Here is a 72,089-nt window from a genome sequence, read left to right as displayed (position 1 = left end):
ATGCTGAGAAATGTTTGTTGAAGAATTATCTCAGAACAACTCCTGACATCAGAGAGATCAGAAAATGATGAAGCCAAGTCGAAGATCTACAACTGCTTAAATTCTGATATTTATACAGACTGAAGTTGTTATCAGAAGTTGAAATTGGTAAAAGCTTTAAGGACTGTAAGTTGTAGTTATCTTGTCTAATTCTCATGCATTTGTACTTAATGATTTTGACATCATCAAATATCTGTTAAACTTGTATATTTTGCTAATTTACATGTTGGGGGAGATTGTTAGATATATTTGATAATGTCATGGCTAATATGTTTTATGTTTAGATTTCAGATCTTATTTGAACAGGACAAATCAGTACTTAACTGATCAGTACTTATACTGGACATCAGGACTTAAGAGATATCAGTACTTATGTTATCAGGAGATAAGCATCAGGAGATAGATATCAGAACTTAAGTGCTGAAGGACGATCAGATAAGGACAGCAGCTGATTAAAGTTAAGAAGATCAAGATAAACATAAGAAGAGATATGCATGAAGAAGGAATTCCATAAAGAATGGAATACTTGGAAGAAAAGATATCTGATTGATATATATTAGGAAGCAGAATTATATTCCATATCAATTAGCGATTATCTTGTAACTGTGTAATATATAAACACAGACATAGGGTTTACACTATAAGTGTTATTATTATCGAGAATATTATTTACTTAACCCTAGCAGCTCTCGTGATATTTTGTTCATCACTGAGAGATAACAGTTCCAGATTGTAACAGAGTTTATTGTTTCAATAAAGTTTGTTTTCTGCTACTTAAGTTCTTGAAGTTCGATTTGATTGTAATAAACACTGTATTCACCCCCTCTACAGTGATAGTGTGACCTAACAATACTATTCTCATAATCTCATTTCTAAGTCACGTACTTAGAGATATAGAATTGCATATCATATTCCAAGGACATTTATTAATCTAATATTTATATCGCAGTAAATTAAGAATTAATAAATTATAAAGAGAATAATCGATAGAACATAAACATTAATAATCCTAAGGTCTTAAACTAAAACATCATAGTGTTGTCTCTAGGGCACAAACACTAACATATATATCACCAAGTTACATTATAAAATGACAAACTAATAAGACAAAATTATCTTAGTCTAATTACATACTTCTTCATTTCTCCATCTAGCATCTTTGAATATCTTCAAGTTAGCATGGAAATGCTTCTTTGTTCTCTAAAACATGTAAATAGGCTGTCACATTCCATTTGCATACAATCAACCCATGTGACTGTCAAGTCACTATCAACTACAATTTGAATTTGAACATCCATTGAAACTTCATTGGATTATCTATTGAAACTGTGTTGAATCATCCATTGAAACTTCATTAGATCATCTGTTGAATATGACTTGGATCATCCGTTGAAACCTTGTAGAATCATCCGTTAAAAGTCTTCCATAGCAGTTAACTCCATTTCACTTATGCAAAATTACAAGGCATCTAATATGTATAATTAGCCAACCTATTTTGCATATCAAACTAGTAGTCAACATGATTTTGAATATCCTACAACTTCTAGATCTCTAAGGTATTGTAGTATGCAGGAATGTGTTACAAAACTTATTAATATATAAGTTACACTCTCAACGGATGTTGAAGTGATCATCCATTGAGAGCTACAAAAATACTAAATTAAATCTACTAAGGTATTTTGGTGAACTTATCATCAAGCGTAAGACATATTCCTAACAGTATCGTCACCACGTAGGTGGGACACCCAACCCTTTACGTGTTCAATGCGTACTTGGTCCCGGGTGGCCCCCTCACGAGGTTTCAACTTAAGTATGTCCGCGATCCTATCGCATTTCACAAGTTTACCGACATCCCATTCGGATAGTCTCAATGGGCCATCGGGGGACTCCTTACCCTAGTTCAAAACAGGAAGAAAGTAAGGCGGCACATTGCTCCACACTCTTACAAACTTGCAAGAAAGGGTTAACCAATGGCATGCTTTATCCCAAACCCTTGAACGGTATGCCTCTTCTTCGGGAGGGTGCAACTCCGGGTCTTTTTCCTCCGCTTGGGGAAGTGTTTCATTAAATTGTGCTAGTTCCTCGCTCCATTCACGAGTGATAACATCCAACTCGCTAAATGTTGGTGACATACAATCCTCCAATTCGGAGTTCAAGTCCGAGAATATGTTGCTAACGTGAGACACCGACTCGTCATCCGAAGTATTGCCCATTTCAACTACATCTAGCAAGAAATGCATGTTAGTAAAATGAGGTAGAATACTAAAATCAATATAAGTGTAAAGCACGACAAAATAATATATAAGAGAGTGTTATATAAAATTTGAATTACAATTGGCCACTTTGACTTTTTCTCAATTCTTCAATTTTCACTAAACATTTTCTAGCATCATGTCCCTCAATGTTGCAATGTCCGCATTTCCTTTTTTTTCCTTGCAAGTTGCTCAATGGGACTTTTAATTCGGTGCTCTTTTTCGCGCCCTTTGATTTTTGAAACAACGGGATCAAGAATAGTTTTATGCAACTTCTCTCCACTTTCTTGAGTTATTTTGGTATCAAATTCATTTCAAACACCTTCCACCCCATCAACGGGAATTTTCTCAATAATTTCGGTCTCTCGATTAATAACTCTCACGACATACTCATAACGTTACTTCGATGCCATGCAACTATGAATTAACCCCATAGTAAGCAAATTCATGTGATTAAATCTTTCCGTTGGAGTCAAATCATTGGATGGGGAATCATCACCGGGCATGTGATATGGCAACACACCATCAACTCTATTGGCATCCCTAGTCCACCTCCGTTTCATAAAATGTTCCGGTAATCCGGCTACACACATCTTTGTCAACACGGCAATAATATGACGACACGGCATGCCTGAATGCTCAAACATTCTACATATGTACGAATCCCTTAATGACAACTTGTTGTTGGTAACAAGATAAGTGGTTCTCTTATACTCAACCATTAATGGTCGATAACATTTATAGTCATATCCTCCACATCTTCTAAGGAACGATCTCTATCCTTCTCCACAAAGTACTTTGTGACCTCAACCAATTGGTCTTGAAATCTTTTAAACATCTCTTTGGTATAAATGAAAGCGGCATGGTGCTCCAAGGTGGTCTTGATTCGCATGCAACGAATTTTGTGACATGTATTATAATCCTCTTCTTTCTCACGCATGAATTGTCTTTCTAAAGCTTTTTGTGCACCCTCAACAAATTATTTCAACCCCGTGCAAGACCTTACATAAGCATCAAAAAAGGCATTCATTCCTTCGCTTCTCGATGTTGGTTTTTGACCAGCGGAAAAAATATTACGTGTATAAGCATCGATCCACTTATGCTTCAAATTATACAAGCCTTGCAACCATGCATTATCTTCCAACTTGTATTTCAATATCAAAGCTTTCCACCTGTCCTCAAAAATTTCTTCGGTCAACGAGTGATATATGCAATTGTTGAAGTCACCTTTAAATTCTTCCTTTGCATAGTAGGTTGAGAGCTTCTCCGGAAATTTGTTACTAACGTGCCACGAACACAACAAATGTGTCATGTTTGGTAGTTGATATTGAATTGCCCCCGCCATAGCATGATCATGATCGGTGATAATAGCCAAAGGTGCTTTTCCTTCAATGACCTCTAACCAAGTACCCAAAACCCACTCAAATGTAGTCTTCAATTCATCACGCATTAGTGCAAATTCAAATAGAACTGATTGATAGTGATGATTCATCCCGGTGAAAGGCACAAACGGCATAACATACCTATTTGTTCGATATGTTGTATCGAATGCAACCACATCACCAAAATTTTTGTAGAACAACAACGACCGGGGGTCAACCCATAAAAAGCACTTCAATCTTCCTTCTTCATCAATTAGAGTCCGAATAAAAAAATTCCCCCACTTTCCTCTTCAAACCGATGTAACAAATCCAATCCCGCTTGAGCATCATTCACACCCAAATTATCTTTTCTAAAATCACACACGACATTTCTCAAGTGCTGGGCATGAAACCCCTAGTTGCTCCTCTCTTTCGTGCATTTTTTCAAATATATTCATTTGTTGTCCAGGTGCAATACCCGAAACATGGAAACTCTTAGTTAAATTCTTTTGGGCGGCGGTTGCATGTCGCTCCCTTTTAATCAAACTCATCTTAGAAGGTGACACAACATCGTGAATGTGATTTAACTCCAACGATGTTATCTTCCAATGCCTTGTATTTCTCCTATTGATCACATAAATCCTAAATTTACATCCACTTCTAGGAAGTTTATCTCTACGCCTTTTCTTCTTCGCACTACCGACACTTCCTATCAAAACTTCTTCATCCTCTAGGGGTTCTTTATCACGGTTTTCTCCCGCTAAATTACAAACATAAGTACGGGCATATATTATTTTGTCCATACGCGTTTGTGTATTTTAGATCTTAATTGCAAACCCATTTTTCAAAGCATAAGCCCTAATTACATTTTCGGCGGCTACTAAAATAGGGAAATTTTGACTCAAGAAAGGAATTACAATATCTTCTTCTCCAACAACACTCTTATCCCATGTCTCACTACTATCATGCATAAACTCACTATTTTCATGCAAATCTTCAATTTCAAATCTATGTTCACATCTTCATCACAATCATCAACAAGGTTAACATAATCTACATTATCATTATGTAAACAACTACCACTAACATCAATAACTTGACTATTTACAACATTATGAATCACTTTATCACTTCTTTTCAAAACTTTTCTACCTTCAAACCTAGCAAACATCTTATCCATAATTAAAACAAGAAAAAAGCAAGAAATTTAGCTTACCAAATAAAAATTAGTGAGTAAGGATGAACAAAACCAAAAAAATTCCCCAAAATTGCTCTCCAATTTGATAAAAGTTGCACAAAAAGGGTGATCGTTTTAGGGTTATAAACTGTAAGTACAGTGCCTCCGCTATTAATAACCATGGAAGGTAAAGTCATTTCGCGCATAATATACGCTGAAGGTATCCTTTTCGCGGAAAAAAAGCGCGAACAGGAGATTTTTTTTTAAATCCTGGATGTTGGATCGTATCCAACGGCCAGGAAATAGTGTGTTGGATAAACGTTCCCTGATACATGATTATCAGGGAACAAGACCCATATTTTTTACAAATTAAGACTAATTTCTTCAAAATCTGGTGGTTTTTTTTTGGAATTTTGAGAATATGAATTCTAAAGCCTTTAAAAGGATATGGCTAATTGATTTTCTTTTAGAATCGGTGTTTTATTGTAAACACTTGGTCAAATTAGCCTTTAATTAAGGTAATTTGATGATAGAATGAAAATCTCCAATTTAATATTAAACCCTAATTTGATTATGAACCCTAATTGCCACATAAGATACTGAATCGACTTTCTTTTTATTTTCTTTTACTTTTTCATTTTTCACATCAATAAAAACTAACGTCCGTTAGTCAAATTTAGACGGAGGGGCATTAATCAGAAAATTTAAAAGTATAGGGATCGGAATATTTGTTTTTATATAATAGGACCTATACCAAATATAATATATAATTAAAGAACGAATGAATTGATTTTCTCAATTTATTACTATTGTGTATATAAGCTTGAAACTTCAGCCCGTTGACGAAAATAATATAACATTTTTTGAGCCGCATATTATCGAGGATGCCAATAATTTTAACTAAAGAAACATAGTAATCAGAGGGGATATGATATAAATGAGTTGATTATGTTTATTTAGCCATTAGCTGATTATGTTTCTTTAGCCATTAGCAAGCTACTTAGAGCATCTGCAAGGGGTTAGATATTTTGGTTAGCTAAAATAATATAAAATAATAGTTATCTAAAATTTAGATGATGAAAATGGTATTTTGCTACAATGCTATTATCTATAATGTTTAGCTATTCTCTAAAAATAATACTCCCTATGTCCCAATTTATCTGTCATGTTTGACTTTTTGCGGTCAAATTGACCCAACTTTGACTGAAAATTGCACATAGTACATTATCGAAAATATTTATAAAAATTATATCATTAAAAAATATGTTCAATCTACTTCGATATGTATTTTTCATTTTTTCAAAATAATGAAATAATGAGTTTATATTTATAGTCAAAGTTTAGTCAATTTGACCATCAAAAGTCAAATAAAACAGATAAATTGGGACGGAGGGAATAATAAAGTATTAGATTTAAAATTTCAAGATCATGTGAATGATTTTACACCATTATATCTATAAAAAGAATATTACTTTAACTTTTTTAATTGGGCAGAGCTGATGTGGCAATTATAGATAATGACTTTCCAAATCAACAAATTTTGAGGATTATTTCACCGTTATCTAAAAATTTAGCTAATAGGTTATGCACTTGGAGAAGCCAAAATCAAGACCATTAGCTAAAATTTATTGTCCACGTACGATATAGCTAAGAGGTGAGTATGGGTTGGAGATGCTCTTATAACATTAGATTTCTAATGAATTTGTGAAAGTTTTTTTTACATTTCTTCCTGCGCGCTCGAATTCGAGCCTCCGGAATAGACTTAATATTGTAGATAGTTCCTAGCATCAAGTCTTATTAGTATTTAAGAAATGTTTGACTGTTCAAGGGGGTAATATTTCAAATATTTTATCAGTTGCATTTAACAACTCGTGTTTAAAATTGTTTGCAGATGAGTAGTCAATATTGAAACATGGCCTTGTTAAATCAGTGTGTTTTTGAAAGGGATACACGATGGGTAACACATCTTTTTGAAGAATGAGGTAATTTTATATAGCTATAATAAGGCAAAGAACATTATAAGTGTTTATATCGTTCATATGTGTTTATATATATGAATAAATAAAAGATATAGAGTAAAATTATCATATGCCTGTGAAATGACCTACATGCCCCCGTTCTAACATAATTTAAAAAATATTTATATTATAGGCCGATCAGGGACAAAATTAGCCCAAAAAATGGATGTGTAGATACTAATATACTGTTATTCAACGGATAATTATAATAATGTCATCATGTATGTAAAATATTACAATATCAGAGGCACATGTCAGTTTACCCGGTCGACTATATAGACCTCTCTCTTTATATCAAATCAGTTTTAGTGATTTCAAGGAGGAACATGATAGGGTATAAGCAACCTGACTAGGGATCAACCCAGATCTTGGGTGAGGCAGGCTCAACAGGTGAACCAAGACCCCCCTCACCCAGAATAGTCAAGTGGAGAGACCCAGGCTCAGGGCGGAACCAAGACCTGGATCATCTCCCAGCAAGGATCCAACCTAGGACCTGGATCATCTCCCAGCAAGGATCCAACCCAGGACCTAGATCATCTCCTCGCCAGGATCCAACCTAGGATCTGGATCATCTCCCACCCAGCAAGGATCCAAACCAGGACCTGAATCATCTCCTAGCCAGGATCCAACCCAGGACCTGGATCATCTTCTACCCAGGATCCCACCCAGGACCTGGATCATCTCCCAGCCAGGATTTAACCCAGGACCTGGATCATCTCCCATCCAGCAAGGATCCAACCCAGGACCTGGATCATCTCCCATCCAGGATCCAACCCGGGACCTGGATCATCTCCTACCCAGGATCCGACCCAGGACCTGGATCATCTCCCAGCCAGGATCACACCCAGGACCTGGATCATCTCCCATCCAGGATCCAACCCAGGACCTGCATCATCTCCCGGCCAGGATTCAATCCAGCACCCGGATCATCTCCCAACCAGGATCCAACCCAGGACCCGGATCATCTCCCATCCAGGATCCTACCCAGGACCCGGATCATCTCCCAACCAGGATCCAACCCAGGACCTGGATCATCTCCCAACCAGGATCCCACCCATGACCTGCATCATCTCCCGGCCAGGATTCAACCCAGGACCGGGATCATCTTCGAGCGAGAATCCAACCTAGGACCTGGATCATCTCCCAGCCAGGATCCAAACCAGGACCGAGATCATCTCCCAGCCAGGATCCAACCCAGGACCTGGATCATCTCCCAGCCAGGATCCAACCCAGGACCTGCATCATCTCCCAGCCAGGATGTAATCCAGGACCTGGATCATCTCGCAGCCCGAATCCAACCCAGGACCTGGATCATCTGCCAGTCAGGATCCAACTCAGGACCTGAATCATCTCCCAGCGAGGATCCAACGCAGGACTTGGATCATATCCCACACAGGATCCAACCCAGGACCTGGATCATCTCCCAGCGAGGATCCAACCCAGGACCTGGATCATCTCCCATCCAGGATCCAACCCATGACCTGGGTGGTCCTCACCTGGACACTTGTACGCAATCCACCCAAGCCACGCGCCATCCGCCTACAGCAACCAACAGCCCTGATCTAGAGGTACCAACCCCTAAACCCTATATTTGGGCTATATATACCCACAAAGATGAAGGGTTTAGGGGTTAGAAAAACACTTTCATTACACACACTCTCTTAAATATAGCCTATACACACACAACCACCTTAGTCCTCTCTATCTTCATCTTCCCCAATCAGCCACTTATTCTTACACCGGAGGCGCCGCGGGGACAAAACCCCCCTCCGGTGTTATTTTGCAGGCGCCCAACAGTAGATACACCTCATTCACGCACAGAAGGTCCAGGCACGACGTTGGAAGGAGCCGCTCCGCTCACCGGAGTTATCAGAACACGTGGAGGGAAAAAGATGAGAAAGACAAGTATAGTAAGTTTAGCAATCCTTTGTTCTAATTCATGTTTAAAACCCAACATGCGTTAATCATCGACTCTCCATCTATCAATTTCGGATCGAATCCTAACACTTGATACTATGATAAGTAATTCTAAACTTAGCATGTCAGAGAAAGGCTAAGAAGGATCTTGATTCTTGTATACTCCAAAACCCCATCCTAAGTTTTACCTATTTAATGATCATGTAACTGTTTTAACACTCAAACTTCTCATGCAGCTACATCACATTGTTCTGACTAGGGGTGTATGCGGTCAATTTTGGTGCAGTTTAGAGGTCAAAATCGCATCAAAGCACATATAACGGTTGTTTTAAATCTCCAAGTTCAGTCGCATTTGCGGTTGCGTTTATTCGCGACTTTTTCAACAGTGCGGTTGCGGTTGGTGCAGATCGACTTGTGGTTCAAGTATCGACTTATACGATACATAATAAATAGAAACAGTTTATTATAATTATACTTATCAAATCTTAGAAATTTGTAAAAATAAAATGTAATACAAGAGTACAAGTAGTTATTGGGCTTATGCTCAAGTTTTTGTTCTTTCAATAGTTTATTTAAATTATAAAACATAAAGTCCAACATCCTAAAGCCCCAAACTCTTAATCTTTAAATTCTTATATATCGTTGTTTCTGCATTTTATGATACACATTATATATTATATTATATATTATATATACATCGGTTTGCGGTTTGCGGTTTGCGGTTACGATTCGACTTTTGTTGCGATTATTTAAAATTCAAATTCGCAATCAATCCACAAATATACGGTTCCTATAATTTTAATTCGTATTCGATCCGCATTTTGCGGTTATCCGCAAAGTGCCGTGCAATTGCGAGCGGTGCGAGTGATTTGTGCGATTGACTGGATTACATGTACAACCCCAGTTCTGATCACTTATAACCATATTAAAATGGTCACTGTTGCACCTTCTTGTGTCTTCTGTTCTTCTACGCAGAGAGTTTCCAAACTCGCCTCCTCAACTGATGGCCAAAAAAGATTTATTGTTATACCCTACACCTTCTATTATACACTTTATCCGCAATAATGTTCCGTTGGCTACCTGCCTTAACATATATTGATAGATCCACATACTCTGATTTTGGCCATCCCATTTAGCATCCACATACCTTAATAAATGAAGTACTATCAACTTACTGTTTCAGGCTCTCTCCCAGGAGGAAGGTATCTAATCTGCAGTGTAGACTGGTGGATTCACTGTGTGAAGAGCAGAAGACAAACTGCTAGTAACATTTCATAATTATTTGGACAAACAAATCGTTGTTATTCTTTGCTAGTTGTACACTCACATCCCCACTTTCAGACCCTCGACATCCCGTAAAGGAAGCGAAGGAAATACCCTACATCAAGAGGTGTCTTAAGCCACATAATAAAACATAGACTATGCAGTGTTAATAGATATAACTATGTCGGGGAGGAGAAGACTATGCAGTGTTAATAGATATAACTATACATATTAAACATAGACCACGATATACTGCTCTAAAATCTCTTAGTCATTTGCAATATCTTCATAACTTTAAACATATGACAGCCGAGCAAAAGTTTCCTGAACTCGTATCATACCTAGAAAACTTATTACCTTTGAGTTCAAGAGCTTTGAGACTTTGTCCCTCATGATCCTGATTCAGATTCAGACAGCGAGTACAAAATACGCTTCTTCTGGTTGCAGCTACAACAAAGAAATCTAAACAACATGATATCAATAAAAAAAATTGCATATACGACCACCACATATATATGAAGCCATCATTCCAGTTAGAGAATACCAAAAAGATTCACTCTTGGTAATGGTAAAATATTCAAATTTGGCAGCTGCAATTTTCCTATTCTTATCAAGTTTCCTTATTTTTATTTGTTTTTTCCGGTTCAAATGTGCAACAAACAAAATCGGCTACAATTACCAAAATGAAAAGCAATTGCTCAAATCTAATAAAAAAGCCTTAACGGAAATCGGGTCAATCTTGAATCCGAAGCCAAAATGACTTTGAATTTTGTGGCTCAAATGCAAGCAACTTGTGCAATTTGCACAGCCACTGCATAATCCCAAAATGATCATGATTTGTTGTTGCCCTTGGACATTGTACTTGAGCCTCAATTCAAATAGAAGTATTCACATGTTTTGATGTGGGAGCAGGGTGATGCAATCCCAGTTACCCACGACATAGCTTGTTGTTAAAAGATTAACATATGTCATAAACCCCAAACATATATAACTTCCAACCTGCTCAACTCCCTTGTTCAATACATTGTGCAAAAACCAGGACAAAAAGTTGAAAACTAAATGTTTCTTCTCTCTCAAAACCTTCTGTAATATACCATCTATATAGGAAAACATAATAACAAAACCTAGTATTTTAGGAACTAGGGAAATAAAGGAATAAGAAATTTTCTCTGCAATAACTCCCACTTGCGGCACATATTAGGAAAGACTGTAGTGTTTGGTACTCCCTGTCAATCTGGAGAGTGGAGGTCCCGAGCATTGAGCTTGGAGAGAAGAAATGCGAACTGAGTAGCACCGAGGTGCCCTTGTAAACAAGTTGGCCAGCTGAAGATTAGTGTGCACATATGCAGTAGAAATAATAACAGCAACTAGAAGATAGTGTCTTCCATATAAATCTCTCCTGATTCCATGCCTGAATGACATATAAGCATTAGGAGAAAAACAGAGCATGCAGAAGGATGCAATTTTCAGCTTTCAGAGATTGTAAGAAATGTTGGTAAGCTACGAATTCTATTAATTGCAAGTTGACTTTATGCACTTCCACTTATCCCCTAGAAATGTCTTACGAATTCAAGCAATTATGCAAAACTTTAGACCAAACACGCAGTTCAGAATGCAATATCCACAGGCAAAAATGCAATAAAGTTATTATCTGAATTAGCACTTCAAAAAGAAATTAAGACTTGATTAAGCTGTATATCCTCACGAGTTCAAATCTAATCCAATTTTCTATATGAGGACTGGTGACCACTGACCTCTATATCCCTACCAAATTCATCAGAGAATATTGTAATAAACATTGTTAAGTGCAAACTTAACAGATTGAAGAGCTTAGGATCTAAGAAAATGACAAAGATATAAATTTCTCAGAATTACAGTAGCAAATGTTGCAGTACATTAATTCAGAAATCGTTTGTGCTTTTTGAAAGGGTAATGAGAAATAATGATTCTTGAATAACTAAAGACAATTGAACAGATTTCCGACTCAATACTTTTCATGAATGCACCAAAATGAAGACAATCAGATCTATATAATATGTATTACCTACAGAGCAAAGTAGAGCAAAGTAGAGCAAAGCATCCTAAAGCCAAATTAGTTTTTGCTGAATATGTGTGTGCCTGTGTGTGAATAGCAGAAGACAAGCTTGCAGTAACTTTTGAAAATTACGACAAACAGATCTATGCTTTTAGTTTTCTACTCATATTCACTAACTTTCTCTTAAGCAAGGCGTTAGACATGCACTATGTCCTGTTAATATATATACTACCAGGGAGGGGAAGGGGTGGTTTACCTCACTGAACAGCCTTCCTTGCAGCCACCTAATTGACTGTTTCCAATGTTTCAACATAATCACAGAAAGCACTATATTTTAAGTTCCTCAAAAGTGGAAGGATCTTCACTTCTTGAGTTATAAGGTTATAAAAGAACATAAATCTCTCTCCCATAGTAAACTTAGCCATTATAAAAAGATCATCTTTCCAATATCCTACTGGCATTGCAAGTCCATCGAACTGCTCAACAGTTAACTGCCTAGTCCAAGAGTCCTGATAACCATATTCAGTCATCACCCATATATCAAAGCTTGGGTTCGGACAATCGATGCAAGGAACAATCAGTGAAAGTTTGTCATTTAATGAATCGAGGATAGCTAGCTCTACAAGAGGAATTTTAAAAGGATCCAGCCATGTAAACAGATTCAATTGTTCTTCTTCAAGGTCAAATGACACTACTGCTTTGGAAAGTCTATCTTCAATACCTGCAGAATCAGCAAGCCAATGAAATGCCCTTTTCAAAGGCTGGGTAAAATAAGCATAAGAGATGCTGTAGAGTATCGATGGACTATTGAAATATGGGGGAACTTTATCAGGCTCAAGACATGGAAGAGTTGTTATGTCATAAGAACTCCACTTTTCTGTAGTCATATTATACACCTCAACGGTTGAAGGGTAATCAAAGCCAAAATATGAAACAATCCTCACCAGCTTGTAATCATTAGTCTTGTGGGTGAAACCAAATGCAATAGCAAAAGTATATGGATTTCTTAAAGCAACAGCATGATTATCTGGAGCTCTTAAAGTATTAACATTTCGTTTCTTAACAAACCGATTTTCTCTGGTAAGAGGATTCCAGATCAAAAAGCAACCTCCATTCTCAGCACCAGGGGTCTCAATTTCAGCACAAAAAAGACCATTACAGCTATCTACAATTGAGATGTTAGACGAGACTGGATTACTTGGCCTTACATGTGAAAGAGATACAGAATCATCTGTGTTCTCAAGAAGAACGTGATCATATCGGTCTATAATCTCATCACTGCCATGATGCAAAACTGAGCAAAATGTGGTGGTATTTGAAGTGCTGGCACGCTTGACATGGTTAGCTAAGACAATAGGATTTCTACTCACTGCATTAAAGTGTTTGCACACACATTGGCAGCTAAGAAGTGATCTCGCTGGCAGTCTTGAGAGGATAAGTCCGAGAACGTCTTGTGGTAAATCAGATATCGATGTTTCCTCCCTCACAGATAATTGCAAGTCCCTCACCATTATCTTTACAAATCTGATTAGATTGAGAAGAAAAATACCTGGGAAAAAAAATAAGATACGAAAAGCAACCAACACATACAGTTAAAAGACTAGAGGCTTTGACTGATATCATGTCATGACAGAAATTGGAAAAGAGAGTAACCAAACCGTATTCTAAGAGAAATTATGTAATACATCCAATAATTTCATTAGTAAAATTAGTTGTAAGGCCCCATAGAATTATAGATACACCGAGTTGTAAGGCTCCATAGAATGATAGATACACCGACAGGCACACACTGAATGGAGTAATAAAATTATAGTAATTCATGTCAAACACAAGCAGCAACCAACATTTTAATTGAAAGGGCGAATGACTTTCATGGATTTTGTATCATGAGAGAAATTAAAGGGGTTTACACATTTATATTCCAACAGCTACAAGGTGCTCATATAATTTAGCTGACCAAAACATGGTCGTGTAGCAGAATATACAACTTAGTTGTTTGTCTTAAACACATATTCTAGATCTAGAAACACATATTCCATTTATCTGTGTTCTTACTCCTTGATTACTGATACTAGTTTCGGAAGACAAGTAGAAATCGCAGATAGAAATAGATAACTATAAATTTTTCTAAATAATTAGTAAAAGTGCCCACCATTATTTTTATGAATACAAATGATTAATTTACCAAAAAAATAAACCAATAAATGATCTAAGATTTGGTACAAGGAAGGTAGAGATAAATTTCGTAATTTGATTGTCGTAATAACAAATATTAAACATGTAAAACATCATATCTATATTAGTTAGTTTTTTTGTACAACAAGACCCACAAATCTCTTGAACTGAATTGCTTCAGTAGCCTATTCAAATCTAACGATATAAGTGCACACAAAGTTTTTAGGCATAACAACTCAATTTAAGGCCACTGACAAACATCCTTGGTTATGGGGAACAAAACAAAATCAAAATAAATCTTAACACATAAGCTTCTCTACTGTGCACTAACTTCTCATACAGATTACTGCAAACACACAATTACACAAATACAAATTACAAAACAATTAGACAAGAGTTCAAGTATAAACCATTACACAAGAGGTGAAGTATAAAATATCAGACAAGGGTAAAGGGTTACCAGAAATTTATAAAATTGGAGCAAATTTAATAGCTTTGAGCCTTTCTCTTCTTAATTTTCCTTGACCTCAACTTGATAGATCTGTACTCTTTACGAAACTTTATATGTTGATAGTTATCTTCTTTTTTTCTTTTTTGCTAAATTGATAGTTATCTAATTTTCTTGCTCTATATGCATACACATGGCATGGCAGGAAGGACACTAATCTAATTTATTGAAGGCCACGTAGCTCGCATTAAATTTAACACGTAAGGAACTTTTTTTTCTTTTTCTTTTTTAATTCAGCCACCTAGTCTTTCACTTCTCATATGGACACGGTATAAATAAGTTATATGACTAACTCAAGAAAAAAAACATATATCATACCATTACCAAATACAGGATCTCTTACCCATATTTAATATTTATCGTCATTTTTTTTGCTTTCACTTCTAAACCTAATCCAAAACAACAATGATATATTCTATATATAAATGTTACGTTGGTGGCTCTCTATTATAATTTTATGAATATTTATTAATCAATAAGAGTTGACACATATTTGTAATAAAACATAATTAATGGTGTAACTAAATTTTATAAAATTTATAACTTACAACTTACTAGGAGCATATGCACCAACAAGAACTAGTTAATCCAATAGCCGAATCAACAAATTGGCAGAGTTTATTAATGCAACAACATTTAATTTGTTCGTCAAATAAAATTTAAATCCATTGCTTTGTTAGGTACTCCATCAAGTTTTACCGGAGTAATTAACGAACTTCAACTGATGATGCTATAAAAAAATTATTAAGTAATAAATATTACAATTCAAACATTATGATAAATTCTCAAGCTCTCATATCTCTTCATAGTTTTCATTGTGATTAAAATTATGATAAATTTATTGATGTATTTGGCTCAAATTACTATTAATGGTTTTTATTATGTGCAGTTATAATTGTGGCCTGTACGTGGTTCTATCTCACAATTTTAATATAGGTCATCCATTTCATAATTTTTCAATATTTGGCTTCAAATTAAATAAATGACATGATAAGTACTCTATCTGTCTCACTCATTTCTTTCCAGTTTTTTTCTTGGCACGCATTTTAAGACTACTTCCATGATTTATTTCTAAAATTTTCTTTTTTTGTATTAAAATTTAAACACCGAAATTTTATTTAGAAAAAAAAATTATAAAAAAAATATCGGAACCAAACTATATAGAAGACTTAAAATGCGTATCGACCCCCGTCCCCCAATCTAAAGAATCGAGAGGGACGTTGGGATAAATTTTTTCGTGACGAGTAGTAAATAAAAAAATCGAAGGAATTGCACCATTGTATGCAAAATGGGAAAATAAATGAATTTGATATGAATAGTAATTAATTCAATCAATTTATTGCTAAATTGATAGTTGATGGACAAAATTAAGGTACATGCTCTGCGAGCCTGACTTGCTTGACTCAGCGACTCAGCCCCGACTCGGCTAAGTGCGTAGCGGACTCACCAGTTGGAGAGTGGACTCACCAGTTGGAGAGTCGGCACAAAAATATTGCTAGAATCGGGGTGGACACTTCTAGGACTCCGCCAAATTAAAAAAAGCCCAATCCAACTAGAAAAGAGCTATAAACTAGAACACCAAACCCATCTTTGTAATACCCATATATATATACACACCCATATACATACCGATCACATCTATCAATGAGTGGTTCAATGAGCGACGATATTTACATATATAACTCTTAACATGAATATTTATTTATTTATTTCTTATTTATTTTATTTGTTGAGTCCCGTATCCAAGACTCTTCGAGGATTGGCAAATCCTCGAGTCCCCGTACCCGTATCCCTTGTCGCCGTATCCAAATTCGTGCTTGTTAGGCTCTAATCAAATATAAAAAAATTCAACTCAATTATTATATACTAGAAAATAAATTTTTTTACCTAATCTCTTAGTTTAACAAATATTTATCTAACATTTCACTGCTCACATACTTTATCATAAACAAATATGCAAATTCGAAAATAAAAAATCAAAAATTAATGAAAAAATTTAATAATCTGAAAAAACCTAAACGTCACAAAAATAATCTGGCCTCTCGGAGGAGAAGGGTGCGAGAGAGAGCATCATATTAACCTATACCTTTAAATGGTCTTTCCTTATTTTTCCTATCATCAATATACCTACTATACTAGCAATGAAATCAAATATAATTTTACTATTAGATGATTTTATAATAAAAGGTGCCTTTGCAAGTAATTACACGTACTTAAAATCCTTCTACAAATCCATCTACCTTAAACTAATACCAAAGAAGGCTGTTTTTATAAAATACTTAAGTGTCATTCTATTATTAGTTTGTGAGATTATTAGATTACATGTCATTTTCTACTTAAATCTTATATCCTGTAAACTATTTTTATATTATTACCTCTCTCCGCCAATTCTCTCTTTTCCTTTTCTCCGATCCCTATAGAGCGAAAGAGCTGCCGCATTTCCAGAACTGACCAATGCCTCAAATGCACAGGTACCTACATAGTTTCGGTCATACATTTAACATAGTGTGCGGTTACTCTCTCCACAACTTCTCTTCCTCATTTCTCATTCTCATATGTTTTCATTCCCTCTCTTCCTCTTTTCTCATTCTTATAAATTTCCTCAATATTATTTACACAAACAATACTAACAAACTAAGTTATGTGTCTACAATTATTAAATATTTATTATAATTTTTAAGTCTTGTGTACTACATTATTTTAGCTTAAAAATAAAACTTAAACTATTTGAATAAGTTTAAATATATAGTGAATTAATTTTAGTAAAAACATTTTAATAAATTATTAATAATAAATAATTTTTATTAAATTTTAATATTGTTCTAAATTCTAAAATGTATGTGCGCAGGAGCCAATCTAGTAAGAGACTAAAATAAACTTATTACATTTTTCACCAAAATTGATTTTCACACTACCTTGTGGCCTAACCCACAAAATTAATAAACCACTAAAAACAAAAATGTAACACTTGCAACTAAGAAGTGAAGCACACCTGAAAACGAATAGTCAAATATTACGTTTTCGTGATAATATGAATTTGAGAGCATTACCCACTAATTAGACTGAAACTCATGTGGACTAAGAAAACATAGTCTTATCCCGTAACAACAATGGAAAGCTCCACTAACCCTCATGTTGGATGTCTACTTTGGATACCTGAATGTCAATATGCATTATGAAAATAAATTATTTTGATAACAAAATCAGGCGACAATTTCCCACTTCGGGAGTACTGGAACCAGAAAACATAAAAATAACAAGTAGCTTTGGTTACCCGAACTTCCCAATTGTATTCTCGTGCTCGTGGAGTTGAGGCCTGCTTAGCAATCGAACAAGTGGTGTCAGAATATGATTGAAAAAATACAAAATGAGTTGCTATATCCTGTCTTTAACCTTGCCCTCTGCACATTGCTAACACATAGTAAGCAGACAATATTCGTTCCTACATAAATATTAAGTGGCATAGCTACATGTAAGTAATGCTTCTTCTAAATGCAGCCACACATGTACACATGCCATGTAACAGTAAAGCTCTGCATATAACAGGTTAAAATAAGCCTAAATTCCGATTATGTCTTTTTTCGGTGGGAAAATGATCCCTAATGTCACACATTCTGGCTATAATTTTCCAGGAATATGTATCCCCTACACCATGGCTCCAATCATCCTACATTACCAGCATGATCATTTGTCTTAGTTCCACTAGGGTAACAAACCTCCCCCGCCCCAATAAGCCCATAATTCTTCGGTTTCACTTCAGTATATCAACTACCCATTTACAAAAACCAAATAATAAGTGTCAAAATTACCAAATTAATAATTCCAGAAAATCATCAAACTGCCCATCTCTTGTTTCTGTTAAAAACAATACACACACACCCTTAAGTGTGTCCCACACACCCTTAAGTGAGTCCCGATAAAAACTACTCGGACACGAACTCATTAGACTTAAAGGGGGTTGTACAAAACATGCTGATAATAAGAATCACAGCTTTGTAAGAATATATAAATGATTACTAATTTATTGAAAATAAAACAGATGCTCCAAAATTAAAATAGCTTACTCAATAATAAAATATACAAATATACAGACGTATATGATGATGTAAATGGGTCGTCATCATCGGCATATTTCTTCATCTCGTTCTCACAGATATTTCGAGAATTTTTTTGGCAGCTTTTAATTTCTTCAAGAATTCAAGGCCGATGAACGGGACGAGGGAAGAACGCAGATGGAGCTGAGGAATTGGGCCAAGGCTTCTATTCTTTTATCTTTGGGCCTTATTTTTTTATTAATTGCCCAGCTCAGCCCAGCCCACCTTTTCTTAGAACTACACACTGGTACTACCGTACTAGCAACTAGTAAGGTTACTGGCTCTCAAATTTTTATATCGGAATTGATTTAAATTTGTTCGGATCGTTCTCAAATTTTTGGAAACTTAATTCATATTCAATTCCTTAGAAGTTTGGATAATCGGATTTGAACTTTGAATCCATTTAATTTTTGCAGAAAAAATTAAAATTAATTTAACACGTAATTTAGTAATTTAACTTATAATTGTAATTTGGCAAAAAAAAAATTAAAAAATTTAAAATGACATAATAAAATGGTATAGAGTGCTATTTTTTATATGTGTGTCTACAAATAAATGCTTCACGCAAACAAAATGACAAATCGATTCGAGAAATAAATATGAAAAGTGATTGTATGCCAAACTTGAAGGTCAGATTTTTTTTAAAAAAATCATACATTTAATGAGAGAAATTATAAAAATTGTGCACATGATTCAATAGTTTGATATAAATAGAATAATAGGGTGTCGGAAAACATGTAACGAAACAATAGTGTGCATAAAATTATAATAAAACAACTTTGAATGAAGAAGGTGAAACTTATCAAAGTTAAAAAAGTTTTTTATCAATAAAAAAGCAGTTTTCATTATCTCGAACATAATAAGGTCGGTACAAATTTCTAATTACCGATATAACTAAGTGTTATACCCAAAATTTGGCTTAGGATTGACTCGGGTCAAACGCGGGCTAATTATAGTCAAACTCGGTGTTACATCGTAAAGGACTAGGACACGTCCAGCGACAGAGGACGCGCCTGTTTGAGAAAGGATGTGTTACGAAGCGAAAAGAGTGCATGGTCAAGGAAGGACGCGCTCAGGCTACATGAACGCGTCAATGTTATGAAAGGTCTTGACAAATGAAATCTTGTGGCGATGGACGCTGTAGGACGCACCAACTTTAACCACGGCGTGTCATGGTAAGTAAAATGCTGTGTATGATGGTGTTGAGGAGATGGTGCAAGTCTAATGAGGATGAGGACGCGCCCTAAGTTCTAGGACGCGCCCTAAGTTCTAGGACGCGTCCAGTATTTGCTCTATGTGTTCTTAGTGGTGACTTAAGGACAAAGCTTGCCTGGAGAGGAGCAATGGAGGTTATTTTTACTAATGTATTTGTTGCAGGTACTCTTTGAAGAATTCCCTCCTTGAGACGGTCAAGGAGGGGGATGTCCGTGAAAAGCTAGAAGGCCTCCAGGGGTATGCCTGATGATTGAAGGCCTCCTCCTGTATTCAACGGGTGTCCTCGTTGGGGATGTGGGGTTAACTTTGGTGTGTGATTTTGGAACTCTGTTTTTGTATTCAACGGGTGTCCTCGTTGGAGAACTTTGGAGTCATCCTGCACTTTGCACCCAAGAGCTTGGGATCACCTGTCCTGCTATCTGGTGGGTTATCCTCATTCGGGAGACAGGGACGCGTCTGGCACTTGGGGTGAACCGTGGCTATACCTGCGTTCGTAAATCAAGGGAGATAGTTGTAGCGGAGTGTTATCCTTGCGCAGGGAGATGCACTATCTGTGAAGTCCTACGATTACGAACGAGCCTTGGGCCTTCGCGGTTGGTCCTCATAGTTGGACATTCCTAAAGCTAGCGGAAGACGGATATTGGATGGGCTTCTACTGGGCTTAGGAGTAAGAAGTTTAAACTCATCAGACTTCTTGTTCTGCGAGAACTACGTCAGGCTTGATCCCTATATAAAGGGTACGTAGGCACATTGAGAGGGTAAGAAGTTGAGAGCTGATAAGAGAGCCACCACTTACTCTGATCAATCTCAGCCTAAAACAACCACAATCAACCACACACCACTTAAGTTTCCGGCAAAGAACCACCGTCACAGATCTTAGTTCCGGCGAGAAACCTCAATCTTTGTTGTTACCAAATTCCTCCGTCAACAAATTGGCGCTAGAAGGAGGGGAGCTAATTAAGGTCGCAATCTTAGGAGGAAAAGATGTCTTACAATCGTGATGGAAGTTCTTATGATGGAAGTGACAGCAGGTCTGAAGGACAAGGCGGGGGGCGCTGTACTCGCCATTGTTAGGGCGAAAACACGCGCTAATATTCACGCAAGTATACGCGTTCGCAAGTAATATAGAATATTTTCTAGTTCGTTCCCTCAGAGACTCAGACTAAATTATTGTCTAATTAAACTCACTCACCAATGTATGATTACTTCTCAATGTTAAGATAATAACACTTAAAATTGTTGATTAAATATTAACTATAATTAACTACTTAATTAACCACTTAACTAACACTTCAATTTATCAATAATAAAACACTCATGAGATCACAACTTCATTATTACTTCCTTCTATAGCCATTGTTATTACCTTTAGCATGTGACAGTGATGATATTAATCGAATAACACGAAACTGATAAAAGCCAACTTTCATTGTACTAATACCATTCTACCAAGCATCCACAATTAAGATAGAAGTCGAATAGTCATCAATTATGTTGAGTTCCTATATGTCTACAGAAATTGACAACACAACGATTTAAGCACAAGTTATTCCTTTTTTATTACATAGGCAAATAAAACTGTTAGAGTTACCCACTAATCATGCACAACGTACATGAACCTATGCTAGCATGGCAAGTTCTAAATCTCAAGATCCACCGTCGCTTCACAAGAGATTAACACCCTATCTTATATGTTCGCGACGCACATAAGACGAATACGCACAACCAATACTAGATATCAAGCAATCATCACACACTAAAGTATTAAACAATTAACTAAAGAATTCCATAATAAATCCGTTGCAACCCCACGATCACGATTAGCCCATAATAGAACTTATCGCCATCATGGGTTCATATGAAATCATGATAAACAAACACAAGAAAATATGCTTCCTCTTCGTTGCAGTGTGCTAAATCGGTCTTCTTCCTTATCTCCTTCGCTTCTTGCGTAAAACACAATCTTCTTCTTCTTCTTTTTCCTTGTGAAAACGTCTCAAATCTACTTATATAATAGTCCCATAAAACTCAGATTACATAGAAGTTGGAAGCCAAACAGAAGTAGAAGTCTAAAATAATTCAGCAAAATTCCCAACCCTGCGCGGCCGCTCAGCATAGCTGCGCGGGCGCGCAGGTTGCTGCGCGGCCGCTCAGCATAGCTGCGCGGGCGCGCAGGCCTCCACTGGAAAAAATCCAAGTTTGCTCCGTTTCTTCGCCGTAATCTGCCCGTTCCTTTCCTCTCGCAATGGTGAACACATGCCAAGGCTTATTATTGATGATTCCTCCCCCGAAATGCAACTAATACCCTGAAATGCATAAACACTAGAAAAACGCATCAAATACACAAAATACTTGATTTCAAGACACCAATTTAAGCCATTTTAAGACGTTCTAAGTGGTATAAAATGCCATTTATCACACCCCCAAACTTAAATCGATGCTTGCCCTCAAGCGTCACAAACTCAAAAACAAATAAAAATATGTATGAATACAATCTATATGAAAATGCAGCGATCCCCCTTACTACAATTAATCAACCAAATTGCCACATCTCAACGAATGCAGTTAGACAACTAAAGATCAATAAACTCATGCAAACGGACATACAGCCAGAAACGTGGTGTGTGCAAATGCTTAACAGATATGCTTCGGAACTAGACCAATTACTATGACTAGACTATCCTCAAGGCAATCCTACGATTATACAAAGAATAAAAATTCCAGGCACAAAGTGATATACAACACTACAAGAACTCTGGAGCTTACTACGGAATCGTGCTTTTTATTTACAACTCAAATGCTTATTTGACCGTGCAATGAGTGAGGTCCACAAAAGACTTATACAATGATATCCATGTAACGAGCGTTAGGTTAGCGGATCCCAGACTCTAAAAGCCTTAGGTCGCTAGGCACAAAGTCCCCTAAGAACTTAATAACTCGAATACCAAAGAGCCCACTCTTGATCAATTATGCCAAAAAATTTTTTTTTTTTTTTAATTTCTGAGCAAGTGCGTTTCGCTCCATCTTGCTCAATCCTAGACTACTCGCACCATATGCGAGCCGGCTACTAGCCATTTGACGCCTAGCCACAACTAGCAACAACTTCCATATTTTTTTCTCCAAATTTTTTTTCTTTTTCATGCCTTTATCAATAAGAACCTATAATCGAATTCTAAGCATAATAAGTAGATTGACCTTGAAAACAACCAAATCATAACACAATCTAGCCCTTTCGCATTCTCTAAGACTTAGTGGACTTACAATTGTTTCTAGCATGCATATCAACCTACACAACTTAATATCACTTTAATGCTATCACTACACTCACATCAATATTACAATTCAGTCGATAAATCATTGCAAAAGGGATGATGGTAAATGCATGAGCTACATGACATTCATAAAAAAACTATATGGCATAAATTATGCAACTATATGAACTAAACTATCATGAATATGCAACTAAATGACACACACACAAAATTCCTTAACTACCACCCCCAAACTAAAAATCTTCACTGTCCTCAGTGAAAGTAGTAGAAAGGAACACAGGGTATACCTACTCGGAGTCATCATCATCATCACCCTCAGTGGGTGGAGTATCAGGCGGTGGGTATGCAGAGTCCTCACCAAAAACTGGCCGCTGGATATCAGCTCCAAGGCCTCGAAAAACAGTCCCTAACGCAAGGGTGAGTTCCTGAGCAAACCTGCTCTGTGTCTCATACATGGCATCCATCCGCCGTGAAAGCCTCCTATACTGGACATCAACCATCCCAGTACCCTCCTGAGCTCTCGAAGAACCAGCCTCATCACGCCCTGGCCTAGCCATAGTAGCACCTCGTGCTGGACGCCCTCCTGGAAGACGATAACCCAGCCCATGCTCCTCAAGCTCACCACCGGTCCACTCCTGCATCCCATTCAGAGTGCCAGAATCAATCGAAGCGGCTGGCAACTGCAACTGCTCATGAGCCGGCCAGTTCACTCCCACTGCTCGGCATAGTTTCGTAACCGTAGATGCATAAGGGATGTTCATATGCTTTGCTCCCCTCAAAAACTTCAGAATTCCTTGGTAGATAAACTCACCAAGGTCCACATAGTACTCCTCATTCAGAATTCCCCACAACAGTTGTGCTCTCTCAACTGTGACCTCGTGTGCATTCGAAGAAGGCAAAATATTAGCACAAATAAATGCATTCCATGCACGGGCATACCTGTTCATGGCGATCGCCGAAAAGTGACGATACTCATTATTGCCTGTACTGCGGGTCCAAACTGTGCCCAGTCGATAGAGAGTCGCACAAATCAAATCCAAGTCAAAATCCTCAGCAGTCTTTTCATTCCAGTTCTCCTCCTCGGGCTTCCTCTCTCGCTGTCCAATCACACGGCGAATCGCCGCAGGATGATAATCAACCGTCAGCCCACGGACCACAGAAAACCAATTCTTTTCAGCCTTCGCGTTCGCGTAGAACTCGCGAATAACGCTCATCGGTACTGCTTCGGGTGACTCACAAAAAACTATCCACCCCTTCTCAACAATCATGGGCAACAACTCACCATCCCTCCCCGATGGTAAAAACCCCCTCTCCTTCAGAATCGGCTTACCCAACAGCCTAGTGTACTCCTCCTCCGCGGCTCTGTCAGTTAACCGAGGCCTTGCAGTAGTACCCCTCGATGAATCAGCAGTAGGATCTGTGCTGCTGCTGTCAATAGTGCGTGCTCTCTTGGGTTCCATTGATTCGTGAATAAAAGCGTGTAAGAACTGATATTTGATATTTGTGAGAGGGTTTAAGTGTAGGAAGTTTTGTGGGAGATATGTAGGATATGTGTATGTATATATAGGGTGTGGATTAGATTAGGGTTTGGGAATTAAGGGATAAAATGATGGGGTAGTGGAAACAAATCATGGGTTTATGGGCTAAAACTGTTTTTGTGTTTATTTTTGTTTGTTTTTTTTTTCTGAACTGTAAAAAAATTTCTGGTCCTCGACCCCTGCGCGGCCGCTCAGCATAGCTGCGCGGGCACTCAGCTTGCTGCGCGGCCGCTCAGCTTAGCTGCGCGGGCGCGCAGGGGGTCACTGGAATTTTTTTTTTCAGTCCCTGTTTTCTGATTTTTTTGTGTTTTTGGATAGGTTATTAACTTCTAAGGGTTCCTGTAATAATAATTCATGGGTTGCCTCCCACGCAGTGCTTCTTTTTCGTCATTAGCTTGACGTTTTGTACCCTGCTCAAGTAGTCAACAAAATGGCACTAACCACTTCTCGGTTTGCCATGTCCCCATAGTAGTGCTTCAACCGCTGACCGTTAACCTTGAATGCTTGGTCCGGATCATTCTCAAAAATTTCAACCGCTCCATGTGGAAACACAGTTTTGACAATAAAAGGTCCAGACCACCTTGATTTCAACTTCCCAGGAAAAAGTCGGAACCGAGAGTTGAATAAGAGAACTTGTTGCCCTGGCACAAATAACTTTGGATGTAGCTTCCTATCGTGCCACCTCTTCACCTTTTCCTTATACATTTTGTTATTTTCGTACGCTTGAAGTCGAAATTCATCCAGTTCATTAAGCTGAAGCATTCTTTTCTTACCAGCTGCATCTAAATCCAGGTTCAACTTCTTCAATGCCCAGTAGGCCTTATGCTCAAGCTCCGCAGGTAGATGACATCCCTTACCGTACACCAACTGGAACGGTGACATCCCAAGTGGAGTTTTGTATGCTGTTCTGTAAGCCCAAACAGCTTCATCGAGCTTTAAAGACCAATCCTTCCTTGACGGACAAACAACCTTCTCTAGAATGCGCTTTATCTCTCTGTTAGACACTTCCGCTTGACCATTTATTTGCGGATGATAGGCAGTAGCTACTCGATGATTCACATTATAACGCTGCATCATAGAAGTGAACTTACGGTTGCAAAAATGCGATCCTTCATCACTTATGATTACCCGAGGTGTTCCAAACCTTATGAAAATTTGCTTATGAAGAAAATTTAGTACTGCCTTTACATCATTTGTCGGTAAAGCTTTAACTTCGACCCATTTTGAGACATAATCGACTGCCAGCAAGATGTACTGATTATTGCAAGACGAGATAAAAGGCCCCATGAAATCGATTCCCCATACATCAAAGACCTCGACTTCAAGCATCACATTTAATGGCATTTCATCCTTCCTTGACAAATTTCCCACTATTTGGCAACGATCACACCTTAAAACAAACTGATGAGCATCCTTGAACAAAGTAGGCCAGAAAAAACCTGCTTGCAGAATACGACCTGCCGTCTTCTCACCTCCATAGTATCCCCCATAAACCGTGGAATGGCAGTCTCGTAATATCCTCTCCGTCTCACAGAACGGGATACATCTCCTGATGATCTGGTCAGCTCCCTGTCTAAACAAATATGGTTCATCCCACATATACCACTTCACCTCATGCAGAAACTTCTTCTTTTGAGCGGATGTCAAATTAAGAGGCATTATATTGCTGACGAGATAGTTTACAATATCTGCAAACCATGGTTCTTCCTCCTGAATTGCAAACAACTGCTCATCCGGAAAAGATTCATTGATTAACGTCCTATCTTGTGAAGTAGAATCGGGATTCTCCAACCTAGAGAGATGGTCAACTACTTGATTCTCAGTACCTTTTCTATCTTTGATCTCTAACTCAAATTCCTGAAGTAAAAGCACCCAACGAATGAGTCTCGGCTTCGAATCCTTCTTAGAAACCAGATAGCGAATAGCTGCATGATCAGTGAATACTGTTACTTTCGTACCAATCAGATAAGATCGAAATTTCTCAAAGCCAAAGACTATAGCCAAAAGCTCCTTCTCAGTAGTGGTGTAGTTCAATTGGGCACCATTTAAAGTCTTACTCGCATAGTAGACCACATGGAAGAGATTTTTCTTGCGCTGTCCCAGAACTGCACCTACCGCATAATCACTCGCATCACACATCATCTCAAATGGTTCTGTCCAATCTGGTGCTGTAATGACTAGTGCCGTGATCAAACTCTCCTTGAGAGTCTCGAATGCTGCCAAACATTCATCATCAAATTTGAAAGGCACATCTTTCTCAAGCAAATTGCACAACGGCTTAGATATCTTTGAAAAGTCCTTCATGAATCGCCGATAAAAACCCGCATGACCAAGAAAACTACGGATTCCTTTCACAGAATTAGGTGGGGGAAGATTTTCAATGACTCCCACCTTGGCCTTGTCCACCTCCAGACCCTTGCTAGAGACCTTATGCCCAAGGATAATGCCTTCACGCACCATAAAATGACATTTCTCCCAATTAAGCACCAAATTAGTTTCCACACATCTTTTGAGTACGGCGCGCAGATTATTCAAACATTCATCATATGAGTGTCCAAAGACGGAGAAGTCATCCATGAACACTTCGACGTTATTTCCAATCATGTCAGAGAATATAGCCATCATACATCTCTGAAAGGTGGCCGGTGCGCCACATAACCCAAACAAAACTCTACGAAAAGCAAATGTGCCAAATGGACAAGTGAAGGTAGTCTTTTCCTGATCCTCTGGTGCAATACAAATCTGATTATACCCGGAATAACCATCCAGAAGACAAAAATACTCATGTCCCGCCAATCTGTCAAGCATCTGATCAATAAATGGAAGAGGGAAGTGATCCTTCCTTGTGGCTTTGTTCAATTTTCTATAATCCATGCATACTCTCCATCCTGTAACTGTTCGAGTAGGGATGAGCTCATTCTTTTCATTTACGACCACAGTGATACCTCCCTTCTTAGGTACACATTGTACGGGGCTCACCCACGAGCTGTCAGAAATAGGATAAATGATGCCTGTATCTAGCCATTTCAGAATTTCTTTCTTCACCACCTCCTTCATGATGGGATTCAGTCTTCGCTGTTGTTCCACAGTTGGATTACTACCTTCCTCTAGCAGAATTTTATGCATATAATATGAAGGACTTATCCCCTTGATGTCTGCTATGGTCCATCCTATAGCCGATTTAAATTCTCTCAAAATCCTTAAGAGCTTGTCTTCCTCACTACCTGAAAGGTCAGATAAAATAATAACAGGTAACGTAGATGAATCACCTAAAAAAGCATACCTCAAGTGTTCAGGTAATGGCTTGAGCTCCAAGGTAGGTGCTTCCTCTATTGATGGTTTGAGCTTCCCTTCAGCGTTCTTGAGGTCAGAAGTACCAAGAGATTCAAATGGTATGTCCAGCTTTCACTTCCAGGGAGAAGCGTTCAGATATTGTAATTGCTCATTGCTATCTTCATCATCGCTGTCAAAATCCCCCACTAAGGCCTTTTCCAATGCATCAAACATTAGCATGTGATCGAGTTCCGAAGTAACCGCAGAATCAATCACATCCACTTTTAAGCACTCCTCATCTTCTGTAGGGAATTTCATTGCCTTGAATACGTTGAAGGTCACATCCTGATCTTGGACCCGCATAGTAAGTTCACCTTTTTGCACATCTATCAAGGTACGGCCAGTAGCCAAGAAAGGCCTCCCCAAGATTATGGGAATCTTCTTATCTTCCTCAAAATCCAGAATAACAAAATCTGCTGGAAAGAAGAGCTTATCCACTTTGACGAGCACATCCTCAACTATGCCCCTTGGGTAAGTAATGGAACGGTCAGCCAATTGTAGTGACATATACGTGGGTTTTGGATCAGGCAGATCCAGTTTTTTAAAGATCGACAACGGCATCAGATTAATGCTTACTCCCAAATCACAAAGGCACTTGTCAAACGTCAGATTGCCAATTGTGCAAGGAATGGTGAAGCTTCCTGGATCTTTCAGTTTTGGTGGTAACTTTTGTTGCAGAACAGCGCTGCATTCTTCCGTGAGAGCAACGGTTTTAAGGTCATCCAGTTTCACCTTCCTTGAAAGAATAGTCTTCATAAACTTCGCATAACTAGGCATTTGTTCCAGAGCCTCAGCGAAAGGTATATTGATGTGAAGTTTCTTGAACACCTCCAGAAACTTCCCGAACTGTCTATCCAGCTTTTGTTGCTGTAATCTCTTAGGAAAAGGTGGTGGAGGATAGAGCTGTTTCTCCCCTGTATTAGCCTCAGGCAGAGTGTGTTCAACAGTAGTCTTCCTTGGTTCCGCCGCTTTCTCCTTTTGCTTAGATTCTTCACCTCTAATTTCAGCTTCTACTTCTTTTGCCTTTTCAGCATCAGCTACTTTTCCAGACCTTAAGGTAATAGCCTTGACTTGCTCTTTAGCTTCCTTCCTGCCTGGTACTTCCGTGTCACTGGGAAGAGTGTCAGGTTGACGATTGAGCACTGCATTGGCTAATTGACCAATTTGATTTTCCAAGGTCTTGATAGAAACCGACTGACTCTTGCACAACAGCTTAAGTTCCTCAAAATCAGCACTAGTAGGTGCAGCTGTACTTCCCTGTTGAGGATATGATTGCCTTGTAGCATACTGCTGTGGTTGCTGGAATCCAGGTGGGTTAAACTGTTTACTCACTCCTTGCTGATATGGTGGCTGAATAGCATTCTGATTATTCCCCCAGCTGAAATTTGGATGATTTCTGTTGTTAGGATGATAGGTCGCTGGCACAGGCTGCTGTTGTCGCTGATAATTATTCACATACTGAACAGATTTGTTTACAAGAGAACACTGATCCGTAGCATGAGAACCTGCACAAAGCTCACAAACCATAGCTATTTGATTAACTCCATACGTAGCCAGAGAATCAACCTTCATTGATAGCGCTTGGAGCTGGGCTGCAATAGCGGTGGCTGCATCAACTTCCAGAATACCTGCTACCTTGCCTGATGTCATCCTCTGAGTTGGGTTTTGATGCTCATTTGCAGCCATCGTCTCGATAAGATTATACGCCTCAGTATAGCTTTTAGCCCATAAGGCGCCTCCCGCTGCTGCATCGAGCATGGGCCGAGATTGGGCCCCCAAACCATTATAGAAACCAGTGATCACCATCCAATCCGGCATTCCATGATGTGGACATTTTCTCAACATTTCCTTGTAGCGTTCCCAAGCCTCGCACATAGATTCTGTAGGTTGCTGCGCAAACTGAGTAAGAGCACTCCTCATAGTAGCAGTCTTTGCCATCGGATAAAACTTCACCAGAAACTTTTGCGCAAGATCTTGCCACGTAGTGATGGACCCAGCTGGTTCAGAATGTAACCAGTCTTTAGCCTTGTCCCTTAGTGAGAATGGGAAAAGCCTCAACTTGATAGCCTCATCAGTCACGCTATTATACTTAAAAGTGCTGCAGATCTCGACAAAATTCCTTATGTGCATGTTGGGGTCTTCAGTTGCCGCTCCTCCAAAAGAAACAGAATTCTGCACCATCTGAATAGTGTCCGGCTTGATTTCAAAGGTGTTAGCTTGAATAGCCGGATGAAGGATGCTTGACTGAATGTCATCAATTTTAGGCCAAGAAAAATCCATAAGAGCTGGATCAGCTTGAACAATACGATCTCCCATGTTTACTGGTTCTTTCTGCTCAGTTCCTGAATCCGAATCCTCAAAATCTAACTTCTCCGGAATATCAAGAACTTCGTCTGTCTCCTCAGCTGTATCTAAAGTCCTCTTGCGAGCACGAGAACGAGTTTGCATAAACGCTTGCTAAAGTACCTGAAACACAACCAAAAAAAAAAAATAAAAAAAAAATAAGTAACTACTACGTCCTAATCACTGAGTCCTAATGACCAATGATGGTAAGTACATAAACTAAACAAATACGCCGAGTCCCCGGCAGCGGCGCCAAAAACTTGTTAGGGCGAAAACACGCGCTAATATTCACACAAGTATACGCGTTCGCAAGTAATATAGAATATTTTCTAGTTCGTTCCCTCAGAGACTCAGACTAAATTATTGTCCAATTAAACTCACTCACCAATGTATGATTACTTCTCAATGTTAAGATAATAACACTTAAAATTGTTGATTAAATATTACCTATAATTAACTACTTAATTATACACTTAACTAACACTTCAATTTATCAATAATAAAACACTCATGAGATCACAACTTCATTATTACTTCCTTCTATAGCCATTGTTATTACCTTTAGCATGTGACAGTGATGATATTAATCGAATAACACGAAACTGATAAAAGCCAACTTTCATTGTACTAATACCATTCTACCAAGCATCCACAATTAAGATAGAAGTCGAATAGTCATCAATTATGTTGAGTTCCTATATGTCTACAGAAATTGACAACACAACGATTTAAGCGCAAGTTATTCCTTTTTGATTACATAGGGAAAATAAAACTGTTAGAGTTACCCACTAATCATGCACAACGTACATGAACCTATGCTAGCATGGCAAGTTCTAAATCTCAAGATCCACCGTCGCTTCACAAGAGATTAACACCCTATCTTATATGTTCGCGACGCACATAAGACGAATACGCACAACCAATACTAGATATCAAGCAATCATCACACACTAAAGCATTAAACAATTAACTAAAGAATTCCATAATAAATCCGTTGCAACCCCACGATCACGATTAGCCCATAATAGAACTTATCGCCATCATGGGTTCATATGAAATCATGATAAACAAACACAAGAAAATAATAACTAAACTAATTATATTAAAACAGAGTACGTCACAAGAATAAATAAGTCAAAGCAAGAAAACTAGCATCCAACGTTACAACGAAACAAGAATCACAAGAAAATATGCTTCCTCTTCGTTGCAGTGTGCTAAATCGGTCTTCTTCCTTATCTCCTTCGCTTCTTGCGTAAAACACAATCTTCTTCTTCTTCTTTTTCCTTGTGAAAACGTCTCAAATCTACTTATATAATAGTCCCATAAAACTCAGATTACATAGAAGTTGGAAGCCAAACAGAAGTAGAAGTCTAAAATAATTCAGCAAATTTCCCGACCCTGCGCGGCCGCTCAGCATAGCTGCTCGGGCGCGCAGGCCTCCACTGGAAAAAAATCCAAGTTTACTCCATTTCTTCACCGTAATCTGCCCGTTCCTTTCCTCTCGCAATGGTGAACACATGCCAAGGCTTATTCTTGATGATTCCTCCCCCGAAATGCAACTAATACCCTGAAATGCATAAACACTAGAAAAACGCATCAAATACACAAAATACTTGATTTCAAGACACCAATTTAAGCCATTTTAAGACGTTCTAAGTGGTATAAAATGCCACTTATCAGCCATGAACCTTACGTTCCCAGAAACATGGCGAATCCACCAAGGGCTCCGGATGTAGGGGGACACCTCCAGTTCTCATCAGCAACGCTGATATATTGGAGCAATTGTATCGCATGGGGAATACTCTTAACAGTTTTAACTCAAGGCTGAACACGGTGGAGCGTCGAAGGACGAGGAGAGGTCGTCGTTTCCCCCGTCACGGTCATGCCTTGGGAAAAGCCCCTGTAGTTGAGGGAGATACCCAGGGGAGCGGGGAAAACCCACGAATCACTCCACGGCACTTAGAATATTCTGATGATGTAGAGCCTATTGTGGAGCTTGTTGATGAGGACACCGAAGGTAGGGAAAGGCCTCGCCTTGGTAACCAAGTTGTGCCACACCCACATAGGTCTGGACGTACGATGGACGAGCGTCGTCGTGCGGAGAACACTCGAAGTCAAGATGAGGAAGGAAGGGATCTTTCAGCCTTGAAAAGGAGGCTTGGCATAAGGCTGGAAGACAACGATTTGAGGATGTTGCTGGTATAATGGCAAAAGGAAGGAAACGTCGGAGAAGCGAGGCCCCGTGACAAGACGCGTGTGCCCCCTGCATTCCATAGGGATGACGAGGCGTGGCACCGCGAGCACGAGCGTGCCCCTCCGCGAGGAAGGCCCGGGAATTACTACCGGGGATATCAGAGGAATGGACGAGGAAGAATGGGCTATCAATATGGAAGAGCGCCCTACAATGGTAGGAGAGGTGGAGCACACTCTGCTGGAGAAGCCCCCGCCGTTATTCCCGTAGCTTCCCACAGCGCTACTGGTAATGGGTCTGGGGCGCGTCCTCATGACCAGGACAGCGGGCGAATTCAAGTAAGAACGCAGAACAATGATGAAATTCCGTGACGCGGTCAAGATGAACCTCGCGTACGGGAAAATATTCAGAACCAAAATGGTAACATGCCACCGCCGCAGCCTCAGGGAGAGGGGCGGCGAGATCCTCCGCCACACCCGGAGGGTAATCAAGGGGAATTTCAGCAAGTCACAGAGCAACCCCAACAGCCTAATGTTCAAACCATTCCTGGGGTAGGGACGTTTAATATGAACGACCTCAAGAGGTTGCTCAACCATCTTGAGGGAGGAAGAGTAACGGCGACTGCGCAAGCTACTTCTCCTTTTGCTGCTGTCGTGAGGGAGGCACAATTGCCCGCAGGATACAGGAACACAACCAATGACTTGCGTTTCCACGGGAACTCCGATCCTGTAGAATTCCTGGGGCGTTTTAACATTGAAATGGACGTATATCAAGTACCTGATTTAGCTCGATGCCGTCTTCTGGCAGCCACTTTTAGAGCAGGCGCTCAACAGTGGTTCTAAAAACTTGGTCCAGGTGTGATCGCATCCTGAGAACAGATGAAAACTTTGTTTTTGACACAATTCCAAGTCGCGGTGAAGTACACGCCACCTGTTACCACGCTGGCTAATATGAAATAAAAGGAAGGAGAAAGTTTGACTTCGTATTTTAAGAGGTTTAATGCAGAATCCACTTTGGTGAGGGGTGCAACTGATGAGACGCTGAAAATACTGCTTATAGCTGGGTTACGTGTGGGGACGGATTTCTGGAAGCACTGCAAGGGAAGGACCCAGTGTCACTAGCTGATGTGCTTGCGCAGGCGGAGTCGTTCAAAGCAATCGAGCAGTCGCTTGCAGAAACAAAAAAGAATGACAATACCCATAACTCCAAGGGGCAATCCAAGAGTAGGGACAGATCCTTGAGTCCAGATTATCGGCGAAATGCCAGAAGCCCTAACAGGGTAAATACTGTGAGCTCGAATGGAGCCCACCGTCGAACTACGAGAGAAGGGTCAACAATTATACACCACTTGCGGCGTCCATTGATCATATTTTGAGGTAAATAAGGATAGAGGAATCTTCAAGAAGCCCGACCGTCTAACTTCATGGCAGAGCAGAGACAACAAGAAGTATTGTGACTACCATGAGTCTACTGGCCAGGACACCCATGAGTGTCGTCACTTACGGAATGAGATTGAGGAATTGATCAAGGCCGGATACCTAGGAGAATGGATTGACAAGGTGAAGCGATGCAGGGGACTTGATGACCAGAGTAGGGATGAAAGACAGCCCCCGCGGGCGGAGGATGTTGAAAAAATAGCAGAGGTCGAGTTTCAGAGGGCTGGAAGTATCAGGGCAATTTTTGGAGGACACCCTTTTGTTGGTGATAGTAATATAGCACTGGAGAAAAACGCGAGAGAAGCGCGACATCCACCGCTCACCAACATCCACAGCTTGGAAGATAGACCCCCGAAGGTCTTTAAGGGAGAGTCCGCTGATATTACGTTCAAGGAAAAAGAATCTAGGTGGGTGCATCAGCCTCACAACGATGCGCTGGTGATTACCATGCTTATTGGGGCAATGAACATACATCGAGTTTTCTTGGATAATGGGAGTTCTACAAACATCTTGTACTACAGCACCTACAAAAAGCTGGGTTTCCCAGATAGTGACATGTATTTCGAAGATGCGCACGTCTATGGCTTTACTGGGGAAGCAGTGAGAGTTATGGGTTCGGTCAGGCTTCCCATCACGCTCGGGGAAGGAGCTTTGTCGGTTACTCAAATGATAGATTTCAAGGTACTAGATCAGAATTCCGCGCACAATGTGCTGGTCGGCAGACCTTGGTTGCGAGCGTTCAGGGTGATAACCTCGATACACCACTTGATGATAAAGTTCCCAACGCCAAACGGAGTTGGCAGTCTGAGAGGGTCACAGTATGAGTCACGCGACTGTTATCACAAGGATGTCAAGGAATTTCGTAGAAGAAGGTATGAAGGGAAAGGTCTCCCATTTGAGGATGTAGAAGATATTCATACAAAACCAAGTGGAGAGGTCCATGCCCACTATTTCGTTGAAGGCCCCGAAAAGGAAGAAACCTACATCTCTGGGAACTCTTTTTTTACGCGGGGACGTGTTTCAAAGATCCGTAACGTGGAAGAAGTGGTGGTGAACCATCCGGAGGCAATTATACAGAAAGAGGTTAAAGGGGAAAAGTTGGAAGGAAGAAGTGAGATTTTGCAAGGTCTCGGGAATAACTTCAAGGTGGATGCTCCTCGAAAGAAGGACGCGCCCTTGAATGAAATTGAGGTTGATGCTCCTCCAAACGAGGACGCGCCCTCAGATGCAAAAGTGGAAGTCGAAGACCCCCGAGACTTTGATTTCGATTTGGATCCCAGGATCCCTATGCCCACCAAAAAGACGGGACCGGCCGAAGACACAATATTTATTCCAGTTGATAAAAATGACCCGAGCAAGGTTTTGAAAGTGGGATCCCAGTTGGATGATGAGATGAGAGGAAGTCTTACTCGCTTTCTAATTACAAATCTTGTTGTCTTCGCATGGAGTCATTCAGATATGAGAGGAATTGACCCAGAAGTAATGTGTCACCGTTTGAATATCCTCCCAAATTGTAAGGGCATACATCAGAAATGCCGCCCAGTAAGTGGAGAAAGGGCGATAGCATTAAAAGAAGAAGTAGACCGGTTGTTGGAGGTGGGGTTGATCAAAGAATCATTCTACCCCGAATGGCTTGCAAATCCAGTACTGGTGAGGAAACCAAATGGGAAGTGGAGGACATGTATGGATTTCACAGATCTCAATAAGGCATGTCCAAAGGACAGTTTCCCGCTGCCAAGAATCGATCAGTTGGTTGACGCGATGGCGGGGCATGCGTTGTTGAGTTTTATGGATGCATACTCCGGTTACAATCAAATTCCAATGTATGGCCCCGATCAAGAACATACATCCTTTATTACGGACAGGGGGTTATACTGTTACATAGGAATGCCGTTCGGTTTGATTAATGCTGGCGCAACCTACCAGCGGTTGGTAAACATGATGTTCAAGGATCAAATCGGGAGAACTATGGAAGTGTATGTGGATGATATGCTGGTAAAGTCTGAGGTGGCGAGTGACCACATCAAGCACCTGATGAAGATGTTTAACATTCTAAGGAGGTTTCGTATGAAATTAAATCCGCAAAAATGTGTGTTCGGCGTGGAGTCGGGCAAGTTTCTTGGGTTCATTGTCAACCACAGGAGAATTGAGGCCAACCCCGCAAAGATCAAGGCATTGATGGATATGAAGTCTCCCACCAATGTGAAACAAGTGCAGAGTTTGACTGGGAGAATCGCCGCGTTAAATCGATTTATTTCCAAGTCGTCCGATAGATGCAAGGAATTTTTCAAGGCGATCAAATTAGCTGGGAAAGACTTTGTATGGACGTCAGAATATGAAGAGGCTTTCAAAAGAATCAAGGAGCAACTGGGAAACCCTCCCATGTTGTCAAAGCCGTTGGATGGGGAATCTCTAATACTGTACCTCGTAGTGTCTGAATATTCGATCAGTGCAGTTCTGGTAAGAGAAGAAGATGGGCAGCAATCACCAGTGTACTACGTGAGCAAGCGGTTACATGACGCTGAAACTCGCTACACAAGCATGGAGAAATTGGTTTATGCCCTGATTCTTGCGTCAAGAAAATTGCGGCCGTATTTTCAAGCCCATAGAGTTGAAGTTCGTACAGCGTACCTGCTTTGACAGGTCCTGCATAAACCAGAGTCATCAGGCAGAATACTGAAATGGGCTGTGGAGTTGGGACAGTTTGATTTGGAATATGTACCTCGAGCAGCGATAAAAGGGCAAGCCTTAGCCGATTTCTTGTTGGAATTTGATTCTGAAATTGATGATAAAGCTTTGGTAATGCTACATCCACCTCATGCTGAGGAGTCTTTAGAGGAGTTTCTGCATCCTTAGTGGATCTTGCATGTGGATGGGGCGGTTAACAATGAAGGAGCAGGTGCGGGTATAGTACTTGTGTCTCCGGAAGGCCACCATCTGATGAGCGCCATTCATTTCAAGTTTTATGCAACCAATAATGATGCGGAGTATGAGGCGCTGATTAATGGCCTGGAAATCACTTTGGAAATGGGGGTGCGAAATTTAATTACAAGAAGTGTCTCAGAGTTGGTAGTGAATCAGGTGAACGGGGGATTTCAAGCGCGAGGCCCGCGAACAGAATTATACTTGAGATGTACACAACGCCTGATTGGAATGTTCAAAGAAGTTAGATTCGAATGTGTTCCGCGGGAGAAGAACAGTAATGCGGATGCTCTGGCAAAAATGGGGTCGCAACAAGAGGCTGTGTTGTTAAGATCCATCCCCCTTGAAATCCAGGAGGTTCCTAGTATCCCAGAGATAGAAACTATGCAAGTGGATGAGGCTCCCAAGGAAACATGGATGATGCCCATTCTAGCTTACATTTACAAGGGAATACTCCCCGAGGATAAGTTTAAAGCTCGCTGACTCCGCTATCAGGCTGCAAGATATGTGATATACGATAAAGTCCTATACAAGAGAGGGTTCAACCAACCTTTGCTTAGGTGTGTTGAAGAAGAAGAAGGAAATTACATCCTAAGAGAAGTACATAAAGGAATCTGTGGCAATCACTCGGGGGGTAGCTCGTTGGCAATGAAAGTTTTGTGCCATGGATATTATTGGCCCACAATAAAAGAAGATGCTACGAATTTTGTCAAGGCATGTGATCGCTGCCAGCGCTTTGCAAATTACTCGTGTATGCCGGTGACACTCTTGACGCCTATGGCAAGCCCGTGGCCGTTCGCCATGTGGGGAATTGATTCTATCGTAGAATTGCCGAAAGCTAAAGGAGACGTCAAGTATGCAGTGGTTGCGGTCGATTACTTTACTAAATGGGCGGAAGCTATGCCACTGGCTACTATCACCGTAAAGAAAATCAGGGATTTTGTTTTCAACTAAATCGTATGTAGGTTTGGAATCCCTTACAAGCTTGTCTCCGACAATGGAAAGCAGTTTGATAGCAAGGAGTTACGACAACTATGTGAGGAGTTGAAAATCAAGGAGGAGTTCGCAGCGGTCTATCATCCTCAAAGCAATGTTAAAACAGAAGCTGTTAACAAAATAATAAAGCATACCCTCAAAACCAAGCTGGAGGAATAAAAAGGGAATTGGCCTGAAGAACTCCCGAAAGTGATGTGGTCATACAACACTATGCCATGATCTACTACGGGAGAAACACCGTTTATGCTGACTTACGGCTACGAAGCTATGGTCCCCGTAGAAGTTGGATCGGGATCACTTCGCAGAGATTGTTACAGGAAAGAAGATGTTGAGGTTAATCAAAGGCTTCATTTAGATCTCTTAGAGGAGACGAGGGAAAATTCTCAGCTAAGGCTAGCGGCGTATCAGCAACGCGCCGCAAGGTATTATAATAAGAAGGTAAAAGGACAATTGCTGAAGGTGGGAGATTTGGTACTTAGGAAAGTGATGCCCAATACAAAGAACCCCCAACATGGGGTGTTTGGAGCTAATTGGGAAGGACCGTACAGAATAAAGTCCATCCTGTGGAAGGGGACTTATCACCTTGAAGATATGGAAGGGAAGCTGGTCCCGCAGCTTGGAATGCGGAACATCTCCGAAAGTATTACCAGTAAGGCACGGCTTTGGCCCCTTACATATTTCTTGTATTATTTTGGGTTATACCCGGATTATAGGCTAGAATTAAATAAATTCCTCCTAGCCTAGGGGGGTAGTGCATGTACTACTTACCTTGGAACTAGTTGAAGGGTCATTTTTTTAGAAATAATTTCCCTACAGAGCATAGTAGCCGTGGGACTGGTGCACTTTTGACACCAGAGCGCATTATAAATAAAATTTTGAAATTTTCCAAAAAGATATTTACTTGGTTTGCTTGGTTGCATGACGCATCCTAAACATAGGGCGCGCCCTAAGTGAGAGCTTTATACGAATAATAACTGAAGTAGTGGTTGTCAAAAGGAACAATGAAACTCAAGTAAAATGGAACTAGGAAGTGTACTATTTTCAAGGACGCGCCCAAGTTATCTTGGTTGATGCTCCTTTAGACTGAATGTTACTGTAATTTTGATAAAACATAATTGAAAAAAAAAAGTCCTTGCTAAGGACGCGTCCTGCTTGAAGGATGATGTATTTTTGGATCGAAGGTGAGGCGCGTCAAAACTATAAGACGCGCCCAATTGAGCCTTGTGCCTTGATTAAATACGCAAGTATAATATGGTGCTATGCTCATATGTTTTTGTAAACAAAAATATTCATTAAATAGATAAAAGACGCGTCCAGTCAAGGAGGACGCGCCCAGGACAGTTACTTGCTTAACTTGTGATAGTCAAAATAGACGCGTCCTAAGAGTAGGACGCGCCCATGTGAATGGCAAAATAGAATACTTAAGTAAAATATGCATGGATAAGGCAAAGAAGTTTTATAAGAAGTACAAGCGAATGAAGTTCAAAAATAGACACTACAATTTGCAAGGCTTCAAGGGGCCCGCACCCTTAAAATAGTTCAAGTACATGAAAAACATAGGACGAGAGGCGTGTCCTGAGGCTTGTCTTGGTCGTCCGCAGGGGGAGGATGAGTCTGAAGTGGAGCAGGATCAGGGGACGCGTCCTCTTCCTCTAAGCCCAGAAAAATCCTTTTGTTCTTGATGGAGTCTGCGGCCATGACCTGAAATCATTTACCCATATCTGGGTATCTGCATCAAACTTTGAAAATGTATACTCTGGGTCGTTGGCAATGAACCCAGAGCACCATTCTTCAAACCCAACCTGAAAGCCGTGTTGATAAACTAGCTTCTTCTCCTATGTCCATCCATGCAGCCTATCATCATTTAGGGTGTCAAGCTCCAGCTGCATAGTGGAATTCAGCGCAATGACACTGTCCATTTGCTTTTCTATTGAGGAGACGTTGCCTTCCAACACAACTTTTTCTGTTTCTAGACACGTCCTCTCCCCCTCCAGACGTTTGATCTCGGCATCGTTTTCTGCAAGAAGCAGGGTAATATATCTCTCCAGAGATTTAACTTTATCTTCGGCCTGGCTCTTTGCAGTGTCTGTAGCAGCAAGACACGCCCTAAGCCTGGCGGCCATATTAGCACTCTGCCTGGCATGTAGGTGAAGCTCAGCTGTAGCCCTCACCATGGCCTCCTCTGTTTGCTGCTCTGTTCTAAAAGTCCAACCTCTGACTTCATCCTCTGTGAAATCCCCAACAGAGGACGCGCCCAGGTATCTGAGAACGAAAGACTGGTCATCAGGAACTACCTTTTGACGCTTCGAGGGCACGTCATCCACCTTCTCGGGAATGTCAAACACGGTAGTGTCGATTATCTTTGGTGGAGGAGAAGGAGTTGCAACAGGAGGTGGGGTTTTTGCCTTTGGATCAACCTTTGTAGGGGGCAGTTTTTTGTCCCTTAGCTTTTTGGAGGCCCCAATTGCGAATCCTTTGGGAAGAGAGGCCATATTTGCGATATAAACATGAAAAGTGATTAGTTATGAATAAGAAGGCGCGTCCTGAAAGTAAGACGCGTCCATATTATGATGCTACATGCATGAAAAGATGGCAATCAAAATAAGTAAGTGTGTAAAGATATAACAAGGTAAGTGAAAGACATGAGTAATGCATATGTGTGTCATGCAAAGAATGACGCGCCCTATACATATAGCGCGCCCTGCCTAGGGACATATTGGTTATGACAGATTATGGAAAAACATAAGCCGTGGGAATATAAAATAAGCAGGACGCGCCCTTAGCAGATGTATGTGCGTGAAATATTTTTGATTTTTATGAAGGTTGACATTTTTCGAATGGGGAGCTAATGTTTGTAGCTGTGGACGCGTCCAAAACTTATGACGCGTCCTCCTTCACTTAAACTTACCTTGTTCTAAGTCGAATTGCTTACTAATATCGATTTCGATCACCTCCGCAGCACTAAGGCCCCTGGTTTTTTCTAAGGTTGTAAGAACGGGTTTGCCGTTGTGAAATTTACGAAACTTGCAGATAGAGCCAACCCGGGAAGACAACGCGCCCACCAGCTTAAGGTTGTCTTCTGTAATCATGTCCTTGATGTTAAAATGCTTCTCTACATACTGGAGAACCTTGTCTGCCCTCTTTTTCCTTTTCCCTGATAGTTCCTTCTGGACTCTTTTGTCTAGAGATAAAGGATAGTAAGAATTTGTTAAAGGAAAAGGGAGGACGCGCCATATCACGAGGACGCGTCCAGTGTATGAAATCATGTTTTGCGAGTCACTTACTTGGTTCTAGGTTGAAACAAACACGGGATCTCTTGACGTCATAGATATAGAAGAAGGGTTCTTTCCAATCCCTTTCATGGATGATCTTGCCCTCATTAAATCCCTTATTGTTCAGCCACTTGTTGACAACGAAGAAGTGACAACCAGGAATTGATTTTCTTATGTTGAAAAAGAAGCTGAATTCCTTCATAGAGGGTGCGCCCAACCTGAGGTTGTGATACATCATGTACAAAGCCCAAGCCAGTTTGTATGAGTTTGGAGACAATTGGATCGGAGCGACGGCATACCACTTCAGGATCTTCTTAATGTATGGGTGCAAGGGCGCGCCTGTTAGGGCGAAAACACGCGCTAATATTCACGCAAGTATACGCGTTCGCAAGTAATATAGAATATTTTCTAGTTCGTTCCCTCAGAGACTCAGACTAAATTATTGTCTAATTAAACTCACTCACCAATGTATGATTACTTCTCAATGTTAAGACACTAACACTTAAAATTGTTGATTAAATATTAACTATAATTAACTACTTACTTAATCACTTAACTAACACTTCAATTTATCAATAATAAAACACTCATGAGATCACAACTTCATTATTACTTCCTTCTATAGCCATTGTTATTACCTTTAGCACGTGACATTGATGATATTAATCGAATAACACGAAACTGATAAAAGCCAACTTTCATTGTACTAATACCATTCTACCAAGCATCCACAATTAAGATAGAAGTTGAATAGTCATCAATTATGTTGAGTTCCTATATGTCTACAGAAATTGACAACACAACGATTTAAGCACAAGTTATTCCTTTTGATTACATAGGGCAAATAAAACTGTTAGAGTTACCCACTAATCATGCACAACGTATATGAACCTATGCTAGCATGGCAAGTTCTAAATCTCAAGATCCACCATCGCTTCACAAGAGATTAACACCATATCTTATATGTTCGCGACGCACATAAGACGAATACGCACAACCAATACTAGATATCATGCAATCATCACACACTAAAGTATTAAACGATTAAATAAAGAATTCCATAATAAATCCGTTGCAACCCCATGATCACGATTAGCCCATAATAGAACTTATCGTCATCATGGGTTCATATGAAATCATGATAAACAAACACAAGAAAATAATAACTAAACTAATTATATTAAAACAGAGTACGTCACAAGAGTAAATAAGTTCAAAGCAAGAAAACTAGCATCCAACATTACAACGAAACAAGAATCACAAGAAGATATGCTTCCTCTTCGTTGCGGTGTGCTAAATCGGTCTTCTTCCTTATCTCCTTCGCTTCTTGCGTAAAAACACAATCTTCTTTTTTATCCCCCCTTGTGAAAACGTCTCAAATCTACTTATATAATAGTCCCATAAAACTCAGATTACATAGAAGTGGAAACCAAACAGAAGTAGAAGTCCTAAAATAATTTGTCTTTTTTCCCGACCCTGCGCGGCCGCTCAGCATAGCTGAGCGGGCGCTCAGCTTGCTGCGCGGCCGCTCAGCAATGCTGAGCGGGCGCTCAGACCTCTACTGGAAAAAATCTGATTTTTCTCCGTTTCTTCGCCGTAATCTGCCCGTTTCTTTCCTCTCGCAATGGTGAACACATGCCAAGGCTTATTCTTGATGATTCCTCCCCCGAAATGCAACTAAAACCCTGAAATGCATAAACACTAGAAAAACGCATCAAATACACAAAATACTTGATTTCAAGATACCAATTTAAGCCATTTTAAGACATTCTAAGTGGTATAAAATGCCACTTATCACACCCCCAAACTTAAATCGATGCTTGCCCTCAAGCGTCACAGAATCAAAAACAAATGAAAACATGCATGAATGCAATCTATATGAAAATGCAGTGATCCCCCTTACTACAATTAACCAACCAAATTGCCACATCTCAATGAATGCAGTTAGACAACTAAAGATCAATAAACTCATGCAAACGGACATACAGCCAGAAACGTGGTGTGTGCAAATGCTTAACAGATATGCTTCGGAACTAGACTAATTACTATGACTAGACTATCCTCAAGGCAATCCTACGATTATACAAAGAATAAAAAATTCTAGGTATAAAGTGATATACAACACTACAAGAACTCTGGAGCTTATTACGGAATCGTGCTTTTTATTTACAACTCAAACGCTTATTTGACCGTGCAATGAGTGAGGTCCACAAAAGACTTATACAATGTTATCCATATAACGAGCGTTAGGTTAGCGGATCCCAGACTCTAAAAGCCTTAGGTCACTAGGCACAAAGTCCCCTAAGAACTTAATAACTCGAATACCAAAGAGCACACTCTTGATCAATTATGCATAAACTAATTTTTTTTTTAATAACTTCTGAGCAAGTGCATTTCGCTCCATCTTGCTCAACCCTAGACTACCCGCACCATATGCGAGCCGGCTACTAGCCATTTGACGCCTAGCCACAACTAGCAACAACTTCCATATTTTTTTCTCCAATTTTTTTTTTCTTTTTCATGCCTTTATCACTAAGAACCTATAATCGAATTCTAAGCATAATAAGTAGATTGACCTTGAAAACAACCAAATCATAACAACAATCTAGCCCTTACGCATTCTCTAAGACTTAGTGGACTTACAATTGTTTCTAGCATGCATATCAACCTACACGACTTAATATCACTTTAATGCTATCACTACAGCTCGCATCAATATCATAATTCAGTCGATAAATCATTACAAAAGGGATCATGGTAAATGCATGAGCTACATGACATTCATAATAAAAAAAAACTATATGGCATAAATTATGCAACTATATGAACTAAACTATCATGAATATGCAACTATATGACACACACACAATATTCCTTAACTACCACCCCCAAACTAAAAATCTTCACTGTCCTCAGTGAAAGTAGTAGAAAGGAACACAGGGTATACCTACTCGGAGTCATCATCATCATCACCCTCAGTGGGTGGAGTATCAGGCGGCGGGTATGCAGAGTCCTCACCAAAAACTGGCCACTGGATATCAGCTCTAAGGCCTCGAAAAGCAGTCCCTAACGCAAGGGTGAGCTCCTGAGCAAACCTGCTCTGCGTCTCATATATGGCATCCATCCGCCGTGAAAGCCTCCTATACTGGCCATCAACCATCCCAGCACCCTCCTGAGCTCTCGAAGAACCAGCCTCATCACGCCCTGGCCTAGCCATAGTAGCACCTCGTGCTGGACGCCCTCCTGGAAGACGATAACCCAGCCCATGCTCCTCAGGCTCACCACCGGTCCACTCCTGCATCCCATTCAGAGTGCCAGAATCAATCGGAGCTGCTGGCAACTGCAACTGCTCATGAGCCGGCCAGTTCACTCCCACTCCTCGGCATAGCTTCGTAACCGTAGATGCATAAGGGATGTTCATATGCTTCGCTCCCCTCAAAAACTTCAGAATTCCTTGGTAGATAAACTCACCAAGGTCCACATAGTATTCCTCATTCAGAATTCCCCACAACAACTGTGCTCTCTCAACTGTGACCTCGTGTGCATGCGAAGAAGGCAAAATATTAGCACAAATAAATGCATTCCATGCACGGGCATACCTGTTCATGGCGATCGCCGGAAAGTGACGATACTCATTAGTGCCGGTCCTGAAGGTCCAAACTGTGCTCGGTCGACAGAGAGTCGCACAAATCAAATCCAAGTCAAAATCCTCAGCAGTCTTTTCATTCCAGTTCTCCTCCTCGGGCTTCCTCTCTCGCTGTCCAATCACACGGCGAATCGACGCAGGATGATAATCAACCGTCAGCCCACGGACCACAGAAAACCCATTCTTTTCGACCTTCGCGTTCTCGTAGAACTCGCGAACAACGCTCATCGGTACCGCTTCGGGTGACTCACAAAAAGCTATCCACCCCTTCTCTGCAATCATGGGCAGCAACTCACCATCCCTCCCCGATGGTAAAAACCCCCTCTCCTTCAGAATCGGCTTCCCCAACAGCCTAGTGTACTCCTCCTCCGCGGCTCTGTCAGTTAACCGAGGCCTTGCAGCAGTACCCCTCGATGAATCAGCAGTAGGAACTGTGCTGCTGCTGTCAATAGTGCGTGCTCTCTTGGGTGCCATTGATTCGTGAATAAAAGTGTGTAAGAACTGATTTTTGATGTTTGTGAGAGGGTTTAAGTGTAGGAAGTTTTGTGGGAGATATGTAGGTTAGGTGTATGTATATATAGGGTGTGGATTAGATTAGGGTTTGGGAATTAAGGGGTAAAATGATGGGGTAGTGGGAACAAATCGTGGGTTTATGGGCTAAAACTGTTTTTGTGTTTTTTTTTTCTGAACTGTAAAAAAAAATTCTGGTACTCGACCCCTGAGCGGTCGCTCAGGAAAACTGAGCGGGCGCTCAGCTTGCTGCGCGGTCGCTCAGCAAAGCTGAGCGAGCACTCAGGGGGTCACTGGAATTTTTTTTTTCAGCCCCTGCTTTCTGATTTTTTTGTGTTTTTGGATAGGTTATTAACTTCTAAGGGTTCCTGTAACAACAATTCATGGGTTGCCTCCCACACAGCACTTCTTTTTCGTCATTAGCTTGACATTTCGTACCCTTCTCAAGTAGTCAACAAAATGGCACTAACCACTTCTCGGTTTGCCATGTCGCCATAGTAGTGCTTCAACCGCTGACCGTTAACCTTGAATGCTTGGTCCGGATCATTCTCAAAAATTTCCACCGCTCCATGTGGAAACACAGTTTTGACAATAAAAGGTCCAGACCACCTTGATTTCAACTTCCCAGGAAAAAGTCGGAGCCGAGAGTTGAATAAAAGAACTTGTTGCCCTGGCACAAATAACTTAGGATGTAGCTTCCTATCGTACCACCTCTTCACCTTTTCCTTATACATTTTGTTATTCTCGTATGCTTGAAGTCGAAATTCATCAAGTTCATTAAGCTGAAGCATTCTTTTCTTACCAGCTGCATCTAAATCCAGGTTCAACTTCTTCAATGCCCAGTAGGCCTTATGCTCAAGCTCTGCAGGTAGATGACATCCCTTTCCGTACACCAACTGAAACGGTGACATCCCAAGTGGAGTTTTGTATGCTGTTCTGTAAGCCCAAACAGCTTCATCGAGCTTTAAAGACCAATCCTTCCTTGACGGACAAACAACCTTCTCTAGAATGCACTTTATCTCTCTGTTAGACACTTCCGCTTGACCATTTGTTTGCGGATGATAGGCAGTAGCTACTCGATGATTCACATTATAACGCTGCATCATAGAAGTGAACTTACGGTTGTAAAAATGCGATCCTTCATCACTTATGATTACCCGAGGTGTTCCAAACCTTGTGAAAATTTGCTTATGAAGAAAATTTAGCACTGCCTTTGCATCATTTGTCGGTAAAGCTTTAACTTCGACCCATTTTGAGACATAATCGACTGCCAGCAAGATGTACTGATTATTGCAAGACGAGATAAAAGGCCCCATGAAATCGATTCCCCACACATCAAAGACCTCGACTTCAAGAATCACATTTAATGGCATCTCATCCTTCCTTGACAAATTTCCCACTCTTTGGCAACGATCACACCTTAAAACAAACTGATGAGCATCCTTGAACAAAGTAGGCCAGAAAAAACCTGCTTGCAGAATACGAGCTGCCGTCTTCTCACCACCATAGTGTCCACCATAAACCGTGGAATGGCAGTCTCGTAATATCCCCTCCGTCTCACAGAACGGGATACATCTCCTGATGATCTGGTCAGCTCCCTGTCTAAACAAATATGGTTCATCCCACATATACCACTTCACCTCATGCAGAAACTTCTTCTTTTGAGCGGATGTCAAATTAGGAGGCATTATATTGCTGACGAGATAGTTTACAATATCTGCAAACCATGGTTCTTCCTCCTGCATTGCAAACAACTGCTCATCTGGAAAAGATTCATTGATTAACGTCCTATCCTGTGAAGTAGAATCGGGATTCTCCAATCTAGAGAGATGGTCAGCTACTTGATTCTCAGTACCTTTTCTATCTTTGATCTCTAACTCAAATTCCTGAAGTAAAAGCACCCAACGAATGAGTCTCGGCTTCGAATCCTTCTTGGAAACTAGATAGCGAATAGCTGCATGATCAGTGAATACTGTTACTTTCGTACCAAGTAGATACGATCGAAATTTCTCAAAACCAAAGATTATAGCCAAAAGCTCCTTCTCAGTAGTGGTGTAGTTCAATTGGGCACCATTTAAAGTCTTACTCGCATAGTAGACCACATGGAAGAGGTTTTTCTTGCGCTGTCCCAGAACTGCACCTACCACATAATCACTCGCATCACACATCATCTCAAACGGTTCTGTCCAATCTGGTGCTGTAATAACTGGTGCAGTGATCAAACTCTTCTTGAGAGTCTCGAATGCTGCCAAACATTCATCATCAAATTTGAAAGGCACATCTTTCTCAAGCAGATTGTACAACGGCTTAGATATCTTTGAAAAGTCCTTGATGAATCGCCGATAAAAACCCGCATGACCAAGAAAACTACGGATTCCTTTCACAGAATTAGGTGGGGGAAGATTTTCAATGACTCCCACCTTGGCCTTGTCCACCTCCAGACCCTTGCTAGAGACCTTATGCCCAAGGATAATGCCTTCACGCACCATAAAATGACATTTCTCCCAATTGAGCACCAAATTAGTTTATACGCATCTTTTGAGTATGGCGCGCAGATTATTCAAACATTCATCATATGAGTGTCCAAAGACGGAGAAGTCATCCATGAACACTTCGACGTTATTTCCAATCATGTCAGAGAATATAGCCATCATACATCTTTGAAAAGTGGCCGTGGCACCACATAACCCAAACGAAACTCTGCGAAAAGCAAACGTGCCAAATGGACAAGTGAAAGTAGTCTTTTCCTGATCCTCTGGTGCAATACAAATCTGATTATACCCGGAATAACCATCCAGAAGACAAAAATACTCATGACCCGCCAATCTGTCAAGCATCTGATCAATAAATGGAAGAGGGAAGTGATCCTTCCTTGTGGCTTTGTTCAATTTTCTATAATCCATGCATACTCTCCATCCTGTAACTGTTCGAGTAGGGATGAGCTCATTCTTTTCATTTGCGACCACAGTGATACCTCCTTTCATAGGTACACATTGTACGGGGCTCACCCACGAGCTGTCAGAAATAGGATAAATGATGCCTGCATCCAGCCATTTCAGAATTTCTTTCTTCACCACTTCCTTCATGATGGGATTCAGTCTTCGCTGCTGTTCCACAGTTGGCTTACTACCTTCCTTTAGCAGAATTTTATGCATACAATATGAAGGACTTATCCCCTTGATGTCTGCTATGGTCCATCCTATAGCCGATTTGAATTCTCTCAAAATCCTTAAGAGCTTGTCTTCCTCACTACCTGAAAGGTCAGATGAAATAATAACAGGTAACGTAGATGAATCACCTAAAAAAGCATACCTCAAGTGTTCAGGTAATGGCTTGAGCTCCAAGGTAGGTGCTTCCTCTATTGATGGTTTGAGCTTCCCTTCAGCATTCTTAAGGTCAGAAGTACCAAGAGATTCAAATGGTATGTCCAGCTTTCGCTTCCAGGGAGAAGCGCTAAGATATTGTAATTGCTCGTTGCCATCTTCATCATCGCTGTCAAAATCCCCCACTAAGGCCTTTTCCAATGCATCTGACATTAGCATACGATCGAGTTCCGAAGTAACCGCAGAATCAATCACATCCAATTTTAAGCACTCCTCATCTTCTGTAGGGAATTTCATTGCCTTGAATACGTTGAAGGTCACATCCTGATCTTGGACCTGCATAGTAAGTTCACCTTTTTGCACATCTATCAAGGTACGACCAGTAGCCAAGAAAGGCCTTCCCAAGATTATGGGAATCTTCTTATCTTCCTCAAAATCCAGAATAACAAAATCTGCAGGAAAGAAGAGCTTATCCACCTTGACGAGCACATCCTCAACTATGCCCCTTGGGTAAGTAATGGAACGGTCATCCAATTGTAGCGACATGTATGTGGGTTTTGGATCAGGAAGATCCAGCTTTTTAAAGATCGACAACGGCATCAGATTAATGCCTGCTCCCAAATCACAAAGTCACTTGTCAAAAGTCAGATTGCCAATGGTGCAAGGAATGGTGAAGCTTCCTGGATCTTTCAATTTTGGTGGTAACTTTTGCTGCAGAACAGCGCTGCATTCTTCCGTGAGAGCAACGGTTTCAAGGTCATCCAGTTTCACCTTCCTTGAAAGAATAGTCTTCATAAACTTCGCATAACTAGGCATTTGTTCCAGAGCCTCAGCGAAAGGTATATTGATGTGAAGTTTCTTGAACACCTCCAGAAACTTCCCGAACTGTCTATCCAGCTTTTGTTGCTGCAATCTCTTAGGAAAAGGTGGTGGAGGATAGAGCTGTTTCTCCCCTGTATTAGCCTCAGGCAGAGTGTGTTCAACAGTAGTCTTCCTTGGTTCCGCCACTTTCTCCTTTTGCTTAGATTCTTCATCTCTAATTTTAGCGTCTACTTCTTTTGCCTTTTCAGCATCAGCCACTTTTCCAGACCTTAAGGTAATAGCCTTGACTTGCTCTTTAGCTTCCTTCCTGCCTGGTACTTCCGTGTCACTGGGAAGAGTGCCAGGTTGACGATTGAGCACTGTATTGGCTAATTGACCGATTTGATTTTCCAAGGTCTTGATAGAAACCGCCTGACTCTTGCACAACAGCTTAAGTTCCTCAAAATCAGCACTAGTAGGTGCAGCTGTACTTCCCTGTTGAGGATATGATTTCCTTGTAGCATACTGCTGTGGTTGCTGGAATCCAGGTGGGTTAAACTGTTTACTCACTTCTTGCTGATATGGTGGCTGAATAGCATTCTGATTATTCCCCCAGCTGAAATTTGGATGATTTCTATTGTTAGGATGATAGGTCGCTGGCACAGGCTGCTGTTGTCGCTGATAATTATTCACATACTGAACAGATTCGTTGACAAGAGAACACTGATCCGTAGCATGAGAACCTGCACAAAGCTCACAAACCATAGCTATTTGATTAACTCCATATGTAGCCAGAGAATCAACCTTCATTGATAGCGCTTGGAGCTGGGCTGCAATAGCGGTGGCTGCATCAACTTCCAGAATACCTGCTACCTTGCCTGACGTCATCCTCTGAGTTGGGTTTTGATGCTCATTTGCAGCCATCGTCTCTATAAGATTATACGCCTCAGTATAGCTTTTAGCCCATAAGGCGCCTCCAGCTGCTGCATCGAGCATGGGCCGAGATTGGGCCCCCAAACTATTATAGAAACCAGTGATCACCATCCAATCCGGCATTCCATGATGTGGACATTTTCTCAACATTTCCTTGTAGCGTTCCCAAGCCTCGCACATAGATTCTGTAGGTTGCTGCGCAAACTGAGTAAGAGAACTCCTCATAGCAGCAGTCTTTGCCATCGGATAAAACTTCACCAGAAACTTTTGCGCAAGATCTTGCCACGTAGTGATGGACTCAGCTGGTTCAGAATGTAACCAGTCTTTAGCCTTGTCCCTCAGTGAGAATGGGAAAAGCCTCAACTTGATAGCCTCATCAGTCACGCCATTATACTTAAAAGTGCTGCAGATCTCGACAAAATTCCTTATGTGCATGTTGGGGTCTTCAGTTGCCGCTCCTCCAAAAGAAACAGAATTCTGCACCATCTGAATAGTGCCCGGCTTGATTTCAAAGGTGTTAGCTTGAATAGCCGGATGAAGGATGCTTGACTGAATTTCATCAATTTTAGGCCGAGAAAAATCCATAAGAGCTGGTTCAGCTTGAACAATACGATCTCCCATGTTTACTGGTTCTTTCTGCTCAGTTCCTGAATCCGAATCCTCAAAATCTAACTTCTCCGAAATATCAAGAACTTCATCTGTCTCCTCAGCTATATCTAAAGTCCTCTTGCGAGCACGAGAACGAGTTTGCATAAACGCTTGCTAAAGTACCTGAAACACAACCGGAAAAAATAAGTAACTACTACGTCCTAATCACTGAGTCCTAATGACCAACGATGGTAAGTACATAAACTAAACAAATACGCCGAGTCCCCGGCAGCGGCGCCAAAAACTTGTTAGGGCGAAAACACGCGCTAATATTCACGCAAGTATACACGTTCGCAAGTAATATAGAATATTTTCTAGTTCGTTCCCTCAGAGACTCAGACTAAATTATTGTCTAATTAAACTCACTCACCAATGTATGATTACTTCTCAATGTTAAGACTAACACTTAAAATTGTTGATTAAATATTAACTATAATTAACTACTTAATTAATCACTTAACTAACACTTCAATTTATCAATAATAAAACACTCATGAGATCACAACTTCATTATTACTTCCTTTTATAGCCATTGTTATTACCTTTAGCACGTGACATTGATGATATTAATCGAATAACACGAAACTGATAAACGCCAACTTTCATTGTACTAATACCATTCTACCAAGCATCCACAATTAAGATAGAAGTTGAATAGTCATCAATTATGTTGAGTTCCTATATGTCTACAGAAATTGACAACACAACGATTTAAGCACAAGTTATTCCTTTTGATTACATAGGGCAAATAAAACTGTTAGAGTTACCCACTAATCATGCACAACGTACATGAACCTATGCTAGCATGGCAAGTTTTAAATCTCAAGATCCACCGTCGCTTCACAAGAGATTAACACCCTATCTTATATGTTCGCGACGCACATAAGACGAATACGCACAACCAATACTAGATATCATGCAATCATCACACACTAAAGTATTAAACGATTAACTGAAGAATTCTATAATAAATCCGTTGCAACCCCATGATCACGATTAGCCCATAATAGAACTTATCGTCATCATGGGTTCATATGAAATCATGATAAACAAACACAAGAAAATAATAACTAAACTAATTATATTAAAATAGAGTACGTCACAAGAGTAAATAAGTTCAAAGCAAGAAAACTAGCATCCAACGTTACAACGAAACAAGAATCACAAGAAGATATGCTTCCTCTTCGTTGCGGTGTGCTAAATCGGTCTTCTTCCTTATCTCCTTCGCTTCTTGCGTAAAAACACAATCTTCTTTTTTATCCCCCTTGTGAAAACGTCTCAAATCTACTTATATAATAGTCCCATAAAACTCAGATTACATAGACGTGGAAACCAAACAGAAGTAGAAGTCCTAAAATAATTTGTCTTTTTTCCCGACCCTGCACGGCCGCTCAGCATAGCTGAGCGGGCGCTCAGACCTCTACTGGAAAAAATCTGATTTTTCTCCGTTTCTTCGCCGTAATCTGCCCGTTTCTTTCCTCTCGCAATGGTGAACACATGCCAAGGCTTATTCTTGATGATTCCTCCCCCGAAATGCAACTAAAACCCTGAAATGCATAAACACTAGAAAAAACGCATCAAATACACAAAATACTTGATTTCAAGACACCAATTTAAGCCATTTTAAGACGTTCTAAGTGGTATAAAATGCCACTTATCAGCGCCCACGCCTAGAGAAATCAATTTTGGTGTAAGCACCATTCTGGGGATCCTTTGATTCCCAATGTTAAAAATATGTGGCCTCATGGTTCGAAGAGGGCGCGCCCAGATTCCCTCCATGTCATAGTCTTTCATGTGCCACTGGATCTCCAAGTCGGTTGCAGTTGAGTCCAGGGCTATGCAGGCCAATTTACCCTCTTTTTTCCTTCTGGCATTCTTTTCTGCCTCAGAAAGGGTACCGAGCGTCGCCCAGTCACAATCTACTTCTACATCTGAAGGTTCCCAATGCTCTAGGGGAGAATCAGACTTCTGAGGAGATACGGGGTATGTCTCAGGGTCAGGAACCCTCCTTTCGAACTCACTTACGTTGTGCGAGGACGCGTCCACAGAAGGAGGCGCGTCCTGAGAATCTGACGCGTCTTGTGTGCTTGACGCATCCATATCAGAAGCAGCCTTTCCTTGAGGTTTTTGGCTTGTAGTAGGTATAATTTCGTCGTCCGTCCAATCTTCGATGGCGGCCCTTGAATGGAGAACTGGAGTTCTTTGCCTTTTGACTCCCTTCTTTTTCATTCTAGAACTTATAGGGGCATGGTCCATAGAATCGGAGCTAGAGTTAGACATTATAGAAGTCTTTGAGTTGAGAGATTCGAAGACGCGTCTTTCTGCTCTAAGGAAGGAACTCGTCCTGTGAATTTCGGGAAAGTCGGGTTTGAAAGAGATCAGGTGCGGGGAGTAGATTCCAAGGCGTTTGTTGAGGAATTTAAACGGATGAAATGGTGAGAAAGAAGACGCGTCCTCCAGCTGCAAAAGAATGAATAAACATTTGAGGACGCGTCCATATATAAAAAAAAGAAGAGAAAGGAAAAAGAAAGGGAAGGAAAGAAAAAAAGAAGGGAGGATACTGGAAATATGGAAGGACGCGTCCTAGAAATCTACCGCAAGGGGTGTAGTATAAAGACGCGTCCTAGGATGCCTCTGGCCTTATGTTACACTTGCTTGGAGCAGTTTAACGTGTCTTAAATAATAAGATATAAGACGCGCCCTGATGGGAGGACGCGTCAGTTATGGTTGCAACGTAATGGAATCTTAATCGATTATAGTCGATTTTGGGCAAAATTATCTAAAAAAAAACTAGAAACATATGACTACAAGATTGAAGAAGCAAAGTATGATACAATTATAGATATATACGCATATTCATACAAGGAGAATTAAGAACAGTGCATGGAAACTCGAAGCAGATGAATGGGTTTTTGCTCATTAAACTCGATTTCCTCAATCAAATAAGGAAGTAAAAGAAGATTTGTGTACCTTTTGAGTTGAGGAGTTGATTGAGCAAAAGAAATCAAGTAATGGGCGGTTAAATCGTCGGGAATTTGAACCAAAAGCTTGAGAACGGCGGCAATGGTGGTTTCCGGAGAGGAAAGGAGTAAGGTGCAATTGTGGGATGGAAAAAGATATTTATAAAGGATAGTCGGCTTACGTGGGCGACAGCTGTACACCACGGATATAGAGTGAATGCAAGGCGCGTCCTCTGCCAATGACGCGTCCTTTAAGCCAAATTTCGTTTTTTTTGGTTTTATGGAAAGAAATTTCAATTTTGTTTTCAACTGCAAATGGAATTTGGGGGGTAGTTGTTATACCCAAAATTTGGCTTAGGATTGACTCGGGTCAAACGCGGGCTAATTATAGTCAAACTCGGTGTTACATTATAAAGGACTAAGACACGTCCAGCGACAGAGGACGCGCCTGTTTGAGAAGGGATGTGTTACGAAGCGAAAAGAGTGCATGGTCAAGGAAGGACGCGCCCAGGCTACATGGACGCGTCAATGTTATGAAAGGTCTTGACAAATGAAATCTTGTGGCAATGGATGCCTACAGCGCCAACTTTAACCACGACGTGTAATAGAAAGTAAAATGCTGTGTATGATGGTTTTGAGGAGATGGTGCAAGTCTATTGAGGGTGATGACGCGCCTTAAGTTCTAGGACGCATCCTGTATTTGCTCTATGTGTTCTTAGTGGTGACTTAAGGACAAAGCTTGCCTGGAGAGGAGTAATGGAGATTATTTTTACTAATGTATTTGTTGTAGGTACTCTTTGAAGAATTCCCTCCTTGAGACGGTCAAGGAGGGGGATGTCCGTGAAAAGCTAGAAGGCCTCCAGGGGTATGCCTGATGATTGAAGACCTCCTCATGTATTCAACGGGTGTCCTCGTTAGGGATGCGGGGTTAACTTTGGTGTGTGCTTTGGAAACTCTGTTCTTGTATTCAACGGGTGTCCTCGTTGGAGAACTTTGGAGTCATCCTGCACTTTGCACCCAAGAGCTTGGGATCACTTGTCCTGCTATCTGGTAGGTTATCCTCATTCGGGGGACAGGGACGCGTCTGGCACTTGGGTGAACCGTGGCTATACCTGCGTTCGTAAATCAAGGGAGATAGCTGTAGCGGAGTGTTATCATTATGCAGGGAGATGCACTATCTGTGAAGTCCTACGATTACGGACGAGCCTTGGGCCTTCGCGTTTGGGCCCCATAGTTGGATATTCCTAAAGCTAGCGGAAGACAAAATATTGGATGAGCTTCTACTGGGCTTAGGAGTAAGAAGTTTAAACTCATCAGACTTCTTGTTCTGCGAGAACTACGTCAGGCTTGATCCCTATATAAAGGGTACGTTGGCACATTGAGAGGGTAAGAACTTGAGAGCTGATAAGAGAGCCACCACTTACTCTGATCAATCTCAGCCTAAAACAACCACAATCAACCACACACCGCTTAAGTTTCCGGCAAAGAACCACCGTCACGGATCTTAGTTCCGACGAGAAACCTCAATCTTTGTTGTTACCAAATTCCTCCGTCAACACTAAGTTAAAAAATAAATAATATACTAAAAATAATTAGATGATTTGTTTTCTGATCGTTTAACATACTGAATTTAAAAATTCTTGAAACTAAAAACGAAATCAAAAACATTTCAAATAATCCAAACTGCACCAACATCCCTCTAACATAAACTGAGATTGAAGAAACGGCATCCCAGCTATCTACATGTCGAATATCAATTATAAACATGTTGAAGACACCACAACTATCTACATGCCGGATATCAGCTATAGACATGCCGAAAATGTAAACTCTCAAAGGTTGAACAATCTTTAATTGTGAAATGTGAGTTCTTGCAATAATTATCACTGTACCGGATTCGATGAAGGCTTTGCAGATCACTAAAAATATTAACAAAATTGTTATTAACACATTCATCGTAAACTAAACTCAATCATAACTGAACAAAAATATTATAAAACGCTCCAAAAATAGAGACAAAACACATATTTCAACAAGAGAGACACAAAAACGCCAACAAATTTGAGTTTTTGAAAGGAAATTAATAAGAAAGAAAAGAAAATGAAAGGGTTAGGGATTTTTTACTAGGAAAATCAATAAAAACTCCTCGATTACTTGAAAATGACAAACTCTAATCCTAAGTTCCTAACATCGGAGTTGAGGAAGGAGGCTGCTTAATCAAGAGTTACTCTTAATTTTGTATATTATAATTACTAGCATAAATCTCGTGCATCGCACGGGTTTACATTAATATTTTAAATTTTTATTTATCAAGTTATATTATATTTTAAAATATTTATATAAATATATAATGATTATAAATTTATGATAAAAATAATAGAATAACATGTGGTCGTAATTTAGTAGAATAAATAGACTATTTCTAGTAGTTTAACAATTTAGTAGTTTAACAGATATGAAACACTATTATATATATATATATTTTAATAATAGGATAAGTTGTATTCATAGTTTAGTATGATAAGTATACTATATTTAGTAGTTTAATAATTTAGTAGTTTATTAGATATATAACACTATTTATCTATTTTTGTAATAATCAAAATTAGGGAATTATCGTTGAACCAAACCGTTGAACCAAATTATCTCTATTCCGGCTATTATAATATAGTATATATAGTATAGATATAATTTTGTGTAATTAGATTTAATTTTTATCGGACCGAATGAATAATTTCTTTTTATATAATGTACATCCACTTAATTTATACTATATTATAATAAACAAAATATTAAAAGTTTGGTAGTCGATCGATCGGTATTTGCTGAAATTACGTTTTACTCTTACCTATTTATTTTAATTCTAATTGGTGTTGGTCAATCAATTCTAATTTGAATTGATATTAAAGTTAGCTTCCTCCATCAATTTAAATTCTATTTTATATTGAACTCTATATCACTATATTTGATATTAAAGTCAACTTCTTCTACCAATTTAAATTAATTTCTTCTACCAATTTAAATTCTATTATATCGAGTTCTATATTATTCTAATTGATATTTCTAGCTAAAATAAATTTAAGCAAACTAAATATAATGAATTGGCTTTGGTTGATATAATGGGTCTCGGGTTAAAACGAAATAATAAATACTACTGATCCGACTATAAAATTATACTATTGAATTATGATAAAAAAAATAATATATATTATTCTTCGAGGAAAAATATATTATACAATTGATCAAAACACACCCAAAATTAAAATTAAAATATAATTCAACTAATTAAAAAACAAAGTAATGTACAATAATTATGCGGACTAAAACAAAATTAACTTATAGATCTGGAGTTAAAAAAATTAAAATTAAATTAAAAATAATAAGTTAGATTTTGTCGGTATAATGGGCATTAGACTAAAATAAAATAATATAAACCATTGATTCACGATAAATCAAATTAATGTCAAATTAAGCATAATTCGTATCATATAGATCTGAATTAAAGATTATCTTTTAATCAAAACATAATTACTATTTTTTTAAAACACACATAGTGACATATAATTATTAATAAAACTGTATCGTTCAATTAGTAATATTTTATTTTTAAAATAGCTCTTAAAGTCAATCGATTAAGTAATAACTCGCTAAATAATTTCTTTTTAAGGACCTAGGAGACATTTTATTTTTATTTTGAATAAAATAATAAAAATAACATTTTTTTGGGTACCGAAACTAATAGGTTTAAATGTTGTAAAAAACTATGAACATATAGATGTATTAATATAATTATCATGAAGTCGTATAATTTAAATTTGTAAATGAACAAATTTAAGAATTTAACTCAATTTTTAAAAAAATATATATATAATATAAAAAAAAATGTGTGAATGTGTGAATCGCACAGGTTTTTGCCGACCATCCTAAATCTTGTAATATGTAGGGATATGCATGGATGTACCTCACCCAAATCGGTCATTGTTTCGGTTGATTTGGATCGACCCAATCCAATTTGAAGAGCAATTTAGTAGATATATATTGCGATGTTATAATACATACTGAGCAAGCTACATATTATTGCAAAAAAATATCTTTCCTTAATAATGTGTGGCGTATTTTTATTTATGATCTCATATTTATAGGAGGGGGCCGTCTCATTTCTGATGAAATGACTAATAAAATAATAATAAATATATATTAAGAAATGATTTTAAAAACCGTTTTAAAACTCAAGCATTTCTCAATATATACTGGTCTTAAAATATTCACTTCATCGGTAGCTAGTAATGTTGATGTTGTTATCTGATGCACGCTAAAGATACTAGCTTTATCCCCGTGCAATGCACGAGATATCTTATAAATATTTTATATGAATTTTTAATAATAAATTAAATTAATTTATTTTTTTTAAAAAAATTAAAAGATGACGTCCCTCACTCTATTTAGTTGCTAAAACTTATTTTATTAATATTAAATTTTTAATTTTAGTTTTGGTATTGTTTTTGGCTTAAAATTTTATATCTTTCTAATTTTAAAATTATTAAATTTATGCATATTCACCTATAAATTTATTATAGCATATACAATTAAATTTTTATTTTTGTACTTTACGCCTATGTAGATGATATAATACAATATTAAGATAATGATAGATTTTATGAGAATTTATAATTATCATAAATAAGTTGATAATATTATTTTTATTAGTATTAATTTGGATTTATTTACTTTACTTGATTTACTCATAAAATTTATATTTTTTGTAATTTTTAATTTAATAAAATTTAATATTTTTGACTATAATTTTCAGATGGTGAATATTGTAAATTTTAATTTACTTTGTCTAATTTTGGGTGAATTTTGGTGTGACTTCTAATTAAACTTGAATTCATATTTTATAAAGTATGTCTACTACTTTTATTATATAAATTATCCTTTTTATTAATTTTTCATTTAAATGATGCCTGTGTATATAAAACATTTAAAATTTTGTTTATACTGTTTTCACACCTAATATGTTTTTTGATTTGTTTTTTGCTTTTAGTTATTTTTTAATGTAATATTTGTTTGTTGTAATATTTGGTGTATTAATTAATAATATAATGTATTTGTACATTTTTCAGTTTTTTTGTTATGTATTTGTTCTTCTTATTTGTTTGTTTGTTTTTTTAACTTTTTTTGAAATCTGTTTGCAATGCACGGGATATCTTATAAATATTTTATATGAACTTTTAATATTGAATTAAATTAATTTAGTTTTTTAAAAAAATTATAAAATGGCACCTCTAACTCTATTTAGTTGCTAAAACTTATTTTATTAAAATTATTTTTTTATTTTAGTTGTTGTGTTATTTTTTGCTTAAAATTTCATATTTTTCTAATTTTAATATTATTAAATTTATACACATTCACTTAATAAATTTATTATACTATATACAAATAAATTTTATTTTTGTACTTTATGCCAATTATGTGTAGGATATAATACAATATTAAGATAATGATAGAAAATATTAGAATTTATGAATTATCATAAATAAGTTGATAATATTATTTTCATTAGTATTGATTTGGATTTATTTACTTTACTTGTTTTATTCATTAAATTTATGTTTTTTTGTAATTTTTAATTTACTAAAATTTTATATTGTTGACTCTATAAATTTTCAAATGGTGAGTATTGTAAATTTTAATTTAGTTTGTCTACTTTTTATATTAAATTTTTTTTAATAAAAACACACCTAATATGTTTTTTGATTTATTTTTTGCTTTTAGTTACTTTTTAATGTAATATTTGTTTGTTGTAATATTTGGTGTATTAATTAATTAATATAATTTATTTGTTCATTTTTAAGTTTTTTTTTGTTATGTATTTGTTCTTCTTATTTGTTTGCTTGTTTCTTTAACTTTTTTTTTAAATCTGTTTGCAATACACGGGATATCTTATAAATATTTTATATGAACTTTTAATATTGAATTAAATTAATTTATTTTTTTGAAAAAAATTATAAAATGGCACTTCTAACTCTATTTAGTTGCTAAAACTTATTTTATTAAAAAATTTTATTTTAGTTGTTGTATTGTTTTTTGCTTAAAATTTCATATTTTTCTAATTTTAATATTATTAAATTTATACATATTCACTTAATAAATTTATTATACCATATACAAATAAATTTTTATTTTTGTACTTTACGCCAATTATGTGTAGGATATAATACAATATTAAGATAATGACAGAAAATATTTGAATTTATGAATTATCATAAATAAGTTGATAATATTATTTTAATTAGTATTGATTTGGATTTATTTACTTTACTTGCTTTACTCATGAAATTTATGTTTTTTGTAATTTTTAATTTACTAAAATTTTATAATGTTGACTCTATAAATTTTCAAATGGTGAGTATTGTAAATTTTAATTTAGTTTGTCTACTTTTTATATTAAAAAATTTTTAATAAAAAAATTATAGGTGAATTTTGGTTTGATTTTTTTTTTACAACTTAATGTTTATTGTGATTTTTGTATTTTTTTTAGGTTGATAAATATTATGATTTTTTTGTAAATATAGTACATATATGATTTTTTGGTGGTGTTTGTTTTTTAGTTTTTGTTTGTTTCTTTTCTGAGTTGATAAGTATTAGGAATTTACAATGTTGACCTTGACCATCATACCATCTTAAGTACCACATAAACTCCATTACTCCAATTATATATAGGATATAATGAATTAAGGCTCTGATTTTCTCTGGATATAAATGTTGAAAGTTTAAAGCGATTTGTGATTGTATTTGTACATGTTTAGCTCTGGTTATTTTTATGCTTGTGTGCTCTTATTGTTAGTACTTCGTATTCCGTCCGTTTGGCTTCAATTTTTTACAAGTAATTTGATGTGTAATGAAAACATATCTACACTTTTTTTATTTTAATAAAAATATAAATACCTAAAATAAAACCGCACAAGTAGGTGAGTTTAAGAGAGCAAAAGTCTGGACCCCCTAAATAATTGTCCCATTTACTAGTGCTAAATGCATGCTTAAACCCTAGCTGTATCAAATTGGCTCATTTCCTAGAATTCCTTTCAATATTATTTGTTAGCACTTAGCATGTATTTTTTGTTTGTCATATAAAATTTATTTTCAAACTATATAATTCTTGTCTTATAAACTCTTAGATACACATATACTCGTACACATCATATCTGATTGCACAAATTAATTTTAATTTTTAATTATTATATCTTATAATTTAAAATATTTATTATCATTATTTATATTCATTTTTAGTAAAATTTGTTTAGTTTAAATTTCCTTTATGATTTTGATTACAAAATTTATTTTAAGCTCACAATACAGTATCAAAATATATCACATTTCATAATTTTAAAAAAAATATTGTGAATTATGCAATGTGATCTATTGTATTGGTAACATCATCCAAATTGAGAAGATTTAGGATTTTAGTTTATTTACGTTCTTTCAGGTATATAATGAGCTAATAAATTATTCAAGTATATTGCATACCGTGACAACCTGAGTCAATATTGAGTTTTTTTCGAAAATCGAACCAATTTTAGTCTAAAATCAATGTAGCATACCGGCTAAATGCAGCTAGTTTCAATAAACAACAATCTATCATAGTTTCTAAAAAGATCTTGATTTATTGGGGCATTTAGTAGTAGTACTTCATCTTATAAACAAAACTTAATTCTTAAATTTTCTCGTTCTGGTACTGGGGTGGGGTGTTATACATATAATAGATTTTATCTTATTTCAGAATCAGGATTTACACGATTCTTATTTGACTTGGGTAGTACGTATAGTATCATAGCCGACTATTAAAAGTTTAATTTATAAGTTATCATAAGTGAGAATACATAGTCTAATAATATTATATCATAATTGATATAGGTACGAAGTTGTTAATACGAAACTTGTTATTGTTAACTCATAATTACTAGAGAGTTATAATACGAGACTATGTGTTATTTGTCAAGGCTTAGCAAAATGTCAGTAGTTTAATCGGGTGTATATAACACCCTATTTTCACATCAAGAAGATTTGAAAATTTAGATAAGGTACTACATCGATTAATTTTTTGGAAGCATGTAGTGGACTTGTGTTATATCCAATTTGATTACATTTGATTCAGGGGGGACGGTCTGTGGCAACCGTTTGCCACAGACATGTTAGCCAACGAACCGTTTTTTATCCGTTGGATGAGGCAATCAAGGGTTCAGATCAGGACAACAAGCCCCACGGACCACGGACAATGTCAGCGGTTCGTGTAGACGCACCGCGGACAATGTCAGCTGTTGGGGACTGTTTCCCTATCCCCAGCAGTCCCCTTCTCACCCTCATTTCACTACATACAGCCATACACAAAACTCAAAAAACACCCTCCAAGTTCAACATTTTAGGCAATTTTGGGGCAATTTTTTCAAGAAGCATATTTCTCGATTCAAGGTATATTCCTTCTCTTGAATTTTAATTTGTCACCGCGGATAATATATTTGCTCATATGTTTCGTCATAAACGTGAAAATGAGAAGAAGAAAAAAAAGAGAGGGTATTGTTCATATTTTACATATTGATGATTTAAGTACTACTGAAGAACCTAGAACCCCTGTATTTGTTAAAGATGATGAGTTTGTAGATAATATTGGGAAAAATAAAGAATTTATTAATTTAGATGATGATTTGGTTGATGTTGAGGATGAAGATGATAATGTAGAGGATGAAAATGAGCTTGAAAATGATTATGTTGAGGATGAAGATGATAATGTAGATGATATATATATATATATATGTGTGTGTATGAAAATGTTGATGGTGGAGGAGTTCTATATATGAATCAATTTTTCCAAAGTTTGGATGAGGTCGGTCATTTTCTTAGTGCTTATGCTTTAAAAAATGGCTTTGCCATTAAAATTCAAGCAACCCATCGTAATAAAGAATACGATATATATGGTCGTTTATATGTTTGTAGATTTTGGGAAAAAGTGTCGTCGTGGAGAGTACTAAAAATAAACGGCGTTGAGAGGTTTTCCTAAAAGAGAGACCAAGGTGAGGATGTATGTTAATTATCTAAAGAAAAAATGTCTTTGGGAGATACCTAGCCTTGAATTGGTACACAATCATGGTCTTTTTTCACCTAATAAGATGAATTTGGTACAACGCGAAAGACATTTCAACACCTACCCATAGTTTGATTAAAACTCCTTATGATTCGGGGGTTCGTAATTGTCAAGTGATGAATGTCATTGATAACATTCATGGAGGTAATGATAAAGTTGGTTTCAATGTTCAACATGTTAGGAATGTGATAAGAGATGAGAGGAAGAAAAGGTTTGATATTAGTGATACCCAAGCGGGGTTGAACTTATTGCATAGGTTGAATGAAGAAAGTGGTTCTAAATATTTTATTAGGACCCGAAGTTGATGAAGAGAATCGTTTGAAGTGTCTTGTATGGATTGATCTGAGATGTTTAATGGCCTACCAAAATTTTGGCGATGTTGTGGCTTTCGATACTACTTATCGGACAAATAGATATGCAGTGCCATTTGTCCCATTTACCGGAGTTAACCATCATTATCAATCAATGATTTTTGGGTTTGCACTAATGCGGGATGAACACGCGTTGACTTTTCAGTGGATTCTTTGTACTTGGTTTGAAGGTGTGGGGAATAAGCCTCCAATGACTATAATTACGGATCAAGATCAAGCCATGGCAAGCGCTATTGCGGATGTACTCCTGAATACTAAAATTTATTGTGTTCTTGGCATATAAGTTAAAAATTCCCTGAGAAATTAGCTCATTATTATTCGGCTTTCCCGTAATACAAGAAGGACTTCAACCATTATATTTATACTTCCCTCACCGAAGATTTTTTTGAGGCTAGATGGGAATCATTTATGGATAAGTATCACTTGCAAGAGTAGAAATGGTTAAATGGGTTATATGAGTTGAAGCGCAAGTGGATTATTGCATATATTAGAAACACATTTTTGGCGTTTCAAAATAGTACATCGAGGAGTGAGGGGATGAATTCTTTCTTTGATAAATATATGAGTTCGGCAATGGGGTTGAAGGAATTTATTGACAATTCCCAAAAAGCATTGGGAAGGCAATTCATGAGGGAGAAGGAAGAAAATTATGTAACAATTAATCTAAAGTGTTCCATAAAAATGCATACCACATTGGAGTATCATGCTTCTTGTATTTACACCAAGAAAATGTTTAGAAGATTTCAAGATGAATTGGTTGAGTCTTCAAAACACTTTATTGAAAAAAACTGACGAGCTTGTGAAGATGGGGAGAGACAAGGCGATGTCTATACGTATTATGGTTGTTGTAGGCCCATGTTCGAGCATACGAGAAGAAATGTTTATTTTGTTTCATTTGACAAAATAAGATTGATGGGAATGTGCATGTATAGAATGTTTGAACATTCGGGGCTATCTTGTAGACACCTATTGGCGGTATTCACTAAAAAATGAATTTTGGAAATTCCCCCGTATTTCATACACTCGAGGTGGACAATGCATGCCAATAGAGTTGATGGTGTGTTGCCTTACAATTTGGATGTTGGACAAAGTCATGAGATGACCTCAACCGATTGATTTAATAGCATAACAATGCTAATCATGAGTTTTTGTCAAAGTAGCATTGCATCTAAGGAACGGTATGATTTTGCCGTTGGAGTGATGAATCGAGAAATATCGATTCTCGAAAGAATGGGAGCTGATGGAATTAATTCTTACGAAAGCAATTCACATGCTCCAAATGCAAGTGCTCATGAAGAACCAATTCTTGACCCTATTGTGTTCCAAAGTAAAGGGAGGAAAAAGGACGTTCGTTTCAAAAGTCCCATAGAATCAGTTAGTAAAAAAGAAAAGCCTCCAAGAAAGTGCACCTATTGTCTAAAGGAAGTCCATGATAAAAGAAAATGTGCTAATAGACTAGAAGATCTTAAAAGTGCTTAAGAATCACAATATAATTAGTAGTGTAATATTTATAACGTAATGTTGTAATATTTTAATGAATTTGAATTTTCAGTATTTAACATTGCTTTTTTTTAATGTTTTATTATCATATAATTATATTTTATTGTCATAGGTTAAATGACTAGCGAGTATAGTGGTGGTAACAACTCCGATCATAGTTTTGATTCAGTTTCCCACGTTAGCAACACATTCCCGGACTCCCAACCAAGTGACTTATGGTATGAGGAAAATGACGAGGAAGTTGTGGTCTCACCCACCTTTAGTGAGATGGAAGATGCATGTGGCGAGTTGATGCCCCTTGTGGACAATGATGAGCCGCCCCATATGGAGAAAGAGGAAACAGACTTGTACCCGCCCGATGAGGAGGTTTATAGGGTGAAAAATTGGATCGAGGCATGTAATTAGATGGGGGGTAATGAACTGAAAAACTTGACGAATCCTCATCTCGATCCGTACTTCCTTCCGATCTTGAATTTGGGCAACAACATGCCCGATGGAAAATGGAAAAAATTCGGATAGAATTGTGGTAAGCTTGTTAAATATGATCAAATTTACGATATTATAAAGTTGAGGCCTCGTGAGGGTTGTAATATGGACCAAATGTGCATTGAATATGTGAATGGTTGGATTTTACACCTAACATGAGGGACCGAGAGGGAACGTGGGACATGTTTTGCAAGATTTCGTCTCTACGATGGCTCAAGTAATATTCCCCTAACCATTTGGAATAACTTCAACCCTTACCCACGGAAGCTTACGCAAGGGCATATCCGTGATGGTTGTGTACTTGTTTTCTACCATATTACATGCTTCGTGGATACTACTTAAGGAGTTGCTCAACACCGGTTATCCGGGGGTCTTTCTAATGTACTAGGTATAAAGGATCAAATGTATTCATTTGTTTATATGTATTTCGTAATATTTAGTGGATTCTAGTGATCATTTAATTTTCAGTCGAATCAATGTATTTCGTAATTCAGTGATTATAGTTGATTGTCCGCATTTCGTAAGATTTAAAGTATAAAATTTAAGATTGAAAGTCTACTTATAAATTAGAGATTTTTATAAATTTTTAGAAAATTAGGAAAATTAGATTTTATAAGTCTAATTAGAAATTAGAAATTTTTATAAATTTTAAAAACTTGGTTCCGAGCAAAATTGGTTTTTTACATTTGGACACTGTGTTGACTTTTTAAGGATTATTCATTTTATTATAAAAAGTGAAAAAAATAATTTTTTTTCTAAAAAACATTTATTAATCTATTTTAAGATCTTTGAAAGTGATTAGGAATTTTTAAGGTTAGTTTAATGCTAACTTCCAAAAATTAAGAAAAAGTTATAGAAAGTTTTGCCCTGTTTCGTGTGTTGCTCTGTTTTCTGGATGCAGAAGCAAAAACATCTAAGACGGACCGGCTGGAGTTTTTTGCTTCTACAGCCAGAAAACAGAGTACCAACCTGGCAAAAATAGAGCAACCAAAAAATAAGGTAAATCCATCACAATCACAAGGCAAATCCATCACAATCACAAATACCAAATCCATGACCACATTTCAACTAACTAATCCATACAACCAAAGCAATTACAAGACCAACTACATATTTCAACTCATAGTCTAACTTTAAAAACCAAATTAAAAATCAAAATAAAATTAAACTACGTAATCCAACTACATAAACCAAATTAAAATTCAACTACGTAATTCGACTACATAAATCAAAATAAAATCCAACTACATAATCTGACTACATAAAATAAGATAAAATCTAACTACTAGGAAATAAAGCTAACTACTACAAGATTCGTGACGTTTGCGCATACGAATCCCGAAAATCTCCCTTGCCTTCCCAAGCTGAAGCTCCCTCGCTATCTGATACCTGAAGGTGTCCACCTCATCTTGTGACCAATTCTCTACGAGGCTAAGTCATATCCTTGTGTGAAATAGTCCATGAATTTCATCATATAAACACCACAATCATTGGAGTTTTGTTGCTTTGGTCTAGATGGTAGATGTATGACCTCGGCTGAAGCAGGGTCACGCCCCCCGACTGGCTGTATCATATGCAATAGCCTCGGCAACAACCATGACTGTAATAAAATCAAGATCAAATCATGAATATAATATACGATTGTTTAGGACTGTATATAAGATATTAAAAGGTTAAAAGACCTTACCACCACTCATATTTCCTCCCGATATGACGGCTCATCATTCAATGAATCTATGATAAGCCTTCAAATTCTCTAGTATTGAACATGAACAAAACCCAATGCACATCTGCAACACAATATGGGATGAATATGTAGTCCGCCTCGAGAATAGAAGGCCCAACATTAACAGTGGCAAAACCAGTATGTTAGGCCTCAATGATACTATAGAAGGGGGTTGAATATAGTATCTACAATCAATTCGATTATGAACACAAGTATTTAACAGAAAATAAGTTTATTCAATATATCAAACTCTTTTACAGTAGGTCTCTCAGTGATGTACGATATCACTAAGAGCTGTTAAGGTTACAATGAATAATATTCTCGTGAATGATAACACTTATAGTGTAAACCCTAATCTGTGTTTATATAGTACATACTTACAAGATATCTTCTTAATTGATATGAAATATATCTCTTCCTAAAATATATTAATCAGATATTATCTTCTATAGTCCTATAGCTGTCCAATTCTTCATGCATATCTTTACTTGTTTAATCCAGATCCTCTCCTGTAAATAAGCCGCTTTTCATCCCTGAAGTGTATCCGCACTTAAGTTCTGATATAAGTTCTGACGCCTTAAGTTCTGATAACTTCCTTTCTTCAGTCATTTATGATTTCCAGTTAAGTTCTGATATTCTGATAATAAGTTCTGAAACTAAACAAATCAGATTAGACATGACATCGCAAATATATCTAACAATCTCCCCCAACTTGTAAATTATGAAAAATATACAAGTTAATAGATTTGATGATGTCAAAAACATTTAAGTACAAATGCAATGGGATATTATTTAAAACAACTAAATATAACTTAGAGTACATGTAGCTTTACCAATATTACTGGATCAATCTGAATCCAAAGTGATTTCTTGTAAAGTCTGTTACCAGCTTGTCCTCAACATTTCTCAGAACTTCAACTAACTGTACTTTGACTTGCATCAATTCTTCATCTTCATTATTACCAATCTGATAAATGGCAGCTCTGAGTGCAGGAATTGATGTTCTTTCAAGTCCATCTCCAAGTCTGATAACTCTGGGATGTGAAGAGTCTTCATTGTAGCATAAACATCTTCCTTTCAGAATTACTTCTACCTTAGCAGAATTCTTCCTCATAGGAATTTCTCTTCCATCATCCTCAGTAATTTTTGGAATGTATTCAGAAGCTTTTGACCCAGAAATTCTGAGAAGATCTCTTATAGCCTTCAAAATATATTCTGACCATCTTCTTGTAATATCAGATTTTACTTCCAGAAGATAATGAATATGTTGAAGCTCTTTGACAGACTTCTTTAGCACATCAGAATCTGCTAGTCTGTAAGTTATGCCATCATTGAGAAATAAGATAATTTCTCTTTAACTTCTGATTTATCATGAGTATCCATGATAATTTGAGCAGACATCACTTTGTCAAGGTGCTTTTGTTTGATTTCCTCATATGGTTTGTCTATCAAAATAAAAGGATCTCTGAGAGTAACTTCTACTCCTGTTTATATCTTTTCTTTGTCAGAACCTAATCCAGACTTGTCTCTAGCTTGCTTGGCTTTTAACCCAAATGTTGCAAGTTGATTCAACATTAGATTGGTCTTAGGTTCCACTGGAGTAGCTTTGTTCCATAACAGCTTCTTTTTATCAGCAATTGTCATCTTGCCCAAATCAACTTGAGCTCTGTCAGAGGTTGATGTCTTAATGACTTGTTCAGGATTTGCAGACTCTTCTGTAGCTTGTTGTTCTGAAATTTCTTCAGGATATGTCAAGTTCTGAACTTCTTCACTCTGAACAACTTGAGCTATGTCGGAGGTTGTCTTAAATTTTTCTGTCACCTTTCTTCTTTTCAGAGTTTCAATAGTTTCATCTTCTGCAGTAGCATCTTCAAATACCTGAACCATCTTGCACAAAGGATCCATCAGAATTTAAGGAATCTTCATTTTCTACTTCTTGACTGTCTCCCCAACTTTTCCTTTTCCCTTGTTTTTGGGATCAGTAATAGTTTGAGATCTAGTACTTGATCTAGGAATCTCTGTGGCAGATCTTTATTTTATCACAATACCTTTCTCCTTAGGTTTGGGAGGCTTCTTTGCGTTAGAAGCTTTAGGCTGTAGTTTTGACTTTTCAGCATTAAACCTTGATTCTTCTTTTCCAAGTTCCTCTAAATCCACTCCTGGATTATCCTTAAGGAACAACCTCTTTGCAAGTTCCTCATCTAGGGCTTGAATCTTAGGATCCTTGTAAAAGAAGGTTGCCTTCTTTCCCTTGAACTTTAAGGTTTGCATGAATTTCTTCGAGTCTTGACTTCTACCTTGTATGAGAACATCAGACTTTATCATCGGAATTTGATTATCAGAACTTGCTGTCATAACTTGATCTTCAATTTCAGAACTTGTTAGCAGCAAAGTTTGATCTGTAGCTGAAGTCTTCTTTCCTTCCTTATCACTCCTCTGAATAGTTGATTTATCAGAAAACTTATTATCAGGTACTTTCTGAATAGGAATTTGCTTTCCTTGACTTTGACCTTTGCCCTTGCTAGGGTTTCCCTGGTCATCTTCAGAATCATCCTTTTTCTTTATTATTTGGCTTGGTGAGCATTTGGACTTAACTACCTTCTCCCCCTTTTTGGCATCATCTGTCAGGAGTAGAGAAAGAAGGAGTTCCACTGAAGATTGGATGTCATTGAGCTGTGTTTGTTGAGAGGTTTGATTCTGCAATACCTCATCTAGTTGGGCCTACTGCTTGATTTGAACTTGCTCAATAGCTTCCACGTTTTCTTAAATTGGTCTGATAAACCTATTCTTGTCTAGTTTGAGCATCAGGTCTAGCTTATCAGCTGATTCCTGAAGTTTATCAACCTTTTCATGAGTCTTGGAACGTAGACCTTGAAGATTTTTAGTACTGAGAGCAGTGACTTTAAGTTGTGTTTTGAAGTCAGAATTTATCAGCAACTCATCAGCTTTTGAAACATGTTCTGACAGAACAGTTGAGCTGGGAATGAAGTCAGGTTCATTCCACTTCTTTGTCCATTCAACTCCTCTAAAGGTTTCCTCCCATGGAACAGGAGCATCTTCTTCATTAAATTTAAGCGGGGCCTCCTTGCCAAGAATTGGAGCATTTACTAGAGCACTTGCTGGAGCACTGTCTCCAGAATTTGATAAAATCTCATCATCTTCTGATAACACCAGAGTGTGTGTAACTGAAGGAGATTCTGGAGCTTCTGTTTCCAAATTCTGATCTTCAGGTTCCAAATCCAGAATTGGTGTAGTAGGAATTTCAGCATTTAGTATTGGAGAAACAGGTGGAGTTGACTCCTTTGCTGTGGTGCTTCCAGATACAAAACAGATGGAATATTTAACTTGTGAATATCAATTTCAGGACTTAACCCTGAATCTCCAACTAAGTCAGTTTCTTTGAATGGAGAGATAGGAGGTGTGATCACTATATCATGAACAGTGTCTTTAGGTTGAGGTGGAGCTGTCAAAGCTTCAATGACCGTAAGTTCTGATAGTAGGCTGTGGTTGAGTATTAGAAGGCTGGGTTGGTGGAGGTTGAGAAGTAGTAGGCTGTGTAGGTGCAACATCAGGATATATGGTTGTGTATGTGTGAGGATCAGAATTTACTAAGAATTGTTTGACAGATTGGGGAATTTGGAGGGGTCTTAGTATATCCTTCTTATTATCAGCAGATAATAAGTTTGTGAAAGCCCTTTTGTGAAGTTTAAAGGGTTCAATTAACTCACTAAAGTTTTGAGGTGCATCAGAACAACAAAAACTATATATAAGCTGACAGAATCTAGAAAAATACACTATGTTGCTATCTTCTTTCATCCTATCACCTATAAAACCCAAAATAGCAGTAGCATAATCAAAATGAGTTTGATTAAGAAGTGAATACCCTATTTGCTGACTCAGAATTGGAATAACATCAAAATTTGAGCATTTGTTGGTAAAGGCTTTGGTAATACAATCGAAAAAGAAGCTCCACTCCCTCCTGATGTAGGGCCTCTTCAGTTGTCCCATCTTGGACAAAGACTTCTCATAGCCAAGATTTACCATCATGTTTTGAAGAACTGATTCCCCAACTTGTGAATTGTAAGTACAATTCTCTGGCAGATGCAATGCATGTCGAACAGTTGACAAGGTAACCAGGTGCTCATCTTCCCCTGTTGTAAAAATTATGCTTGGAGACCCATCTTCACCACCATCATCATAGACTCCAGACCTCCATAACTCCATAATTTGCTTGCCTGAGAGAGTCCGTGGTTGGGTCAGAGCATACCCAATTTCACTTCGAGCGAGAAAATCTTGAATAAAGTGAAGTTCTGAAGGAGCCTCGTCCTTGTTGAGAATAGCCATATAGTTGTTGGGGACAAACTTGGCTCCATCATAGATAAGATCCTTAGGTTCCATTTCTGTGAAGATTTAGTGAAAAATTTTGTGTGTATAGAGTATTTGATAAAATGCCTATGAGAAAATAGCTTCAGAGAATAATAGAGAGTGAGAGAAAATAAGAGAGATTAGAAAATAGTAAGAAAGTAGGTAAAAGATTGTAAAATTTTTTATCTCTCGTATATATATTCTCTCCACTAATTAGAACGACTAATTTCTGAAGCAGAACCGATATTTGACACCTTGCAGCATGTAAACAGTCAAAACATTATTAGTGGGCACGGTAAACGTGCAGTAATTATTGCTCACATG

The 72,089-nt window shown here is 38.2% G+C and overlaps 2 protein-coding genes and 2 non-coding genes across 8 annotated transcripts; 2 read left to right on the top strand and 2 right to left on the bottom strand.

The window, feature by feature from the left end:
* Positions 1 to 3,270: 3,270 nt before the first annotated feature.
* On the bottom strand, positions 3,271 to 3,807 carry LOC141690103 (protein FAR1-RELATED SEQUENCE 5-like). The gene has a single exon (XM_074494728.1). The coding sequence runs from the start codon at positions 3,805 to 3,807 to the stop codon at positions 3,271 to 3,273; it is 537 nt and encodes a 178-aa protein (XP_074350829.1).
* A 7,186-nt stretch (positions 3,808 to 10,993) lies between these two features.
* LOC141707463 (putative F-box protein At5g41500) lies at positions 10,994 to 18,953 on the bottom strand. 5 transcript variants are annotated; one of them, XM_074510640.1, is made up of 5 exons: positions 18,810 to 18,953; positions 18,020 to 18,061; positions 17,796 to 17,901; positions 12,319 to 13,611; positions 10,994 to 11,438 (listed from the first exon to the last, which is right to left on the bottom strand). In XM_074510640.1, exon 4 carries the CDS (start codon positions 13,571 to 13,573, stop codon positions 12,347 to 12,349), a length of 1,227 nt encoding a protein of 408 aa, XP_074366741.1. In that variant the 5' UTR covers positions 13,574 to 13,611; positions 17,796 to 17,901; positions 18,020 to 18,061; positions 18,810 to 18,953; the 3' UTR covers positions 10,994 to 11,438; positions 12,319 to 12,346. The 5 variants fall into 5 exon arrangements, with proteins under 5 accessions (XP_074366741.1, XP_074366742.1, XP_074366743.1 ...); XM_074510641.1 differs by having other exon boundaries at positions 17,874 to 17,901; XM_074510642.1 differs by lacking the exon at positions 18,810 to 18,953 and having other exon boundaries at positions 17,874 to 17,901; positions 18,020 to 18,121.
* An 11,060-nt stretch (positions 18,954 to 30,013) lies between these two features.
* LOC141709234 (small nucleolar RNA R71) lies at positions 30,014 to 30,120 on the top strand. Its single transcript, XR_012569822.1, has one exon. It is a non-coding gene; the product is annotated as a small nucleolar RNA R71 (small nucleolar RNA).
* Positions 30,121 to 50,691: 20,571 nt separating this feature from the next.
* Positions 50,692 to 50,798, top strand: LOC141709740 (small nucleolar RNA R71). Its single transcript, XR_012570303.1, has one exon. It is a non-coding gene; the product is annotated as a small nucleolar RNA R71 (small nucleolar RNA).
* Positions 50,799 to 72,089: the final 21,291 nt, after the last annotated feature.

This window comes from Apium graveolens, chromosome 2 (genome assembly GCF_009905375.1).
Source record: "Apium graveolens cultivar Ventura chromosome 2, ASM990537v1, whole genome shotgun sequence".
Taxonomy (NCBI): Eukaryota; Viridiplantae; Streptophyta; class Magnoliopsida; order Apiales; family Apiaceae; genus Apium; species Apium graveolens.
Note: the sequence above shows the minus strand (reverse complement) of the source record. Positions and strands in the feature narration are given on the sequence as shown.

Coding starts and splice junctions, on each gene's coding strand:
- LOC141707463 (XM_074510637.1), bottom strand. CDS start 17,184: ATGCGGCAGCTCTTTCGCTCTATAGGGATCGGAGAAAAGGAAAAGAGA. Junction 13,612..17,120: donor GAGAGAATTGGCGGAGAGAG/GTAATAATATAA, acceptor TTTTTTTCCCAG/GTATTTTTCTTCTCAATCTA.
- LOC141690103 (XM_074494728.1), bottom strand. CDS start 3,807: ATGCCGTTTGTGCCTTTCACCGGGATGAATCATCACTATCAATCAGTT.